At 41.0% G+C, this 72,089-nt stretch overlaps 1 protein-coding gene across 1 annotated transcript; it reads right to left on the minus strand.

Moving 5' to 3' along the window:
- Window positions 1–7,563: 7,563 nt before the first annotated feature.
- On the minus strand, window positions 7,564–54,001 carry ache (acetylcholinesterase (Yt blood group)). The gene is made up of 9 exons (XM_033609273.2): window positions 53,862–54,001; window positions 26,407–26,932; window positions 23,653–23,876; window positions 23,308–23,568; window positions 22,030–22,252; window positions 21,538–21,771; window positions 16,641–16,833; window positions 9,529–9,707; window positions 7,564–7,924 (listed from the first exon to the last, which is right to left on the minus strand). The coding sequence occupies exons 2-9, from the start codon at window positions 26,837–26,839 to the stop codon at window positions 7,803–7,805; spliced, it is 1,869 nt and encodes a 622-aa protein (XP_033465164.1). The 5' UTR covers window positions 26,840–26,932; window positions 53,862–54,001; the 3' UTR covers window positions 7,564–7,802.
- Window positions 54,002–72,089: the final 18,088 nt, after the last annotated feature.

Genomic DNA, 72,089 nt, shown 5'->3' on the forward strand with positions numbered 1-72,089 from the left:
GTTTGGGGGATTTTTACCCATTCTTCCTGCAAAAGGCTCCTTGCTCTGTGAGATTCTTGGGCCATCTTGTATGCATTGCTATTTTGAGGTCTATCCACAGATTTTTAATGATGTTTAGGTCAGGGGACTGTGAGGGCCATGGCAAAACCTTCAGCTTGCTCCTCTTGAGGTAGTCCATTGTTGATTTCGAGGTGTGTTTAGCAACATTGTCCTGTTGTAGAAGCCATCCACTCTTCACCTTCAGCTTTTTTACAGATGCTGTGATGTTTGCTTCCAGAATTTACTGGAAATTAACGGAACCCATTCTTCCCTCTACCTGTGAAATGTTCCACGCACCTGCACCCTTTTTTCTCCAAGCATACCTTTGCTCATCGTGTCCAAAAATTTCTATTTTAGCTTCATCAGTCCACAGGACTTGTTTCCAAAAAGCATCAGGCTTGTACAGATTGTTCCTTTGCAAACTTCTGATGCTGAATTTTGTGGTGAGAAGGGTAAGGTTTTCCTCTGATGACTCTTCTATGCAGGTCATATTTGTGGCTGCACAATAGAACAGTGAACCACCACTCCAGAGCCTGATAAATCTTCCTGCAGGTCTTTTGCAGCCAAACAGGGGTTTAATTTGCCTTTCTAACAATCCTATCAGCAGCTGTCTCAGAAAGTTTCCTTGGTTTTCCAGACCTCAACTTGACCTCCACAGTTCCTGTTAACTGCCATTTCTTAATTACATTACGAACTGAGGAAACAGCTACCTGAAAACACTTTGCTATTTTCCTATATTCTTCTCCTGCTTTGTTGGCATTAGTTATTTTGGCTTTCAGAGTGCTAGGCAGCTGTTTAGAGGAGCCCATGGCTGATGGTTCTTGGGACAAAATTTCAGGAGTCAGAGTATTTTTAAAGCTTTGAAATTTCCATCATCTGGCCTTTCCTAATGATGACTGTGAACAAGCCAGAGCCCTAACAAGCTAATTATGGTCTGAGACCCTGGTAAAAGTTGTCTGAGAGCTCAAATGACTTGGGGTGGCCAAACTTTTGCATGGTGCTCCTTTCCATTTTTTCCATTATAAAATTGTACAAAACAAAAATAACACACTGATCTTGCATGAAATGTTGAAAACCACATTTCATCTTCAACTTCATGCCTTTTGGATATCAGGTTACCTTCTAATTACTTAACTATTTACAGTGAATGAAGCTATGACCAGGGGTGCCCAAACTTTTGTATGTACATAAAAAGGACACTAGGTGGCAACATTGATCCACTATCAGTGAGTGAACTCACTCATCTGACAGTCCCTCTTGAAACACAAGTTTCTCATTTCCTTCTATGCCTGTCCCTCAGGGTCTAAAAAAACGTCTTCATTATTTATGACAAAAATAAAAATATTCCTGGCAGGTCAAATAAGTATCACTTAGTATTTCATAATGTTGGCATAATATTTCATCTTTTTGACTGAGCACAAGTATTTTTTATTTTTGTTGTTCATCAACTTCACATCTGCTTTTTTTTCTCTCTCTCTTTGTTGTGGGAACAAGTATCCACAGAAAATGATGAAAGTTACTGTGACGTGAAGTCAGACTCTAAACCACATAAGCTTTTGTTCCCTGGCCTGGATCAAACAGCTGATGGTGCATACTAAGACTCAATAAAAGCTCCAGGAGGACAGAAGCAGCAGGGTGTCTTTATTTCTGTTGCTATAGCTTAACCAAGTCAGCATTCATGATACACAGAGACATACTGGGAAGCTACAGAAGCCTTCAACACTTACAGTACTAGTGACTGGAACAAACAACAATGAGGCAGAGGACTGAAACAAAGTCAAACAGAAAAAAAAAAGAATTCAAGAAAAAAGATTTATGGCACTCATTTTTAGTTTATACTCAGAATAATATTGCTTTTAAAACACAACCTCTATCCATCATCATTGTTGTTCTTATCACGTTATATTTTCACTGCATTTAAATATCAAATATATTCCTTTACTGATGTATTTACGTTATTGCTAACATTAAACGTACCTAACATTAGAGATATATTAGTTACTTTGATAATAGTTTTGTTCAAAAGTACAAATTTTACAGAAAATAACAGTCCAAGTTTGGAAGGATATACTGAGGACGGGGGTCGACTTCAGGACATGCACAAGGATCTGATAGGAGGGCAGGGGAAGGAGGGCTTAAGCAGGGGTCTCCCATTGGATGAGAGGAGCTGGAGGAGCTGTCACTCACACAGCCAGTCCCACATGCATTCTTCACTGGTACTTTAGACATCAGGTACAATCCTTTATTCATATTTAGTTATTTTTAAAGCTAGACTACTCTACTCCGATCCATAAATAGGAGCTTTACATGCCAACAGAGACACTTAGCTGGGATGGCCATCAGCCAGTCAGAGCGCTGATTCACATCCCTCCCAGTGTTCAAATAAAATGGCAAAGAGGTTGACAAAGACACATACAGTGAGTACATTACACACACACACACACACACACACGCACACGTGCACACACACACACACACACACACACACACACACAGTGTTACTAAGGGTGGCAGACACACAGATAAATGATGCATAGCTACACACTCAGGTGGAATGAAAAGACAGCCAAAGTCAAAAGTCCCATTCAGCAAATGATGCTGTAAATTTATCAAGTATCGCACTGATAATGGTCTTTTCACAAGTACCAGTATCATCCAAGTCAGTGTGCCAGTATCTGTGCTCATAAATAATTCTCTTAATTTTGTGATCAAAATGATGAAGCTCAATTCTGAGGCTGTTGTGTTAATGTTTTCTAATAAATAAGAACTTCTGATCAACCCATATCAATTTCATGTTTAAGAAAACAACTTCCAGTCCCTCCCCCACACAAATTGGTGTTTCTGAGTATAGCGAAGGCCTGACCCGCCCTTCTCTACCTCTGATTGACTGGTACTTGTTGCCTTTGTTGGTTGGGTTGGTTAGGTTTAGGGAAGAGGAGTCGGATTGGTTACGGTGTGGGTCAGAATGTCAGGGTGACCTAATCAGGCCGGGTTATGCCTTTGCTTCAGAAATGCCAATTTGAAAATTTTATTTTAGTTTGAAGTCAGAATTTTTCACAATTACGTCTGCATCGTTTTGAATTCTCTTTAAAGTCAGAATTCTGACTTTAAACTTAGAAATCAATTGAAATACATCAATTACATTTTTCACATTTGACCCTAATCATCCTCCGTATGTAAATAATCAAAATCAGCAAGCCTATTTTTCTTTCTTTTCAATTTACAGACATTAATGCTGCTAAATAGGAGCTTTCACTCTAGAGTGTTACAACATAAATAAATACATATTTTTCTATAAACACAAATCCAGTCTTTATGTGTAAAAGATTTAACCGTATGCCCATTGTTTGGGTATTGCATGTTGGTTTGTTGTGTTCAGTAAACCACACTATTTATTCCACTACTGTTATCTTCCAACATAGCTCACTTATAATAAAATGATGAGCCAATGTGCAGCTATACTTTGATGTTGGGGCAATACAAATAATTAACTAAATAAATAAATAAATAAAAACATGTTTCTGCCCTGAAACCCAAATCTGAGAGGGACTTTGTGTCAATTTGAATATGCAGCTTTCAACTTTTAATTACATTTGAATAATTCATCATCATTGCCACACGTGAAAGCTGAAACTCACAGACGCCGTTCTTTCTAAGGACAAGAGTTATGTAACGATGTTATTTCTCTGACTGTCTTTTCATCTTCCCGTCACATCTCCACCTCTCCTTCCGCCTCGTCCATCTCCCCTCTCTCTGTCCCTTTTCTCCTGTGCATTTCCACCTCCATTTTCCATCTATCCATTGTGTCCTGTTGGCTGGCAGGCCAGAGGCTGAGCAAGCGCTCTGTCACATTATCCTGCCGCTGAGTGAATTACTCTGCCTCCATTAGACTAACGAGAAAGCAGGAGGATGGGGAGAGAGAGAAGGGGAAAGGGGAGGGGCGAAGAGCAAGAGGGCTGAGTGGGGAGGAAGGGGAAGAGTGATGCGACTGAGAGATGGATTAGGAAGGATGGAGGGATGATAAAGAGGACCAAAGTTAGATGAGGTAGAAGGAGAAAGAGATGCGAGAGGGGGTGTAAAGGAAGGACAGAAAAGTAGAGGTCTTACACAAGAGTGAGAGGAGGAAGGCAGAGGAGGGAGTGAAGGATGAAAGGAAGAGGGCAAGAAAAACAGGAGGGTGGGTGGAGGTTGATTAGAGAGGAAGATGAAACAGGAGGAAGACTGAGAGGCGGAAAGCAGGGCAACAGGGCTGTGATGGAGGGAGAGGAACAGATGCAGGAGGACAGGGGATGGAGGGGGGACGGAGGATAGGGAAGGAGAGGAGAGGAGAGTGGTGGGCAGTTGGTGGAAAAACTGAATGAAGGAAAGAAACACTGACAGCAGAGATGTGAGGTGGAATAAAAGGGAAGGGAGATGGACAGAAATAAAAGATAAACAGGACAGAGCAATAAAGCAGTGAGGACTGTAATGAACAGAGAGGGAGATATGTTAATGAAATACATCACAGCTGTACATGACAGGATGACACACACATCCACCACAACACATACACAGACATACTCATATTTCAGTGCAGTTGTTCAGTATCATAATGGCTCCTGAACAGGGCTATAGCCAAGATTCTAAAAGGACTAAGGGCATAAATTCAACTCCCCCCTCCCCCCCTCATACTGATCACATGAGCTCAGTAACCTCATAGCTCCGGCCCTGCTCTCGCTTCCACACAAACACACAAACATGTACAGACATACACATTATACTGTATATATTTAAAGGGTTAACTTTAGCTTTCTGAAGGACAAATGAGTCTGAAGAGAAGGTTGCTAAAATCCAAGATATCCCTTTAGTTACACGACCATCTTCCCTTCCTCAAGCAACTGATTCACTCTCATTGTTATGTAAGGATTTGTCAAAATGTCGAACAAATATACTAAAAACCATCATTTGACAAAGGAAACAGTATTACAGGTAGATATTACATTATAATGAGCATATTGAAATGGATATAATTTAGGGTTTTGGTACAGGATACTGTACAGCATTGAGAGGTACTGCACGACACTGAAGGGTACTGTTGGGAACCTTAGGGTACTGTGGGGTACAGTAAGGTACTGTAGGACATTGTAGAGTACTGTTGGGTACCTTAGGATATAGTAGGGTACCTTGGGGTACAGTAGGCTACTGTTGGGTATCTCAGGGTACAGTAGGGTACCTTGGGGTACAGGACACTGCAGGGTACTATAGGGTACAATAGGGTACTGTAGAACACTGTAGGGTAACTTAAGGGTTTTTTTGGGGAGTTTTTCCTTATCCGCTGTGAGGGTCCAAAGGACAGAGGGATGTTGTATGCTGTAAAGCCCTCTGAGGCAAATTGTGATTTGTGATATTGGGCTTTATAAATAAAATTGATTAATTGAATTGATAGGGTACAGTAGGGTACTGTAGGACACTGTATGGTACTTCTGGGTACCTTAGCATACCATAGGCTACAGTAGGGTACTGTTAAGTACTGTAGTGTACTGTAGGACACTGTTGGGTACTGCCATTGTATTATTCTGAAGGCTACCAGCAAATTACGGCAAGGTAAGACATTTTTAAAATGCCATATTTAGTGGCTTTAAAATGAGACTAACTTGAAAAAAGAAATGACATCATCTTCTACTTGCAAATGAGAAGTTGAATCGATAAGCAGTAAAGCACATCCTTGCTCAATTCAACACACTCAGCCATTTTGCTACTATAGTCTCACTTGGTCTAGCATGACCACTAGCTTATAGTGGTTAATGTTAATAGATTTAAGAGTAGAGCTGCAACGATGAATCCATTAGTGGACTATTTTCTTCATAGATTAATCATTTAAGTCACTTTCTAGGCAAAAATGCCAAAACTTGATGGTTCAAGATTCTCGGGTGAAAATTTGCTGCTTTTCTTTAAGTACATTGAATATTTGGGGTTTGGGACAGGTAATCAGACAAAACTACTTTGTACTGCAAGATACCAAATTTTGTTTTGTAGACCAAATAATGAATAGATTTATTGAGAAATTAAACATTAAAATACTTTACCCACAAAATCATAATTTGGAAGTCATAATGGAAGTGAGGGGGTTCCGAGTTAAACAGCAGCAGGACTGTATTTAAAAAATCTGTTTACACCAAGTAGCCTGCCTTGGCAAGGGTGTGCATTTGAATTCTGCCCCTGTTTTCCACGGAGTTAACCTGGAGCATTCCTCATCTGTGCATAAGACTTTTTAAGTGGAAGTACTGAGCATACGACTGGATAAATGAGACTTCGATTATACTGCACAAGTTCTGTGAGTGTTTGTAAACTAAAGTTTTGATAAAAATTTGCTGTTGTTAAACGCTGCCCCCATTTGCTCCATTTCATACAGATTTTTTTTTCTTCTGTTTTTGGATTCTTAGTTCACTGTGGAGGCATCTGAGAAAAATGTTTTCATCATGAATTCAGTGTGAGTGACTGATATACAAATGATCATTTTCTGGATGAAGTATTCCTTTAAGTTCTGCTTAATATAGTATTGTTTTTATTGTTGACACCACTGACTTTATGACACAATGCAGTTGTACTCCTGTTGTAACATTTGCTGTTATCCCGCAGTTATCTCGTGTCCAAGTGGCAGCTGTTAAGCAGATTACCCGCAGATTGCCTTTGCATCTGTGATGCATTTGCAGGGATACTGAATCACATTTTGATTGTTTTTTGCATTATCAGCAGACATTTTCAGTTTCTCTGCTCACTTCCTGCACCCTATTTCTGTCTCACTACGCTGATATGCAAATAAGACAGTTGAAACAGGCCATTAACATTAACATGACTTGTTTCTGTTTTTGTTCAACCGTCAAGCAGATTTAGAGTGATCTTCTGAAATGTAAATTAGGCACCAATCAGTTGGGCTGAATGTCATACACCATCCAAAGTACAAATAAAAGATCTAACTTACAAACCGACATGTCACATCAAACTAGCATAAAGTGGTTTTCTCAGTACAGAGAGAAATGTAGTCTAATGTTTCCATGGCGCCTTTTCACACAGAAACACAGTGATTTAACCCAGCTTATGGCTTTACCACATGAGTAACAGACAAGACAAAGTGAAGCTGAATACGACAGGTTATGAGAATAGTGGTCATAGTAATGAACAAGAACAAGACTGAAAGGCCTCGACAAAAAGAAACAGTGTTGTTGAGTCCAAAAACACAAAACCCTGATATGTAAAGAAGGAATCCTCAGAAAACAAAAGATGAATTTATGACATCAACACAAAGACAAGTGAGTCAACAGTAAACCAGCAGTGGTGCAGTGTCATGGGCCTGTCGATTTGAGTGTAACTGGGGGCTTTCAAACCACACACACTCTCTCTCTCTCTCTCTCTCTCTCTCTCTCTCTCTCTCTCTCTCTCTCTCTCTCACACACACACACACACACACACACACACACACACACGCCAGAGGTAATGACACATCTTTGACATTTCTAAAATTCCTCCATATTGATGACAACTTCCCTCCATAGCCATTAATTTCCACAGGGACACAGAAATTCAGAAAAACAACACATTAATAAATAGTATAAATAATACAAATGAAGATCAACAGTGCCTGTGTTTGTATGTGGAGTAAAACAAAAAAACAGAAGTTTGAATGAAGTTAGACTTCACTGAGGGGGCTATGGAGGAAAATGGCCACAGCTTGTTCTCTCTGCCTCCCCCCTCCCTGTCATTCTCTCATCTCTCTGCTGAGGCTCTTAGAGGTCAGTGCAGCGCTCCTGCTTGCTGTAATGGTCAAACTGGCTCTTCCAGTGCATCATGTAGGAGGACCAGCGGTGGAACTCCACCTTCCACTGACGCTCTGCCTCGTCTATGTTGTCTGAAAGAAGGGACACAGAGACACAGTGGAAAGAGTGGTTAGCAGCTGAGCTTTTACGCTTTACTGAAGCTGTTGTTGGGCTTTACACTAACGCTGTCCTGCTGCTTATGTCACAGTCACAGGTTGTTATTTGTGTTTTGTTTGGTTGCTAACCTAAAGAGGGTGGGTCTTACGTAATAAAGGCCGCTCTGAGGGCAGACACCAGGGGCGAGAGACGAGATATGAGCGCATGAGAGTGCAGAGGATAGCAAACTTTTGTGATTGATAATGAAAAAGGGTGGATACAGAGTGTACAGTATAATAGGAAACTGGAATGCAATGACCTTAGACACAATCCAAAAGTCAAAAATGTTTGATGAATAAGGCCTGGTGTACTGGAAAGGAGTCCCTCAACAGTTTAGTCAGCACTTTGATAAGTGTGTTCTCAAAGTTAGAAAAAGGCATTTAAAGGGAACCTATTATCATTTTCCTTTATTTCCTGCCATATGGTGTTACAATTTCAGATATTGGTATTAAATATAATCATAGTTTCATATAATGAAGAAAACATATGTAAAAGTGATCCCTGTGAATAAAAGCCTACAGCTTCAGACCGTTCTGATTAGTCTGTTTCCAACATTTTTACTACTTTTGCACTATAGCCTAGCTGACGTCAGATCATGGTGGATTTCTTTATATGGTTATCTGCTCCAATTGTTCACATTATTGGTGATTTTTAACAGAAGAAAGTGCTGTTATTCAAAATCATTCACTGGCTGTGACCACACTTTTGCATGTAGCTACATGCTAATGTCAGGGAATAATGTCAGCTTGGTTGCCATTGTTATTAATTTCTCCCTGATTATGGATCATTTTCTTTCTGGAACATGTCTGGTGTGAAGCTTTTATTGGTTATTTTTCATGGTACAAAATTGCAGCTACATTGCGTTACAGTCATTTCCTGGCTGCAAGTATACAACTACATGTAGATGCAACATCAGGAAGACATGTAGTCTTGATTGCTGTTGTTGTTAATTACTCTCCAATTTTGGATCATAATTCTACAGGAACAGGTCCGGTTGTGTCGAGAAGCTTTTACTGGTGATTTTTAATGGGAGAAAGTGCTACAATACATATTCATCGGCTGCAAGCACACTGTTGCATGTAGCTATATGCTAACGTCGAGGAAACGTAATCTTGGTTTCTGTTGTTAAATTCTTTCTGATTTACTGCCTAGTTGTGTTTAGAGACTTTTACTGGTGATTTTTCACAGTCTAAAATGCAGCTGCTATTCTCCATTACAGTCATTCCCCAGGAAGGAGACACTGAGATACTGAACACCTGGAAATGCTGACCAATCAGAAGAGACTGGGCTTTCATGGGTGGGGGGCTTTAAGAGACAGGAGCTTCTCAGATTGAGGGTGACTGCAGGTGTTCCAGCACAGATAGCATGTTTTTTTTTTTGTTTGTTTTTTTTTTTTAGCAATAAGGCATGTAAACATGTTCTAGTAGTAACCCAAAAAACAAGTATGAATTTGAAAATGAGCATAATAGGTCCTCTTTAATATGAAACATTAGAACAGATGTCGTGTGTAGCAGAAGCAGTGTTTAGATGTAGTGTTTACCAGTGATGTTGAGGAGGCGTGGCAGGAAGCGGTTCCAGAAAGCACACATCTGGTTCCTCAGACCTTTGTGGACCTTCAGTGGTTCAGTGTTGAGTCCGACATGTTTCTGCTCGCTGACGGTGAACAGAGGCCAACGCCTCTTGCTCTCTACCAGCCCATCATGGTTCACATTGGGATTTCTGATATGGAGGAAGACAAGGTGGAGGTAAACGAGAAGAAACAAGAAGGGATATTACAATTAAAAAAAAAAAGATTTTCAACATTATTTCTGCACTCAGTTGCCAGTGTTTTAGGTTCACTCACCTAAAACAAAGGCAGTCTGATTCAACAGCCAATCAACATCAGTACTGGCAAACACTGATTGTTTAATTTAGCACGGCATGACACAGAGCTAACCCATACTGTTCAGTGGAAAATGTGACTGACTGAGGGCACATTACCTTGATATTACACCAGAAACCAGCTGCACCAGCTAATTAATTCAAACTTAGCCTAATTCTAATGTAAGTCTTTACTGACTTACTAAATCAAAACCACACACAAACTAGTTCTTACACAGAGATAAGCTTTTACTAAACATTAACACCCAGTCAGCTGTAACTGGGCTAACTGACAAAGCTAACGTTACCTTGCTAATATCTGACCTGTTCAGAGTGACGTTTGACAGAGCTTGTATAGAATACAGTCAACATACCTGACCTGAAACTTGATAAATGCCATTTAAAAAAGATTAAAATTACATTTCACTAAACTAAAACAACACACTGTAACTCAAAGCAGGGTCGGGTTCAGATAAATATTTACAAATGGTGTTCACTTTCGGACCAGGTTTGGCCTTTGATGGACCTACTGTCTGTGTTGGGCTTCTTCTGGTTCAGTGCAGAGGTTTGGTATTTACCAAGGGTGGAAATTATCAGAGGCTCCAAGATACGATATTACTATAATATTATATATTATATACAGTACAGGCCAAAAGTTTGGACACACCTTCTCATTCAATGCGTTTTCTTTATTTTCATGACTATTTACATTGTAGATTCTCACTGAAGGCATCAAAACTATGAATGAACACATGTGGAGTTATGTACTTAACAAAAAAAGGTGAAATAACTGAAAACATGTTTTATATTCTAGTTTCTTCAAAATAGCCACCCTTTGCTTTGATTACTGCTTTGCACACTCTTGGCATTCTCTCGATGAGCTTCAAGAGGTAGTCACCTGAAATGGTTTCCACTTCACAGGTGTGCCTTATCAGGGTTAATTAGTGGAATTTCTTGCTTTATCAATGGGGTTGGGACCATCAGTTGTGTTGTGCAGAAGTCAGGTTAATACACAGCCGACAGCCCTATTGGACAACTGTTAAAATTCATATTATGGCAAGAACCAATCAGCTAACTAAAGAAAAACGAGTGGCCATCATTACTTTAAGAAATGAAGGTCAGTCAGTCCGGAAAATTGCAAAAACTTTAAATGTGTCCCCAAGTGGAGTCGCAAAAACCATCAAGCGATACAACGAAACTGGCACACATGAGGACCGACCCAGGAAAGGAAGACCAAGAGTCACCTCTGCTTCTGAGGATAAGTTCATCCGAGTCACCAGCCTCAGAAATGGCAAATTAACAGCAGCTCAGATCAGAGACCAGATGAATGCCACACAGAGTTCTAGCAGCAGACCCATCTCTAGAACAACTGTTAAAAGGAGACTGCGCCAATCAGGCCTTCATGGTCAAATAGCTGCTAGGAAACCACTGCTAAGGAGAGGCAACAAGCAGAAGAGATTTGTTTGGGCCAAGAAACACAAGGAATGGACATTAGACCAGTGGAAATCTGTGCTTTGGTCTGATGAGTCCAAATTTGAGATCTTTGGTTCCAACCGCCGTGTCTTTGTGAGACGCAGAAAAGGTGAACGGATGGATTCCACATGCCTGGTTCCCACTGTGAAGCATGGAGGAGGAGGTGTGATGGTGTGGGGGTGTTTTGTTGGTGACACTGTTGGGGATTTATTCAAAATTGAAGGCACACTGAACCAGCATGGCTACCACAGCATCCTGCAGCGACATGCCATCCCATCCGGTTTGCGTTTAGTTGGACGATCATTTATTTTTCAACAGGACAATGACCCCAAACACACTTTCAGGCTGTGTAAGGGCTATTTGACCAAGAAGGAGAGTGATGGAGTGCTGCGGCAGATGACCTGGCCTCCACAGTCACCGGACCTGAACCCAATCGAGATGGTTTGGGGTGAGCTGGACCGCAGAGTGAAGGCAAAGGGGCCAACAAGTGCTAAACACCTCTGGGAACTCCTTCAAGACTGTTGGAAAACCATTTCAGGTGACTACCTCTTGAAGCTCATCGAGAGAATGCCAAGAGTGTGCAAAGCAGTAATCAAAGCAAAGGGTGGCTATTTTGAAGAAACTAGAATATAAAACATGTTTTCAGTTATTTCACCTTTTTTTGTTAAGTACATAACTCCACATGTGTTCATTCATAGTTTTGATGCCTTCAGTGAGAATCTACAATGTAAATAGTCATGAAAATAAAGAAAACGCATTGAATGAGAAGGTGTGTCCAAACTTTTGGCCTGTACTGTATACTATAATACTTTAGTCATGATACAATATCATTGCGATTTGAAACATGTGGCGATATGCCACATGAGTATTGTGATGACATACATTGTGACTGCAATTCATTACCTTTTTTCAACTGTAATGACTGCTAATGATGGAGGACATCAAACAAATCATGTCATCAATGGCTTGAGAAATTCCAAGCCACACTTTAACTCAAAGTACCAAAAGTTATGCCAACAACATTTGACTAAGTTAAATCAGTTAGGTTGGTATATATATATTGTAACTCTGAGAACACCATATTGATCCATGTATGAAGATGGAAATAAAATTCAAAAGGCCTTTGATATGGTGGCATGGCCTTTTTTATTAGAAACTTGTATTATGTTTGGTTTTCATGAAACTTTCATTAAATGGCTTCAAGAATTGTATACAACATCTAGAGCACAGGTCAGGGCTACTGGGATACTATAAGGCAGTTTTGAGCTGAAACGTGGAACGAGACAAGGGACTCATTATCTCCTAATTTTTGCAATTTGTATTGAACCTCTGGCAGCATATATCAGAGCAACTTATACATTGGAAGGCATAAAAACAGCAGGGGAATGTCATAAACTGACTTTATATGCCAACGACATGATTTTATATATCATAAACTTGAAAAATAATTATCAGAACTTCTGCAAATCAGTGACCCTGTCTACAGAGAATTGAAAAAAGGATGGCAATGGGACAAAGATAGAATTAAAAACCTGGGAACTGTGATACCAAAGGATGTTAAACTATTATACCAATATAACTATGACTGCCTGGAAGTACAAATTAGGCAAGATCTGAATAAATGGAGAACTGTTATACTTTCTTTGGGTAGTGGAATAGATGCAATTAAAATGATGGTACTCCCCCGCCTTTTGGTTTTATTTCAAACAATACCCCTGTATCTAGGTGCAAGTCATTTCAAGAACTGGGACAAAATGATGAGTGCATTCTTCTGGGACGATAAAAAACCAAGAGTTAAAATAAAAATACTGAAACTGGCTAAGGAGAAGGGGGACTTGCTCTACCCAATTTAAAGCATTACTATCATGCAGCTCAAATGCAAACAAGACGTACTTGGCTAAATTATAACTCTGTTGCAGGGTGGAGGTCAATACCGCGCCTCAATAAAAACAGTTCCCTTTTGTACAGTGTATCAATGAAGGATACAAATAACTGAAAGCACCCTAATCAGAAATACTCTGGAGATATGGGGAAAAATTAAGAGACATTGTGAAGTAGGAGATGATTTAATGGCACCGAGAGAGAAAGAGGAAGACCCTGATTTTACCCCAAATAAACATGACTCTGCTTTCTGGGCAAATAAGGGACTGGCTTTATTTAGACAAAGTCTAAATGAAAATGGAATAATGTCATTTAAATCTCTCTACCATTTACCACACTCCCACTTCTTCCGCTATCTCCAAATAAGAAGTTACATTCAAAATTGTACAATAGGAGAGAAGACCAGCAATGATCCTTACTCTTTGGTGCAATTCCTGGTAAAGATTTATACTTAGGATTTGTTCAACAAATATATCAGATGGAGTACTTCACTTATAAATGAGGGAGGATTTGAAACTGCTTGAAAAAAAGATGGTCTAAATGGTCAAATTACTATCATGTGGGACAAGATTAATGAATAGAAGCTACAGTGGAGCACTTGTTTACTCTTTTTGTATTTGAAAGTTATGTATTTATATTTTGCAAGTGTGTGCGGGTAACTTTTTTTCTTTCTCTTTTCTTTTATTAATTATTAGCCTTATGTTGCTGCACAGGAAGGTTGAATGAAGAAAAACTGATTATAACCATGAAATAGAGTAGGCAGAACCTTGAATATGAAATGAAATCAAAGATATTTTTCAATGACACCAAAATTATTATAACATACTTTACATTTCAAATGTGTACCATAACTGTTGTTACAGACCTATTCACATAATTTTTCACTTAAAAAAAAGGAAAAAAATGTCACCAGTACATGACCTTCATACATGAAATAACATGATGACAATAAAAAAAGCACTAAATAAAACTTATGATGCTAGCATGAGTTGACTTCCTCTTAACATAGTTGATTGCTCTTGATTGAACAGTGCTATAGATGTTTTCCCGCAACCGATTTATTTTGGTCATTTTCATTTAATTATTTATCTTGAACAAATGTTATCAGTGTGAAATCAAAATGTAAAATAAATCTTAAGTTCAAGAGGGAACAGAAAGAAGCACATGCTTATTTAGTTCTGCCCCTTCTTTACAATATTCTGACCTAACAAAATAAACTCACAAACCTAAAATACAAATTAAAGTAATAGAAACTTAATAAATACCAAAAAGTACATCAAAACAATTATATAATTAAAACTCCTCATTTTTATACCTATCAATTCATATTTTCTTATATCTGTCTTTAAACTGCACAAGGTTCTTGCTACTTTGAGTTTCCTCATCTAAGGTATTCCAAAGGGTAACTGCACAAACTGAAACACAAAAACTTTTCAGAGTAGTCCGAACACAAGGTTGTTTTAAATTAAATTTGCCTCATAAATCATAATTTCCCTCTCTCTCCATGAACAATTTTTGAATGTTGCCTGGTAGTGCATTGTTTCTTGCCTTGAACAAGATTACTGCAGTTCTCAGCTTCACTAAATCCATACAATAGGCTCTGTGCACCAGCTCCATTATTGGATTAAGTGATTAATCAGGTGTGCGGCACACCCAGCACACACCTGATTAATCACTTAATCCAGTAGTATAGGACAGGAAATACTCATGCCTACTTCCTTTGACGAAGTAGTGGAGCTGGTGCACAGAGCCTATTCAGAGTCTGTGTTTTTATAAACAGTAGATTTGTATGCTCACAATACCCAACATGATTTATTATACTTACTGCTTTTTTTTGTAGTATACAAATCTTCTGTAGGTTGCTCTTATACGTATTTCCCCATAATTTACACATTACTGAAGACTTTGGTAGCTGAGGCAATTCCTAAGTTTTAATTGTGCAACCTGATTTTGTAAACGACGAGTTTGAAATTAGCTAATAGTCACTGAGAATTTAGGAAAGACTTAAACTAAGTAATGAATTCATAAATAGTTGGTGTAACCTAATCCATATTTTTTCTCGAAGTTTAACAAAATAAAAATTTCTGTGCTCAAGTTGAAGAGAAACAGCTCAATATATGGCTGTTTTATTGTAAGCCTGGCATCAGCATTGTGCTGTTACTGCAGCAGGGCCATTACTCACTCGCTAAGAAAGAAGAAAAAGACACTACACTGTCCAGACATAATTAGATTAGGAGCATTCCTTATTTTTAAATCGTGGAGAGACAGATGTAATTTATTCAAAGTAATGTTAGGATGGAAGTTACATTTTGATACAGCCAAAATGTCTGGAAAAACTGGTTGTTTTAATCAATGTGGAGCATGCATTTGCTAAATGTCTCTGATCTAAATAATTTGATCACAAAAGAAGAGATGCTGTCAGCAACCATCTGACTGGGCTCAGCAAATGAGGTTCACTTTGCCTCTTAAACATCTACCTGTTAAGGTACTGTGAGGAACTAACACTGGGAGAGGAACCGAGGCCAAGCCAGAGTCTTCTAGCACAAATTACAGCTGAGGCTGAGGGGAATGTCATTAGTTTTGGAAAATATTGGACAAACTAAATTTAGACCTCATGACGGCACTAGACTAAATTTCATGAAAAACCCATTTAAAGTGAACTATCAGAATCAGCCACCACGGGGTGTCAGTGGCTTAGTGGTAGAGCAGGCGCCACATGTACAAGGCTGTTGCCGCAGCGGCCCAGATTCGAGTCCAGCCTGTGGCCCTTTGCTGCATGTCATCCCCCCTCTCCCCCTTTCACACTTAACTATCCTGTCCATTAAAGGCAAAAAATGCCCCCCAAAAAAATCTTTAAAAAAAAGGAAAAAAAAAAAGAAAAAAGAATTGGCCACCAGACTTTTTCTTATTTTGCACAATGATTGAATATTAAATACATTGAAAAGTATGCTATTTAATGTCTCCATCTGCTGGTGGGCCATAACGATAAGAGTATGCATGCATAATATGATGTTGATTCCACAACAGAAGAGACTTTATGATCGCTGAAATTAGGTGGGGAAAAAAGTGGATATATCAATATTGGTTATCAGTCAAATGAGTTATTACATATCGGCATATTGAATATTGGTGAAAAAAAAAAAACAATATTGTGCATCCCTACTTTCAATATGAATGTAGAGCCAAACCATGATGTTTTATTCTTAACCTAACTACAGTCTCATATGAGGAAAATGTATCTGCGGACTGATGTTTGCTTTGCAGTAACCAGACTGTGCAACTTCTGGTCTGCTCTGTAACTGACCACCTCATCTCCTCTGTAGCTAAGCAACCTAATCAAGATGGACTGGTCTGTCCTCTCTGCTGTACTTTCTCTCTGCTGCTCATTAGAGTTCATAAGGTCAGAGCAGATTCATTTTTCTGTCTGTGATGCCTCACCCAGTTCGTGCAAAGTTGGCCCAGTACTTCATCATGCGTTGGCTCAGTTTCTCCTCCTCTTGGGTGTAGTTGAGCCTCTTCTCCAGTGGCAGGCCAAAGACAAACTCAATCTCATAGCCGTGGATCACACCCATCCACTCGGGCCAGGCCAGGTTGGACGCTCGATGGTCGAACAGGTAGAGATAGATCCCTCCTTGGGGAGCAGAAGGACAAAAGGTGGAGTGGTTATTTGGGGAAGTGTGTTTGAAATTAAGAAAGACATGACAGATGTTTCCATTTGATGGAATGGTGCAGCCATAAACACACAGAGTATTTGGTTTGAATATTTCATATAGCCCAGCCGTTCTCAAACTGTGGCGTAAAAACCCCCCAAAACATTCTGCGATCAATCATCTGATCCACTTTGTCAATACATGATGTGTTTGTTACTCTATTCATGAGGACAGATATTTATCATTTCTTTCATTATTTAGAAATAATGGTAAATTATTTTGAGAATATATGAAAACATTTTTCACAAATTTTGATTTTGATTTATCTTAGATCCTCTGAGGGCTGGGATGGCCCTGGTGGTAAGGTTGTAAAAGTATCGATAGTTTGATATGTTTTTGATAGCATGTGTTTACAAATGATACAATCTACGTTAATTACACATTCAATAGTACTGAAAGTACTGAAGCTATAAAAAACTGATCTAGAATCAGATTTTCAACTCAGGGCTGCACAGATGAAAATGAGAGGAAAGAACACATCAACTGGTCCTCAACCTGTGTTTGTTAAGGACTTCTTTCAAGCAGTGAACTCACCACATGACTGAAGGTGTGTGTGCAGTGATCCTTTCGATACCAGCACTGTGTGCAGATTGTGAATTAAAAAAAAATCTATTTTGTGTGCCTTGTACTTTTTTTCCTCTTTGCGTGGTATTGAAAGAGGTATCGAGTATCATTTTATGCTAGTATTGTAGTATAATAATAGTATTGTATCAAAGTTTAAAGGTAAATTATGTAAGATTGTTGGTTACAGTTTTTAATTACACTAACCAGTGAAAATGAAAGTAAAACCCAACCCCAGATTCACTCTCATTTCGCCTAACTATTGTTTTTTTTCTGTGCTGTGTCTCTTGAATGCCTGCTGCTTACAGTCTGACACCTCATTGCTATTTTTTAAACAAAGTCCCAACCTAACCTGAGCGCTATGGGAGTACACACCTATATATGTCCTAAACAGAAAATAAAAAAATACAGACAGACTGCAGAATCTTTGCAGAAAAAATACATGCTACACATTTCTAGGTGGACATAAATGATAAAATGAGAGGGATTACTACATTGTTTTTTAGGAAAATCCTGCATAGTATGCCTTTCAAATTCTGGTATTATGACAACATTACCAGGTGGTACCCCGTTATATATCAAATAACAGTTAGCTTTTGGGGCAATATGAGCAATCAGACAACCAGACAGGATCCCAAGTTTGACAACATAATCTAAAAATACAGAAGTGTAATAGAAATGTAGACTAAGTCCTGCATTAGTCTTACACTGCAGTGTAGACTGTAGGCACATAAGGTAAGTTAGTAGGCATTGTAGGTCGAACCTGCGAGAGTTCTTCCAAATATACTAGACATGTACAGCAGACAGTTTGTTTTAACCTCTTATAGGGACCGTTCCCCCCAGAATCCCAAATACCTATTGTTCCTCTTACCTGTAGTGCTATTTATTGGTCTAGATATTTTAGTGTGAGTTGCCAAGCATTGGAGATATCAGCTGTAGAGATGTCTACCTGCATTTACTCATTGACAAGAGGCTTGTGATCAGACAGAGCAAGATGTAAACATTAATGGCATCCCCCTTGGCCAAGCTGTGATGTTAACTAGCTCAGTAGTGCTAGGTAAGCTATCAATAGAAAAGTGCTTCCTCCTTCGCAGTAATGTGGTTGGCAGGTGTAGTTTGGTAGAAAGAAAATAGTTCCTACATGAAACTGCTCACAACAAGGTGTGTGGATTATCTTGAGTAACCGGGTCATGAATTGTGCAAAGAGACATTTTTGTTTATCATATGTGTTTTTTGGCGCTGTGAACACCACAAGCCGAGTGCCATCTAGTTCTATCATACTGGAGAGAAGGCAGACATCTCTACGGCCGATATCTCCAACACTCTGGAACTCACACCAGAACTATGTAGACTGGGGTGTCGGTGGCTTAGTGGATAGAGCAAACACCCCATGTCCAAAGGCTTCAGTCTCGCTGCAGCAGCCCAGGCTAGTCTCCAGCCTGCAGCCCTTTGCTGCATGATAAATATCTATGTGTATATATGTGTATATATATATATATATATATATATATATATATATACAGTGGTGGAAAAAAGTTTTCGGACACCCCATGCATTTGTGAAATATTGCATTAAGAATCACTCTTAGGTCTTCAAGTGCAATTTCTTTTAGTACAGTCACAGCCAAAATACTAAATAAATCCTAAAAAAGCCATTAAAACTTAAAATTGATTGGTTCCATAAAAATACATAAGAAATTTTGAGTACTGGGTCATTTTGGTACCAGTGATGAAGGTCGTTCTTTTTATTAAAAGGCACAATTTTTGTTGCCAAGCTTCGTGTCTACATAAAGCCAGCACATTTGAAAGTTCTTCAGACACAAAAATGGCTAAAACAAGGAACCTAATGCAGGAAACACGCCTGAAGATAAAGATTCTCAGCCAGGAAGGATACAGCTGCCGCCAGATAGCCAGGAAGTGCAGATGCAGTCCTTCAGCAGTTGGATACACTCTGCAGAAATACAGACGACCCAACAGCTTGGAAGACAAACCAAGATCTGGGCGTCCAAGGGTTTCTTCAGCAAGAAATGACCGCATCCTGATCCGCATGTGCAGGCAAAACCGCCGAATGACATCACAGGAGCTTCAGCAGCAGTGGTCAAACCAAACTGGTGTCCAGTGTTCCACCCGCACTGTACGTGGCTGACTTTTAGATCATGGCTTAAGGTCCTACAAGGCTATCAAGAAGCCCCTGATCAATGAGAGACAGAGGTTAGCCCGGCGTCGTTGAGCCCAGGCACACAAGAACTGGACAGCCAGGAACTGGAAGAAGATTTTGTGGTCAGATGAGTCCAGTTTCCAGTTTTATCTTCCTCCTACTAATGTGAGGGTACGCAGAAGGCCAGGTGAAGCATTATCTCCAGCATGTACAGTACCTACTGTCAAGCATGGTGGAGGCAGTATCATGGTTTGGGGATGCATGAGTGCTGCTGGTGTTGGTCATTTCACTGTCTGTGATGGCACATTGAACTCTACCAAGTATTGTACCATTCTCGAAACCCACATGCTCCCTTCTGCACATGCACTGTTCCGTCGAGGTAAAAACTGGATGTTTCAACAAGATAATGCCCCTTGCCACACATCCAAGGCCAGTAGAACTTGGCTGCAGGAGCACAGTATCCAGGTCTTAGAGTGGCCAGCTCAATCCCCGGACATGAGCCCCATTGAAAATCTGTGGTGGATTATCAAAAGGTCTGTTTCAAAGCATAAACCAAAGAATTTAGAAGAATTAAAAGCAGTAATTCAAGAAGAATGGGACAAGATTACCCCTCAACAGTGTGAAGGGCTCGTGGGGAACATGCCAGCCAGGATTAGAGCTCTACTACGTGCCAATGGCAGGACTACTAAATATTAATTTGATGATGTGATGGTTTATTTATTTTTTGTTCAGTTTTGAACACATTCTGTTATTTGTTGACTTTGATACCGAAAATGTTGAGAACTGACATATTGAAACTGTCAAGAATTTAGTTTTGTTAGTTTTACTTGTATCTGTCTAATGCAGCCACACCTTTTGAAACACAAAAAAGATTTTTCCACAAATATTTCATGTTACTATTTGAGATTGTGTAAAATTTTAAGGGTGCCCGAAAACTTTTTTCCACCACTGTATAAATATGTATTTGTTTCAACAACAGAACATAGTTAGCGTTTGGCTCTAGACTCTGACTAGACTCCAGCCCTTTTTGCTCCCCACAGAAATGTTTACTTTGGATATTGGGGAGTGATGATTAAACATTTCCCCCCTTAGCTGGAGCCTGCAGTTGGATGCTGGGGTGGAGGTGGAGTTGAAAGAGTGAGCAGCAGTACTGATGCAGGTCAGCAGTGGCACTGACAAGGCAAAGCGAGAGCTGGGAAGATTTTGCAGCTTAAATAGACCGTCAAATTGGGAGGGTGTGTTTGGTAGATGACATATGGAGAGTGACGCATGATGTGTGTGTATGAATAAACGGACCTTTGACCACCAAATTCTAATCAATTGACCCTTCAGTCCAAGTGGATGTTTGTGCCAAGTTTGAAGAAATTTTCTCAAGGTGTTCTTGACATATGACATTCACAAGAAGGAGATGTAAGCAAGGAAACAGTGACCTTGACCTTTGACAACCAATCTAATCAGTTCATCCTTGACTCAAAGAGGACGTTTGTGCCTAATTTGAAACAAGTCCTTCAAGGTATTCTTGAAAGATCACGTTTATGAGAATAAGACAGACCAGGTCACTGACATTTGCCTTTGACCTACGACCACCAACATCTAGTTTGTTCATTGTTAAGTCCACATGGACGTTTGTGCTAAATTTCAAGAAATTCCCGGAAGACATTCTTAAGATATTGCATTCACAAGAATGGGGCATACAACGGACAGACAACTTGAAAACATAATGCCCTTGGCCACGGCCAAAACTGGTGTGGAGGCTTAAAAAAAATCCTTCCAATTACAGTGTGCCAGATGTAGGCTGGCTTTGTGAGGAAAGGAGTGCTACAGTTGGTGACACACAAGTCCTACTGATGCATCAGAACTACACTGCTGACAACTGTGTGAAATGGAACACATTCACATACACTAACCTTGTGAGTTTCCTCCACTGTTCATCACTCCTCCCATGTTAGCCTTGAGGGCGTTGTGCTGGGCGTAGGTGCGGGCAAAGTAGGCCAGCGGGCAGATGACGTTATGGTCGCCCACGATGTCGTCCAATGCTTCGCGGTTCTTCACCCCATTATTCTCATCCATCCAGTCAGTATATTGCAGCACCACCGCCTCCAGGCCAATATCATTAGCATGTGGCACACTCAGCTTGACACCTGGCACAGTGAGGTTTAACGTTAAGATGCATTTCTAATCATGTTTAGAGGTATACTGTGATTGTGATATTGTCAAGTAGAATCATAACTGTAATTGTTATAGTTGAATTTGATAATGGGGATTTCTATAATTCTCTTAGATAAATCACATTAACAGAATGATAATGGAAAACAGTCAAATTCTACAAACAGTATAAGAAAAGAATTTGCAGTATTATTTGTGCCTCTATCCATTCTTTCCGTCTGAGTGAGCTTCACCTTCTAGGAAGTCGTCTCTGGAGATGAGGCTCTCGTTGTCCTTGCTGAAGCCCGGAGCTCCGTACAGCAGGAAGTAGGAGCCCTCGTCCTGATTGACCCCGAGCAGGATCTGAGTGTCTTTGAAATTGCCTGAGTTGAGCATGGCCTCAGGAGTGTCAGGCAGGACCTCGCCATCCACAACGGGGACAAATGAGAAGCGGAAGAGGGCTGACCACGGCAGGACCTGCTCAGAACAGGATGACAACCTCAATGTAACACTGAGTTGATCTGACTGACTGTGAAAAATCACATACACACATAAAACAAACACATAAAAGACCAAATATCACATGACTGATCTGGTGAAAAAATACCCAGTAAACTCCAGGCTAGCAGACCAATTCACTTATCTCTACAGTATGCTGCATAGTCTGGTAGACGTGCTGCACCACAGCACATCTGGTATGTGCCATAGGTCTCATCATATGATACACCGCTGCAGACCCAGAGTGTTTTGGACCTCTAAAATGAGTGTAGCAACTCCTGGCTGACAAGACCTTAAAGTAACCTCTGAGGAAATGCATTTAAATCCTGAAATCCAGTGGTGCCTCAAAGAGGGTGCTGGGGGTAGGGTCATGACCACCCTAATGCAACTGCTGGCCCCCTCCACCGGCGAAAATAATTGAAAGCTGAAATTACAGTACTTAAGAGGCTGTGGAGTGCTCACTTTTCAGGTTAGTGCAAAGATAGCCGTACCTTATGAATCTAGACAACCTAGTGCACCCATTGGTATCAACCATGTCGGCATAGCTTGTCAGGAAGGGGGTTAAATAATGCTCCAAATTTGTGCTACATTTTGGCGAGGCAACAAGTGGCATGGAGATTTTCAAAGGGATCCCTTAAACTCTTACCCCAAGATATCTGAATGAAAATGGGTACCCACGAGTCTCCCCTAAACTTAAGAAGGTTTGTTTCCAATAAATGTTGGGTTCTTAAATCAATGTACTCCTTCAAATTAAATCTGTATATTTGTCTTTTGAAGGTAAAGAACAACCAGCCTATTTGAAGTACAGTGAATCACCTAACATGTATAGATACATAAAATAATAACACAGGATTGTTGTGGAACTTAAAATGTTAACTGTACCAGTATTACTCTATGCACATCAGATTATTGGTAATATTAACAGTAAAAAAAAAAAAAAGAAATCAAAGTATCACTATGCGAGTGGATTAATCTACATTTGTTGTTATAATTTATTTTGACTCAGTGTGTGGTGATGTGTGGGTTAAGGTTACCTGCCACTCCTGGTCAATAAGCTCCTGTGGATCCTTACTGCGCAGACAGTCCACCAGCTCGGTATCATTGCCTCCATTGCAGCCAACCAGTTTTCCCAGCAGCGTGGCCCGTCTGCGGGCCTCGGCGGGGCTGACTGAAGCCCAGGGACAGTTGGGGACCCCACTCTGGAGGATGGCCCTGGTGAAGGTAGGCCTGCTATCTGGAGACAAGAGGTGGAATCCTACTGAAGCACCACCAGCACTCTCTCCAAAGATGGTCACCTGGTAAAAAAGAGAGCAAATACTGATGAACAGTGAGCCTGCACTTTATTCTTTGTGTAGAGAGAATAGGATAGAGAAACAAACCTGTTTAGGGTTTCCACCGAAGAAATGGATGTTGTCTTGTACCCACTGTAGCGCCATCCTCTGGTCCAGTAGACCGACATTGCCAGGAGCCTCAGAAGAGCCATGCAGAGCGAGGAAGCCGAAGGCACCGATCCGGTAGTTCATGGAAACCACAATGACGGTCTCACTGTGAGCTAGGTAACGGCCATCATACACGTCCAAAGAAGATGAACCACTGTAGAACCCTGGAAATGATAAATATCACAGAACAGTATTAACCCATTGTATCTCTATCTGCCACAAACAGACTGAATGTCGAAAGATTGCATGACCTCAACAATGGCGGGATTATAATTCAAGGACACAGTTTTTTAAGGATACCATTTGAGATGTTTAATGTCTAAAAAGTCCAATATCTTTAAATCTATAAGGACACAGCTGAAAAGGCATCACACTAAAGGCCTTCACACACTAGGGGGTGTTTATCGTGGGGTTACTTCATTTGTCAATATATTTCTTTTTGTTATGAGTACTGTCACAAACATGAATATTACACGGCGAAAGAAAGTGACATAATTCTTTCCATAACAAGGTTGATTTTTCCGGAAACCAACCATCACGTTGCAGGATTATAAAACAACACGGAGGCTCTGCAACAGTGTTAATTTCATTGACGAAAACTATGGCTAAATCTTTCCATGATGAAAACGAGACAATGACGAGCTAAAAACAGATCTTGATAATAAAAACTTGAGACAAAATTTATGTTTCATATTTGTTGACGAGATGAGACATGAGGAAAATGTTTGTGGTGGACTATCAAACATTGAGAGCCAAGAAGAGCTGTGCTTGTAATTCTAATGGCTCATGAGTGACAGGCTGGGTAACTCCAATAAATAGTCTGCGCCAGGATGTTTTGCTAGCCACTGAATGGCAGCGGAGCAAGCAGCCACAAGTCGATGGACTTCACATCTGATCCCTGCAGGACTGCACTCAGAACCCAACTGTCTCGAGGAGGTTTATAGTTTATTGCTGTTTGGCAGGCAGGTAGGAGGCTCAGTTATCTGTTAGTGTAGTTGTGCTGCAAGTAAACAGTCTGAACCCAGATTAGTTTTCTCTGACAGCTGAAAGTTTAGTTTTAATCACCAAATCTGTGAGTGGACTCGAGTTTAAACCTCCTGACCAACTTGTTGCAGATTACGAAAGAATTCAGGCTTTAATTAAGTTATTTTTCTGCTTCTCAACAGTGAGATGGATAAGTCAGAGTTAACAATGAACCTGGGTACAAATCCTAGCTGTTTCATTAGTTATTTGTGGTGACAAAGTTTTTAAGAGCATAAATAGAGAGATTTTGAGCTTTTCAAATGATGATCAATAAGTGTTTGCTCGTAAATCACCCCTTAAACCTGTCAAAAACTGCTGGAGAAATGACAGTTTGTAAGTGTGCAGAAATTACTTGTGTAAAAAAAACTGTAAATGAATTTTTTTATACAACCTGTTACCTTGATTGTAATTTCTAATACATGAATTAGTTTAAAGATTAAAAAATACATAAAGAAAACATAAGGACTAAAAGTTGAATAAAATGTCATGAATTTTCAAAAACTAAAACCAGACTAAGACTATGAAGGATAAAAATGACTAAAATGTTACTAAAACTGATAAGCATTTTCATCTCACGACTAAATCTAAAATAGCTGTCAAAATCAACACTGTTCCGCAGTCCAAACCAAGATGAGAGAAAGAACTTTATTACTCCTTTCAACCTTGACAAAAGCAGCACACACCAGATCAACTCACTTTGTTCTTACTTTTCACAATGAAAGCCCTTGACACAAACACTGCGCAAGTGTTTAACAAAGGGAACTCAAATCACCTCAGAGCATTTCACTGAAAAGACACTCAATAACATAGCTTACAGTAGCTTTATATGCAAAAACTTAGCTCAGATATACTGTCAGACGCTGCTCTGGGTCCATAGGATCCTGGCAGATGTCACAAATTCGCATCACTGTCGGTGAAACTATTTGCATCATACATTTTATTGAACAAGTGTTGCAACTGTTGCAAATTTGCATCACTGCCAGTATGAAAAGTTTTGATGTGAAATATTCGCAGGTGTGTATTTCACATTTTGTGTAAAGGCCTTAAGAGACACTGTCATGGTCTGGCTTGCATTATCATACTTTTCGTGATGTTTACTTTTTACCCTGAACTTTAGCCAAATCTCTCAGGCAGTTGCAAAATCATTGGCCAGATGATGCAATCATATACAGTATGCACAAATATACATGTAAGGAGGCATATCATCTGCATAGAATAAAACCTTGTGCTCTCCTTTTACTGTTTCTTTTGTATGCTGCTAAATGTTAATTGCTCTGGCTGGTGGCTCAATTGCAATGACAGTTAATGGTAGCTAGAAAGGGCAGCCTTGTCTGGTTCTATTGTAAATGAGACTGTTGTGATATTATTTGGAGTCAAAATCCAAAGAGTTCAACAATTCTAAACAGAAACTGTGACTCCACTCAACCCAATGCCTTCTCTGCCTAGAGAGAAAATGACAACTTTAGATTGTTTACGTACAAAGAGTGGACATAGAGGACACGTATTTAACAGTTGCCTAATATTGATATAGAATTGGCAGTCCTTTATGCTCCCCACTAGAGTACAAGGCACAGTCTTGTGCACTACTGATCTAATATCTCCACTGCAAGAATGAGTCATGTCTAACTGATTTAGATTTTGTCTCATTATAAATAGGTTGTGACCAAGTACCTCCGCCGTAGATCCACACCATGACGGTGAGGTTGTGTGGTCTGGGAGAGGAGGGCACCCAGATATTGAGGTACAGGCAGTCCTCACTCATCTCTCTGTTGGGGTTCCACATCTCACTGCCCTGAAAGCCGGGGAATGACGTGTCCACAAACTGGAAGCAAGCGTTGGGGTAGGCTTTGGCCTCATACACCCCTGTCCACGGACGCTTGGGCTCAGCTCGACGGAAACGCCGCTTCCCTACTGGTGGCTCAGCGAAGGGGATGCCGAGGAAAGAGGTGACGTAGCTTCGGTCCGGCACTGGCATGCGGATGCCGCGGACTCGACCGGAACGTGTCTGAACAATGAGGTCTGCATCGCTCTGGGAGGAGCAGGTGGGGAAGAGGAGAGACAGGAGGAGGACTGGAGAAAGGAGGAGAAGGATGGAGGTCTGCATGATGGAGGCAAAGACAGTCCGTATGGCTGGAGCTGTGGTCGTGAGTCCCTCTCCAATCACAAAGGGCAGGGTCTGCTCTGCTTCCCCTCAGCTCTACAGACAGACAGAGACAGGAACAGAGAGAGAGAAAGAGAGAGAGAGAGAGAGGGAGAGAGAGAGAGAGAGAGAGAGAGAGAGGGAGAGACAGAAAGAGAGGGAGAGAGAGAGAGAGTAATGTGATTACTGTAAAGGAGAGTGATAGAGAACAGAGAGGGAGAAATCAGATGAGGAAAGAGACAATAGGGCAGAGGAAGTAGGAAGTGTCATCAAGGTAGATTCGAAGATTTGTTCAGACAGGCACACAACTCAAATTCAAATAACTATTTTTACATGTGTAATATTGGTCACACATCTCTTAAACCCCACATGAAATTACAACTTTATTCATATTAAATCAAATTTTGAAACTTTGTCTTTGGATCATTCAAAAAGGTTGTCTCTGAGAAAATTTGATAGCAAAGGTGGTGAACACTGGTCTAGCATGATTGTGCCTGAATGGGCTGTATGCCTGAACTTGTCCCAGTTTGTAAAGACACAGAAGGTTCCTTTTTTCTCTGACATTTCAACATTGTATTTCAGGTGAGGTGAATGTTTTTTTATCTTACATATCTTGAAACAAATTGTTGTCCTAGAAGTTCCATACCTAGTTCAAGTGATGAGGACTGAGCTGATTCCAACTGCTAATAAAGACCATAAGGTGTGGTTGGAAGTGCCCCAAAAAAGGTAGTTAGTGGTAGGACTAGTCAAGCAAAATGTAATTATCTCAATAGAATTTTTCTCAATAGAAATAAAAATGCTCAATATTACTGATGCACCTTTAACACTAGTTGCCACCTGCCATCAAACAGAAGAAGAAGAAAAAGTGGTAGAAGAAGGTGAAGGTAACTTGCCCCTTCCCCTGGTGTGTCTCCTGCTGGTCTGATTGCCTTCCCTGCCCTGATTGTTTCCACCTGTTCCCCATTACCTTGTGTATATTTGTCTGTGTCTCCCTTTGTTCTGTGCCATTTCATCTTGTCCTGTGTCAGAGAAGCTCCATGCTCCATGCTCTTTGTCTTGCCAGGTTTTGTATTACTTTGATACTTTGCTACACATTTGCCAGTAGTCAAGTTTTGTGTTATGTTGATACTTTGCCTTGCTTTGCTTTAAGTCTAGCCTTGTTATTTTGATATTTTGTCAGAACTTTTTTGATATCATTGCAGTTTTTCCTCTGTTTGAGTGATTTTCTGTTGATACTTTGACATTAAGAGATTATTTGTTTGAACTTTGTTTCCTGGGTTGTGCATTTGGGTTCAGGTCCTAGTTCAGTTGTGACAGACATAAGACTATATGTGATTTAAGTCAGTGAAGAAGCTTCTTTAATTTCCACGCACAAGCAAAAATCAGCCTTTAAACTTAATAGAAATAATGATTTGACATTTATCATGATAATTATCGATATTGATGGGAGATTTTTATCATGATAAAATATTTGGCTATTTTGCACAGCCCTAGTAGGGATTTAATTGTGCAGCTCTTCTAAATTTTCAAAATGTTACCGGATAGAATGGATCAAATCCTGATAGTGAAACGAGTCATTTTGCGGGAGCTGACACCCCCCGCCCCCCCCCCAAAAAATCCAATGATTTACAGACATCCCTTTCTCTGTGTAAGTCTAAGGGAAAAAGGAATTTTTGGGCCCAGTGGCATTAAAGGACAACTTTGGTATTTTTCAACCTGGGTTCTATTTGCCCATGTGTATGTGTGCATATGATTCATGGGTACCACTCGTTCTAAAATTGGTTCAGTATTGAGCCGCAAAACGAGCTAAAACGGTAATGGGGCAAATGCGTTCCGTATAAAAGTGCTTTTTTTCGCCACTGAACGGTTCAGATCGCCAGTGCTATCTCTGTAGATAGCATATTATAGTGGCCCTGGGGCAGTGGTGAGTGTGAATGAGTGGAGTCAGCTGTCAGTCAGTGTTGGAGCAGAAAGGCGGAAGTTGTCCCCGCTTGGTAATGTAAATGAGTATGTGTGTGTGAAGTGTGTGTTACGCTAGAAGAGTCAGAGGACGGAGTCTTTTACGTGCTACCCCCTTGAGTGTTAACGGAGTTTTTGGAGTGCTCAAATAAACGGGCCTTTTTCCCGAATGCAAGAACAGGATGTCGCGCAACACCCCGTACAGCTTTCACAGGCTGCCTTTGTCGGACGGCAAGATGCTGAAGTTGTGGCTAGTTGTGCTACAAATGGATGCTAACACTCCTCTCCAGACACTGCGCCTTGCAGACCATCGGGTCTGCAGTGCTGACTTCTCCCAAGATGACTACTGCCAGCCGAAGAAGAGAAGACATCCAATCCCGAAACACCTCTTCCTCAAGAAAACGGCTGTCCCACGAGTAGAGAGAGCTACAGACACAGTGGAGCAAAGCTTGTGACATCACACAGCCCAGAGGTAAGGGAAAGGCTAAGTTAGTATGCTATTTACAGAGATAGCACTGGCGATCTGAACTGGTCAGTGGCGAAAAAACACACTTCACACACACATACTCATTTACAATACCGAGCGGGGACACCTTCCGCCTTTCTGCTCCAACACTGACTGACAGCTGACTCCACTCATTCACACTCACCACTGCCCCAGGGCCACTATAATATGCTATCTACAGAGATAGCACTGGCGATCTGAACCGTTCAGTGGCGAAAAAAAGCACTTTTATACGGGACGCATTTGCCCCATTACCGTTTTAGCTCGTTTCGCGGCTCAATACTGAACCAATTTTAGAACGAGTGGTACCCATGAATCATACGCACACATCCACATGAGGAAATAGAGCCCAGGTTGAAAAATACCGAAGTTGTCCTTTAAGTGACAGACCCTGAATTTGTAATTCCATGTTTTGCCACCACAACCTGCCTCCTTACATGTGCTCGGGACTGCTTCCTTGTACTGTCAGTGCATTGGTCACATAATCGCAGCCTTTCAATTTACATGGGATATGTACGAATTGGGTACGAATTTACTTTTCGGAGGAAAACAAAAATTTTGTGAGAACAGCCTGAGTCACTTAGAAGCAACATGAGAAAATAGGGACCAGGTTGAAAAATACCAAAGTTACCCCATAACAATCCTTCTCATATCATCTGATATGAAATACTGACTTTTGAAATATGGACTCTGGTTTTTGGATGAGAGTCTGTTTTTCTGTGACCCATCCACCACCCAACCTGCTTCCTAACAAGTGCTTGGGACTGCTCCCTTGTGCTGTCAGCGCAATGGTCCTGTGATTGCAGCCTTTCAAAATACATGACATATGTACAAATTTTGCAGGATTTCATTCAAAAATTTGTGAGAATAACCTGAATATGAGAACATCAATAAATCAATTGTAAAAAAAATATCTGAATGCCGTATCGAACAGCATTCTTCATGTCTTCAAACACGTGTGAGGGCTTCTTCAGGATGTCTACGCACCCTGATGCAGGTTATCAGTGAATGTGACTGTGTAGGCGGGCTGTGGCTTCCCAGAAAAGACTTATTAAATATTCAACACAACACCAAGACAACAGAAGTCTGACAGAGTCCTGCTGCTCTACAGCACAGATGGACATGTCAGCGCTACAGCAGACTCAGACTGCTTCTGTTTATGTTCAGGAGTCTCTGCTGTTTGGTGAACAAATCTGCAGGATTCAGAGTTCCATCACATCCCATAACATGACATGGAACCAGCTAAACATAAGGAGTGAGCACCTCTCCGTTGTTGCAACACTGCCAATAGAGATGCTGTGATCCAACGTTTTTGTTTTTTTGACCACTGATTAATTTATTGATTCAGCTGAAGTGATACAAATCACCAATTGGTTCCAGTTCTGAAATATTTTGTAAAGACTGTTCAGCTCCTGTCAAAAATGCTCTGTAAAAGCCACTGAGATGTCCTTACTAAGGTGTGACACAATAATGTAGACAGCAAGCCAAACCCCTTTAACTACATGAACCACTGAGCCCAAATCACTTAATCCTGTGTCTGAATGCAGTTTACTAAGTGAAACTGAGTGCTTCCATGGAGTAATTGAGAGCACCAATGTTGAGACTCCAATAAATTCTCTGTTGCTCTGCTCACACTGCAACACTCACATACCCCAACCGATCGCATTACTTGATATGGTGATGTAATTTTCGTGTCCATTACACTGTGTGTATTTCAGAACATTTGTTTCGCTACATTGTTATACCACTGGTATTTATATCTAGCCTATCTGATACCAACTGAAGAATAGCCGCAGACTTTTGGTGGGAAAAAAGTAGATTCAGAAAATAATTGTGATTCATATCTTCTACTGTTCTGAATCAGTTTCTCAGTTTCCAAAAATTGTATCTCATTCATCATTAATAACATTATGATTTCTCCTCAAGATGTACAAGAAAGGACATGGCTGCCCCCTGAAAGTTGCAGATTGGAATCATCTTTCTGCATCCCTAAAACATAGTAATGAAACCCTACTTCAACTGCTGAAATCTCTATTACCAAGTTTCCACTGTGAAGGAGGGAAAGTTATTTTCTTTCAGCATGCAGACGTGTTAAAAGCCCCTCAACAAAGGCTGAGACAGGTGTGTGGTCATGAGGGAACTATAAAAAGACATCAGAGTAAAACCCTGGTAAATGACACACTGTTTGAGGGATTAATGAAGCACTTAACAATATGTTCTGTCTCTCCTCATAGTAAGAGACTTAATAACTTTAAGATACTGTGTGACATTTATAGTTTGGGGGTGCTGGGGGAGAATCACCATCTTTTTCTATTATATATATATTATTATATTTCTATTATATTTAGTCAGAGGAACATGGTAAAACAGTGTCTCACGTTGGGTAAGTGTCAACAAGTGTATCTCAAATAGAATGTTGAAAAAGAAAGTTTAATGTGAAAACTGGACAAAATTTATCAGAAACTTCAACCAAAAGATAGTTGATACATAATGATAGATCAGAGGATGTATCAATGTAGATGTCAGTTCGTTGATTGTTGAGCCTAGGGGGGAACTGCAGCACTCTGCTGTATTGCACCTAATAAAAAGTAATCAAAGAAACAGGCATGAGCTCAAGTATCCTCCTGGGCTCCACTTCGGACTGACATCTATGCTGTTGAGCATTATGCTTTCAGCTAATCCTGACTGAGGGTTCTATATGCCCTCATTAATGACACAGGAGGATACAATTCATCTGCAGTGACATTACTACAAATAGCCAATATTGTTGCTAAGTCTGAGCCATTATAAAGACTTCACACTTGAATCAGACTCCACTTCAAAGACGTGACTTGGACTTGGCAGTTGAGACTAATGCACATCCCTCGTTTAGGAAAACAGTTGGGGATACTTCAGCGCTTATTGCTGGTGGTCTAGAATGGCTGCAGTTTATAGGGTCTTACCCCCATCAATTTGATGTATGGGGTCAATGTTAATAATCTTTGAGCTATGAAAATAACCATATGCTGCTTGTTTGTGGTACCATCCCTAGCAGAAAAACTGAGTATCACCCCAAACCACAAAAAAATATAGGGCTAAGCAATATATCTATATTATATAGATATTGTAATGTAAGACTAGATATTATTTTATATTGTATACATTGTAATATCACAAGCATTGTCTTTTCCTCTTTTAAAGGCTGCATTACAGTAAACTCCCCTTTCAATCAAAACTACTGGAACATGCTGTTGCTTCACAACTCAAAGCCCACCTCTCTGTCAATAACCTCTATCAATCATTCCAGTCTGGTTTCCATTCCCACCAAAGCACTGAATCTGCCCTCCTCAAGGTCACAAATGACCTTCTTCTGTCCTCTGATGCCAGCAAACTCAACATACTCATCCTAATTGACCTGAGTGCATTGACACGATCAACTACTCCATACTTCTCTCCTGGCTTGAAACCACTCTCAACATCACTGGCTCTGCACTCTCCTGGTTCAAATCCTACCTCTAGGACAAATATCAGTTCATCAGCACCAGTGGAAATCCTCCAGTGCTTCCTTCTGCCAAGGTGTTCCCCAAGGTTCAGTTCACCCCTCCTCTTCATGCTGTACATTCTCCCCGTCTGTCAGTTAATCCATTGTCTTGGACTTCAGTTTCACTGCTTTGCCGACAACATTCAGCTCTACATCTCCACCAAGCTACTCACTCTACCTTCACCAACTGCATCACCAAAATAAAATCATGGCTGCAAACCAACTTCCTCAAACTTAGCTGTGACAAATCAGAAGTTGTCATCATCGGTCCTAAATCTCTTATCAAATGCACCCATAACTTCTCCTACTCCATCCACAGTTGCACTGTACTCACCTCCTCCCATGTCCGTAACCTTGGTGTCATCTTTGATAAAAAACCCTCTCCTTTGACCAACATATCAAACACATCACCAAAACAGCCTTCTTGCATCTCCAAAACATTGCCCGCCTCCTTCCATCCCTCTCCTTTTCAGCTGCAGAGACTCTCATCTACACATTCATTCCACTTATACAAACATGCTTATGTTATTAGCATAAGCCTATGACATTTCCCATTGCATAAAGTAGCCTAGCAGCTAGCAGTCTTTTCCTCTACCCATATGAAACTGGGTTAAATCACACACAACACTTAAAATGCTATTTTGTGGGGGCTTAAATGTGTCTTTCCTGTGAACGGTAAGTTAAAAGAAAGCTTAATTTCCACTGATGGAAATAGCTTTCAGTTTAAAAATCAAACTGGAGTTTAGGTATCCGTTGCTCTGTCAGCACCAATACCTTTTCGAAACGGCAACGGCCAATGGGGAAACACTGATAGCTGGAGTCCATCCAAAAATTTTGCGATTTTAGATTTTTTTCATATTACCCAGCCCTAAAATAATATCCATACTGGTCTCAAGTAAATTCTTTATGAGCTATGTACAGTGTGACCGCACAGACACATTTGATGTTGCAGTGAATATATCAGCTGGATAAATTTACTGTGGACACAGAGTGATGTTAATATTGTGAGAAATTTGTTCACATAAGACAATATGATAAGGTAGCCAGGCCTAAGAGAATGAATCTCCTCTTTAGCTTTACTCACACTGTCCACATTGAAAACATGTTGGAAGTCCATTGATAACATCATCACCCTGTTTGTTTAAATGTGTAAGTGAGGGACAGAGAAAGGTGACATCACCAAAATAGATTCTCTATACAACTGAGAGGGGAGTGTGTTCAGAAATAGTATCGATACACACACACACACACACACACAGCTGACCCCTATCCCTTACAGCACCTCCAAACTAATCCCATCACTATGACAACCATACATTGCAAAACATAAACAGGAGCCTCCAACCTGACAGGTGGGAGGCAACTGTCTCCAGGCATTGTTGTGCATTTATAACAAAATGAGGTACGTCACTGTGTTTATGAGATCTCGTTGCAGCAAGGTGTTGTATGGTGGACAGACTCAGACTGGGACCACAGTTAAGTGTTCGTTAGAGCTGATGTAGCCCATCACATGTATAGCTAACCTGAAACAGGACCTCACACATATGAAACAATCTTACGAAACCTATATGAATAAGATCTATAGAACATGCTTAACATTGTGGCTTAATGGTGGTGGAAGTGGAGACTAGTGGTAAACACAACAACTATAATATTATATACTATTCAGGCTTTATTTTGATGAGCATCTGACTTAAAGGACAGCATCAGTGCTAACTCGGCAGGTAGAGTGCTGGGATGGGTTTTCATTCACCTGTTTTTTGCACAAAAATGACCGAGTGCACTGTAAACAGACTTAGTTAATAAACTGTGAAAAGGCTTGGGCAGAATCACAATATTATGGTATACTGGGGTCTCCAGAGATCCCAACGGTATGATTTTCAATACCCTCAAAAATACAGATGCTCTTCTTTCTATTAACCTCATACTGGATAGGCTGTATTTAGAATGTTTTGCATGTATTGCACATTGTGTGTCACCAGAGGTCAGTCTGGTGCAACTGGCAGCTGAGCTGACTGCGAGTGGTGGGGATAAAGTAACAGGACTGTCAACAGCTCCACATAAATACCACCATACACCTCAGAGAAATTCCAGGAAGAAGGTATTAAGATATGAAAAAATAGATACCACCCAACCCTAATTGTGACGTAGATGAAGTATGTGACTTAAACGTCCAAGAAGCTTCCACCCCACTCGAGGGAAAAAGTTGCAGCAGATGAAAACATCACATCTGGCATGTCTTCACTTGATGATTCTGAAGTATGTTGGCAAATTTAAAAAATGTATACCAAACATACTAGTCCCCTGAAAAACATTTCTGGTTGTGAAGTTGCAGACATTTGTGACACAAACATCTCACACATAAAAACCATGCCAGGTAATTCCCTGATGTTCAGCACGGCAGCTGGGGAAAACTGTTCTGCACTATGTGCAACTCTTTGGTGGAACACCAACGAAAGTCATAGACTGACAAACTGTTTTTCTTACCACAAAACACTTTTGGAGAATGAAACTTGTTGACAGCAGACAAGACAAATCACCATGACAGAGGCTGTTTCCTTCCTCTCTATGTTGATCGAAACGTTGATCCTTACAATAAACATTTGAGGAGCTATAACAGTGTGCGGACTTCACCTTTTTTAAAAGTCTGTTTGCCTGTTGGTCCCGCACCTGTGATACTTTGGATGTGCGTGCTCTACCCTACTTAGAGGCTGTTTCCTTCACATCTATTGCACATGCTGAAAGAATCAAGGTAAATTAGATTAATTAATCACAGACTCAGAACAGGGAAGTTTATTCTCACTGGAATAAGTTGCCTTTGATTTTTAATGAATAATGCAGAAAAAATACTATACTATATTCTACTATATTCTATTATATTCTACTATAACACGATACTCTATGATACAATATAATACTATAGTATAATCTACTATATATACTACACTATATACTATACTACCTTCTTTAAGGTCCACGCAGTTCAATGTATTCAGCATCATACTTGCATTTGGCCATGTCATTGAGCTAGTTTGTTGTCTCTGTCATGCAGCTGTGCATTAGTCACTAACTTTACTGCAGGGAACGGCACTTCAAATGAAAAGCTCTGTGCCGGAAATTCACTGTGCTCCATAATAAAGTGTTTTTTACAAACTTGACACATTAGTGAGTCACTTGTGGTCCTTTCAGAATGGACCCAGGATGCACTTTTGGACCAGGACCCACCTGTTGGGAATCACTGTTCTATACTATACTAAACTACACTATACTTTACTACACACAATATATTAGGGATGCACAATATTGGATTTTTTTTGCTGATATCCAATATGCCTTATTTGACCGACAACCAATACTGATATTGATATATCCACTCTTTCCCCACCTAATTTTAGTGATCTTCGGGTCTCTTCTAACATCATACTATACTATACCATACCATACCATACCGTACTGTACTGTACTATACTATACTATACTATACTATACTATACTATACTGAACTGTACTGAACTGAACTGAACTGAACTGAACTGTACTGTTTGGCCCATACAGCTGCAAATCCACACTGAGATACAAACACTAGTGGAAAAGACATGTCTGCTGTAGTACAGGACAAACATGAAGGTCCAGGAATGTGGACTCAGATGCCCTTTTCCACTGGCTCAGTGTAGCACACTTTAGCTGTGGGCAACATGGATGGCTGTCACCGGATGTATTTCACTACAGGGCAGCCTGCACGGGAGCACAACTGTAACATTTGTGGTTTGGAGTTTTGTTTCAATCCTTAGTTCCTGTTCCCATGTTTGTCTAACAGACAGCCATCTCACTTTTTTCTGTTGCCTTATGAACTGTAACTGCTGCTCTCTCACATTAAAAGCTTTTCACTGACCAAAAGGCTTTTATTCAGAAGAAGCTGCAGTGTAAGCCCTCATTTCCAGTTGGCTTCATCCACCCTTGGTGCCATAATTCTAGCGCTGTATTTATTGTCATACTGCTGTGTATTTCCATCTAACACCCCTGCATGTCCTACATGAAAACATTATATTCCTGTCAGAAACAAGCTGGTCTGGAGTCAGCCCCACTGCACTGCTGTAAAAGAAGAGGAGTGAAAACTGGCCACAACTGATGGAAGCCACTGACCCACCTATTGATATAATAATGAAGCCCTTCTAGTCCTAATTTAGCAGCGTTAGTCACATTTGCTACTGAGTTAATTTAAGTTAGTTAATGTCAGTTATTTCATCATCAAATTCACTTACATTCATACTTGGACTTGGGATAGCATTTTACCAAATTTGTATCCAGTATCAGAGCAACTTGAATCTAACTCCTTTCAAATCCCTTATGCAATCCAACTGGATCCATCCTTCATCTTTTAACATTTGTAATAAGTCTGTCACTTACTACTTTTGTAGTATTAAATTAGTCTTGGGAATTAATACATTGTCCCAGAAATGGTTGTGATAAACAATATTATTGTCATTTTGAGACCATTTTATGCCACTGATATAATAATACAATAGCATAATAATGCAAGTAAAATGCAATTCAAGGAGCAATTAACTTGTAATTCATCACAATATTCAGACACTGGAATTTAAATATGAAAAAAATATTTCTAATATTTTCTGAAAACATAATAAACTAGAAAAGCACTCGGAGAGCGCAGACCTCTGCCAAGCAGCTCGGATTTCCCTCCATTTTATTATTTTATCCACTTCGCTTTAACTGATCACCACCAAAATTTTATCATCTGTTCCTTGTCCCATTATCAACCTTTCCTGAAAATTTCATCAAAATCCGTTCAGAACCTTTTGAGTTATTTTGCAGACGAACAAACAGACAAACAGACCAACGCCGGCGAAAACATAACCTCCTTGGCAGAGGTAACAATGTGGGTTGATATTTACAATAAAGTATATTTTAATCAAAGTACCTTTATAGGAGTAGTCCAGAATTACTCAGTTTTAGACTTAATACAAAATTTGGCCAACAAAAACAAAACCACGGGATGCCCCTTGCAACTAATAGACAAGCTTAGTAAGGCTCCAGGAACACCGCTGTTACCTCCATATTTCAGCCGGTATGTTGCAGTCGGCTTCCAGGGATGGATGGCCTGGGAGAATGGAAAATGAAGTTGTTGAAGGGTTAAACTAAGGACTTTTTGGCTCGTTGCCAGGGGGTGACAAGCTAACAATTATCAGGACTGTGCCTCTTCCATTCTAAAACTGCAGCTGTAGGCTACTGGTGAGCTACACTGTGTCGTCTTTGAAATGTTGTTCAAGCAAGTCGGCAGGGTTGGAGAGAGAAAAAAGGGGGAGAATGGCCACACCCAAGTCTTGTAATGGTCGGAAAAACCCTGCTGTTTATTTTGGCATCATGTTGGCTAAAATGTTGGTGACAGTCTATGTAAACAAACATCCATGTAAACACAAAGGGCAATATCGAGGTTAGCAAAATGGTCGAGGTCATGTCCATATACATCGTACGAGAAGTCAATAATGTGACAGGACTGCAAGGCAGCAAACTGAGATCAATACAATATGAATAATAATAAATAAAAAACAATAATCTAAGTAATGTGAAACAAAATAAATAAAGGATAAAGCGAATAAAAACAGTAATAAAAAAACATAATTTAAGTTAGAATTTAAAAACTCAGGATAAGCTTATTACAGACACTGGGTCCATGTTGCCGAAAATCAAGGGAGGACCTCATGTAAGAGAGAGGGAAGGGGGAGGCAATGCAGGACTGGAAGAAGGAAAGATGTTTTTATGGGGTGGGTGGGGGGGTGTTATTTATAGCAGTGACAGCTGCGTGGTGGGAACAACAGGGTGGAGGTAAAAAAGTGGACGCAGAGTAAGGCTGCTGGGAAGTAGAGAATAAGGATGCTGGAAAAGGAGAGGAGAGGAAAAGATTAGCCTGTGGGTTTTGGGAGCAGTGAAGTCTGATGGCTTGTTCATACTATTTATGTACAATTTTTCATTTAGAGCACCTTCATGCTCAGTGACAAGGTAATTTATGTGAAACTGTAAGAAATTTAAGTTGTGGGGGGGATACAGATGTTGACAGCTAACAGTGAGCAGTTCCTCAAGCTTGGATTACCTACCACAACAGGCTTGAGTTAAAGGGACAGTTCACCCCCAAAATCAACCGGATTTACCGCCTTGTGTTGCATGCCTCTGCAATTAAGTCAAGTTGAAGTTACAGTTTACACCCAGGTCTGTCCAGAGTCATATGTAGCCATGACAGTAAACAGTGCTTCAAATATGGCTGCAAAGAATCTATATATTCTAAAACTTGGATGCTTCACACACATCTTCAAGAGCTATACATCTTCAAAAGCTATACAATCAATAGAGTTTCAAGGTGGACACCAAAGATGAGTGTCACCAATTCTGATCAAATGTCTCCCCTTCTGTTCCTGAGATATGACTTTCATTAACATGCATAAAAATGTTTTATGCAGAACATTATGATGTCACAGTGAAGCTGACCTTTGATCTTTTAAATATAAAATGTCATCACTTCATCATCTTATACTATTGGACATTTGTGTTAAATGTTGTCATAATAACTTATGAATTATTGATGGTCAAAAACATGTTTTGTGATGTTGAAAGTGAGCTTGACCTCCTTTCTGACCACCAAATTCTTATCAGTTCAGTTTTGCTTCCATGTGAACGTTTGTGCCAAATTTGAGGAAATGAAGGCATTCTTGAGATACTGAGTTCACAAGAATGGGATGTACGTACGTTGGGACCGGTGCAGAGGCATAAGAACACATATTTTTCCTTTTACCTGTAGTGCTATTTAATCAATCAATCAATCAATTTTATTTATAAAGCCCAATATCACAAATCACACAGCCTCACAGGGCTTTACAGCATACGACATCCCTCTGTCATCTGTCTGTTTATTTATTAACCTAGAGTTGCTGAATGTTGGAGATATCAGCCATAGAAATGTCTACCTTCTCTCCAATATAATGGAACTAGATTGCACTCGGCTTGTGGAGCTGAAAGCGCCAAAATAAAAAAATAAAAAAACATTCGAAAAAACTCCAACAGCAATGTCTCTTTCCAGAAATCATGACCCGGTTACTCAAGATAATCTACAGACCTTGTTGTGTGCAGTTTCATGTAGGAAGTATTTTCTTTCTACTGAACAACACCCACCAGCTGTATCACTGTGCAAAAGATGAATCCACTGCTGGCACACCTAGCACCACTGGGCTTCCTAACTGGAGGAGGATGTCATTATGTTTACATCTCACTCTGTCACAAAGCTCTCGTCCATGAGTAGATGCACGCGTCCTTTTGTGCGGTGATATGGTCAGCGAGTGTAGTTTGACAGAAATGCATTAACTATGCATTTGTTTCAGCCCCACTTTAACTTTTGATGACTTCTGAAGGTGATCGCTGAGAAAAGAGGAGGAAATTGATTAATACAGTGGGTAAGGAAATAAGAGAGGAGGGCAGAGGGAGACACTGAGTGGAGGGGCCCGGGACTGGGTGGGAGAAAGTGTGTCACTTCTCAAATTAGACTGAGGAATTTGTGTATGAAGTTCACAGGAGGATTGGTTTCACTGGGGGCCGGTGCATGTCACGTGTCTCTCAGAATAAGACACTGGACAGAGAAGTCAATATCAGTGAATGAAAGACAGCACACAGCCATATATTTGTCAATAAAGTTGAAAATCATTACTAATTTTCTGGAAATAGTACTAAATATTTGTTAGATTTCTGAAAAGCCATGTAAATATGGAACAGATCTGTGATCAGTTAGGTGTAGCTTCATTATAGAGATCCTCTGAAGAAGTGCGTGAGGTCAGATAATATCTATAAATAAGAAAAACCTTCAAATCACATAAGAAAGATAAAGGAAGCTCAAAGGCAAAATTCCGATAACAGAATTGGAAAGTTAAAAGTCTCAGCTGATCAGTGACTGACACTCTTCAGTACAGAGACAGAGGAAAGACAGTTTGGGATGTGAAAACTTGTGATGGGCAGATTTCAGTATTTTACTACTAATGTTAAATTGCAGCTCTAAATGGTTAAATAGTACATTTCACAATATCAGGTTACAGCCACTCTAATACAATTTCGTTTTGAAATGCATAACTATCACCATATTCACTTGGGAAATGCTGCTGACCCCGTTTAAGTTTGTAAAACTGCGGGGTTGCCTTTTAGTGTGGACAAGAAAAAAAAACGGGACTTTTGGAAATAATGATGCAGACACCCACGTTTCACTTCCCAAATTGGGTTGTATCAGTCACTAGTCAAGCCAAACCATTATAGCTAGGTCTACATACCTTTGGCATGACTGCCTTTGGTGATGGATAATGCTCCTAGTACCGGTCAGATATGTCTCCATATTTGCTTTGTCACAAGATTCTCTGTTTTCTGCTGCCTTGACCGGCAAAGAAATCTCTGGCCTTACTTTCCACCATATTTGTAATGTTTTCCGTTACCAAGCAAACAACAGCAGAGAAGACAATCTGCTTCTTGTTAACATCAGCATGCGCATGCCCAGTGTACATGTATAGTAATGTGATATGAGTTTTCTTGTGTTAGCATGGGTGGAGATTATTTCTAAAATGGTGCTAAAATGTTCATGTGTCTAGAGATTGTTTTCATTTTAAAACACTGTTTAAAAAACAAAACAAAAAACAATCAGAGTGGATGTAAGCTAAAGTCTGGACCAATGACTTCAGTTCAGACCAATGATTTGCTAAAAGACAAAACTGTTTTTGAACACTGCAGAGAAAAGTTGCAGCGGTGTGAACTGGCTTAAGCCCGTTTATGGTGTCCCTTGCAACTCAGCTGGTTAAACTGCCAGTGGCTGGATTTAGAACGTAAAGCTCTTCACCTGTTTCAACAGCCAATTAGCTTGTGGTGGAGTCTGCTGGTCAAGTCAAAGTGAGCAGACGGCGTGTTGACTTGCTGTGCATGTGCATGTCCGTCCCCGCTGAGTCCTCTGTTTTTGTCCTCAAAAACCTCATGGTGTTGGACCGTGGGTCACTGCTGCTGCTCACTGTATGTGCTTATGATCATTTTCACAACACTGCAGAACAGTCCATTGCAATTAGTTGCCTGTTTCAACTCGTCTCGTCGTGAATCTTCGGTCTGAACTGGGCTTAAGACTCTCTCCATCAAAAACATGTTGCAAAATGTTATCTACATGTATGGGTAAAACCAACAGAACTGTGGATTAAATAAACAGAGTAAAGGAAAAAAAATGAAAATAATGTCTAGTGTTCCAGACTTAATTTTTTACCAGACTGCTGTTTGCTGCTGCTTTAAAATTCAGGACTGTTGTGTTGATTTGTAGTGAGCCAGGAGCATAACACAATGGGCTCTAGTTTCCCAGCGCAGCGCAGGTGGTGCAGGGTGGCGAACCCCGCGCAGAGCTAGTTTCCAGCAGCGCAACCCGAGGCGCGCTCAGTTTGGTAGTTTGGCAGACCGAGGTGCGCTGAGATGGGTGTGGCGGCGCAGCAGGGGGAGGTGTCGACAGATCCAGCTCGGCGCAGTAACAGTTTCGTGCCAAAAGGCTTCGCCGAAGGTGCGCTAAAAGCTCACCATCTGAAACCAGGTCTACTGTCAGCGCAGGAGGAGCGCAGCCGGTGTAAGCCGAAGTTTGCAGACAGTGCGCACACGTCACCAAAACCTCACAGGCAGGTTTCCAGAATATCAGGCACATTAACAATGCAATAAATAGCCACAAAACCACTATTCAATGCAACTATCTGCAATCAGCACATAAATATATCTCTATATCGACTGTCCCGTCACATCTGATGTCAGATCAAAGGGGACTGGCACTGTTCGGCACATTTGGCACGCGTAATGGAAACCCAACCTGATTTGATTAACACAGCCTGCAAACTAATGAGTTCACATCCCTCTCAGCCAACCACAAACAGCCACAGCATCAGATAGGGAGTATATATTCAGCATCTGTCATCTTAGAAAAGTCAAAAGAAAAGAAACAGTGAGACTGCGAGAGAGGAAGAGAGAGCGCGCGTGCACGAGAGAAACGCAACATTTATTTATTATTGTGGTGACCTCCTCCCAGGCTACCTTTGCATCATCAGCCCGTGGAGGTCTGCTCGCAGTTCCGTATATTCGGACAATGCGAGCAGACCTCCCGGACCAAAACATAAGTTTCCTCCTGGGAGGAGTTTGGCTGTCTGATGCTGCTGCTCTCTTCTGCAATGGCGAATTGAATAAACTCTCATTACACCTTCGTGCGGCGCATTTAAGGGCGAGGAGAGGGGCTCATTTGATTGGTGTGATGTGTGTAATGCTGTGTTCCCACCAAACACGAATTCGCAAATCTCGCGTCAAGATTACATACAAAGTCAATGCAAAGACGTGTCTAGCACGACGCGATGAACGCGATAGAGGCGTCTAGCGCGGCGCAATAGACACGAAATTCGCGTCCAACGCCTCATCGCTTGAGTTGAAAATATTGAACTTTTGAGGCGAATTCGCGTGACGCTGTGCCGCGAAAGCCAATCAGTGTTGAGATTCTCCCGACGTCACTGGCGTGTGTCAACAACGTTGTTGACACAGTAATAAACTGCTACTCACCAGAGACAGATGGACAGATGCTCCGCAGCTGAAATGGAGCGCCTGTAGTTGGTGTCCTGCCGGGAGATCCTGGCGCCAACCCCCGCCAACAGGTCCTCAAACTGGGCCCCAGTCAGCCTGAAGTACCGCTGAAAGTGGCTATCATCCAGACAGAGTTCCTGGAAGAGGTGGTGAAACTCGCTGAGCTGGATGCGCTTCTGCAGGATAGGGTGAACCCAAAAACGACGGCTTTTGGCCCTCCCACGCATTTGGGACATCCAGAGCAGGTACAAAGCAGCGATGGTGGTTATCTCAGCCATGGTTGTCAGTGGCTACCCGGAGCTATATGATACTACGTGTCTACTCTACAGAGACCGCAACAAAAAGGAGCAGGCTTGGGTGAAAGACGCCGAGGAGAGTGGTCTACTTGGTAAGTTCTGTAAATATGTGTCCTTAATTAGTTTGCAGAATGGTTGTACTATGAACGTTAGCACTAGCTTAGCTCCAGTTAGCGCAGCCGGCTTCCCTGCTACTTACTTACTTACTTACGCAAATTACCAAAATGGTCAGGCGTCGAAACTCGGGCGTTACGGGCGGCGCGTTACGAGCGATTAAATCGCGTTCATCGCGTTTGTTGGGAACACAGCATTAAACCCACTCCACGCCTTCTCTCCTCCCTTTTTCCGACTTGCGCCGGTAGGAGGGACGGAGGCGGGAAAGAGGAGTAGCTGCGCCAGGGCGCACGGTGTGCCAAACTTACAAAATCCGCCTGGCCACACCCAGTTGGCGAAGCGCAGGTGCGCTGCGCCCCTGCTGCAGATATGGATCAGTGACAGTGGCAAATTTTCATATTCAAAGGTACACTGGCAGCCTACAACCATAAGTCTGAGCAAATAACAGTTATTTCCATTTTATTTTTGTTATTTCCCATTAATTCCCACAATTTCCTATTAACTTCCATGGAAAGTCTCAACCTTGAATATTCCCTGAATTTTGCAACCCTATAATGTACCCTGTACAAGTGAGCACTGGGCCCTGTGCCAGACAGACTGGCAGCAGGGGAATCAATGGAATTTTCCATTTTGCAGTTAAGCCATCTAATGTTTCACACAACATCGTGATTACAGGACGTAAACACTGACACACACACACACACACACACACACACACACACACACACACAGACACACACACACACGCAGTGATAGGAAGATACTGAGTAGGGCTTAGAATGGGATAGACCTGAGCCAACATCAGGGCTGTCTGAAACCTCACTCATTCCCTGTTCTATCTACTTCTATTTTGGCTTTCTGAGAGCACTAACCTGCCTTTACCCTGTGAGCTGTGAGGAACACTGTGAGAGACTGTCACCTTCAAACCTGAACTGAACCGCAACTGTATGTCCATAAATGGTCCTGGACCCTGTTTTCATGGAGTTCCAGAGGATTAATCCAACCCTACTGAATGTCAACTGACAGAGGGGGCAACATTTTCAGGGTCCTTTACAATACCCTCATGTTTCCACATGATCTGTTACATTAGAATTTTGGCATATCCAGCGTATCCTCATGAGACCCAGCGGTAACTGATGCCCTGAAATGATGTGACATCACGGCAGGTTGATATGCAACCATCTTCTCTCCAGACTGAGACACACAGTTTCATCCATGCTGGTCTTCTGTATTGTCATAGTGTGATATAGTCTACCATTACTTGATGTATGCTGAATGCTAACATATTAACAGCTATGCAACTCCATAATATGTCTTGGCTGTATGTTTGTCAGCTTGTTTTACAGTTGTTCTATCCTCCTGTGGCAACAATTAATTGATGCTGCTTTAATTTAATTTGATTTGATTTCAGTTCAACTCAATAAAACTTTATTTATCCCAAAGGAAAGTCTCGTGCCAGAGAATGTTTCAATGACAGTAACACAAAATATTTGTCAAAATATTCAAAATATACAAGATATAAAGTGTTTAAGGAGCAAGAGCAAAAACAAGTGCCTAATAGAGTAACAATTAGAAGTAAGGTAAGTACAGGAGTTACTAAAACTGAACTAAAATGGTGGAAATATGGTGGCAATAGCTTTAACTTAAGTCAAATTAACTAAAATTTGGATTTTCAAAGTAAAGGCCTGGTCATCCTAGCCTTTAAAATAGCAAAATTTTGAGGCAATTAGGGTGTTTAATATCTCATTCATGAAAATCCCAGTATAATTCTTAATATCATATGAAAAATTCATATCAGGATACTTGTTATAAATTGCAGATACTAAACAGTACAGTGTAGAACATTACAATAAAGTAATTAAGCATAACTTCATCTGCTGTCCATAAAAGGTGTCGGCTGAAGCTATAGCTTGTAACGCCTACCCTTTAAACAGCACATCATATTTAGCAATCAACAACAAAACAAACCAAAACAGGCAAACAAGGAAAAATAGCAACAACAACAAAAAAAGAAAAACAACATACAAAATATAAACTTTTGTTTAAACCTACTTAAAAGTTCTACATGTTTTCAGTTCCTCACAACAACTGTTCCATAAACTCACTCCTTTAAATGAAATACAATCTAGTTTGGCATTGGCTTTCACCAATAATGATTTTTTAACATAAAAATACTTTGCAAAGTATGTTAACTTTCTCTCTTTAGAAACAACTTTTGGATACTTATTACCCAACCCTGGCGGCAATTTCACCTCACTCCGACGGAATCACGGTTATTAGTGGTTCCGTTCTCAGGGACCCAAGGAAATCCTAATATTTTGTGTCAAGTTCAACTTTGGTGAACTTTGACTTGTGGCTTGTGAATAAGAAGAAGCTAACTTTCCTAGTAGTTATTATTTTGGAGTAAAAACTGCTCCACTAAAGAGTAATGGTTTGCAGACAGGTATGTCTTTTTGATAAACTGTGTGAAGTTGCTGTCCAATTAGCAACCAAGCTGAGCTAAATAGCTAATGGTAACTTGGTAGCTGACCATTAGTAGGGGGGGGGGGGGCTTTATTCCCCCTATTCAATAACTTTTCATTGAATGAAAGTGAATACAATGGTGCACAAAATTCCAGGGGAAAGTAAACATGACAGTAGAGAGACAATGAGGAGAAACTTAGGGAGCTATTGGGAATGACAGTGCAGCTCACCAGCTCAGCAATTCACCAACTGACCCTGTAGCACCTTCTGGTGTGGCCGGGCCTTAAGCACAGCTTTGCCTTGGCTCCCCTCTGGAATACCTCTGTTTTAATAACCTTTGATTAATCCAGGAGGCTCCTTAGCAAGATCAATGATAGCCAAGCTAACTACTTTCATTATTGATAAGGCAATATAAAAGTCCAGCCACTTACCAATATACACACACATCAGTCAGATACGAACAGTGCACAAACATTAAGCCCTTTAGTTTGAGGGTGGTAGCAGTGAGGGGTATGTGTGTGAATCCAGATTTACTCATTCACAGTAATTTGCTTCTTAAGTGACTTATTTAACCAATTCCATTTCAAATATAACAAAAGCCCGAGCACACTGGTTCCTACTGAAGATGTAAATCACAAATATATTGTTGCATTTATTTATTTAAGCTAAATCATTTTCTAAAACATGTGGACACTGTAGCTTTTAGCAAACCCTAGGAAATCGTGGATTTGTTGGGGACTATTTCCAGCAGCGGATTAATCCACATTTGGGGCTGTAGTGAGTATTTAGGGCAGCAGGACGGTGTGTGTAGGATTGGAGAAGCTGCGGGGGTTGGGGGTTGCTACTGGACATGAGTTTGTTGTTTTTTTGTTTTGTTTTTTCATTTAAAATGTGTAAAATCTTTGTCATCCACACACACACACACACACACACACACACACTGGACTGTAACTAACTGTTAGCATCACATGGCTAACATTACCCAGAAAGAATTGCGCCTACAATGCCTATGCTTTAAAGCTATTAACATGACTAATAGCTTATTATCAATTCACTACTAATAATTTTAAATTTGTAATATTATTTTTATTATTAATAACTCTAAAGCTAGAGAAAGCAAAAGATTTTTTTTCTTTTCAAGTTCACTTATAATATTCCTATGATATAATGTCATAAGCATCGGTGTAATATTACAGGGATTATTTGCTGTTTTACAGCAGAAAAATACTTTAGCCATTTAGTGCAGTTCAAACAAGAAATATCCCACTTTTAACTGCAGATACTGCCTTTTTCATAGGTTATAACTAGACTGATATAGCACCGTGGATGACGATCTCAATCATTACTCTTAGTGGCATCTGAAGTGGTTTTACATCATCACAGACAGTGCTGTCTGACAGCAGAAATCTAACACCCATGTATGATTTAAAGGCCATCTGGCTCCAGATGATGGCAGAATGTTAATGTGGAGAATCAACCCATACAGCTACAGTAAACATAGTCTTTTCTCTGCCCACTCAAACATGAAACTGTTCACTGTTTTCTGTCATGACACTTAACCCACCCACAGGCTGTGCAGGTTACAAGTCAAGCTGCACATCCAACACAGCCCCTGCAGCAGTAGAGTGTAGTGTGAAAACTATAAAATGCTATTGCCAAGTTTATCCATGGTATCAGCTCAGGTCTACAAGAGACTATGAAAGTGATAGCCCAGTTGTTCTGTGTGATCAGACTTATGTATCATGACCATACAAAAATCCTGCACAAACTGAACAGTGAGCTAAATTGATTGGATGACAGCCGCAACTTAACTTTGCCATCTTGTTCATCTTTAAATCCTCTCACACTGTGTAAAACAGGCAGCATAATTCAATATTTAATATCAGATAAATGATAACATTAAAAGGAACGTTAAAGGGTAACTTTGGTATTTTCCAACGTGGACCCTATTTTCTCGTGTTTTGTGTCTAAGTGACTCAGGCTATTCTCACAGATTTTTCTTATGTTTTCCAACAAAAAGCAATGCACCTAATGTCGTACATATCCCACTTATTTTAAAAGGCTGTGCTTTATAAATGATAACAACAGCATTACATGGAAATAATAATCATTTATCGTCCCTGTTATATGGTGGCTGATCTCGTCCTCTGCTTGGAGGGTAAAGAGCTCCCAGGCCGCATTGTTTTCCCAATTTGTAGCATTTTCAGAAGGTGTTCTCCTTCTTTGCGTTAGTTAACTTAACTAGTAATATTAACTGTTACTAGCTACTTTTGAAATCTCCTGCAGTGGGTCGCATGCATAACATGTCATTCAAACGTTCAGTCTGTTCTCACAAATTTTTCGTATGTTTTCCTTCGAAAAGCAGTGCACCCAAATTCATGCATATCCCACGTATTTGAAAGGCTATAATTACGTGACCGATATGTGAACAAGGAAGCCGAAAGGTTGGGGTGGTGGATGGGTCACAAAAGACCGAACTTTCACCCGGGACTTTCCCCTGAGGTTGTGTGTTCAGATCCGTGTGCACTGATTTTAGGATACGTCCTCATCATGTTTCTTTTCCTAAACCTAACCTCTAACTTAACATTAATTATGTAACTGTTTGTTAAGGACATAACATCATTCATGGGGTACAAATTTGTAGACTATCATACAAACTATTGTCCATGCATTTTTCGTAGGATACTGTACGAACCGTTCTATGAGAATACGTTGAGTGACTAATGAGAACGGCAATATTTTACACTGGTCCACTATTGGGTGAATACACTTCAGCCAGCAGCGGCAAAACAGACTGCAATGTAACCACTCAGGCATGTTTGAACAATTTTTGTCCACTAAAAGTGCTTGTTTTTGCCATTGACAGGCTCAGATTATTATTTTAAGTGTCTGACAACATTATGGAAAGGATTCCTACAGAGATAAAACTTTTTGTTAAAGGGCATTATCCTTTTTATTTGACCAAACAGCCCCAAAAATGCCATCGGCAATCACACCAGACTCCGTTTAAATAAAAAGTGAGTTAAGTGCATACAGAATTAGGGGTTTATTTCAACCAAAGCAGGGTTTGTGATTGTTAGAACAGTGAAAAAGACAAACCATTTCTGACTTTTATTTTGTTTCTGTTGACTTTTAATGAAGTGTGTTTTATGATGATAAAAAACTGTTTTTTAAATGGAGTCTATTGGAATTGGTAATGCCGATTTCAATGCTGTATCTGGTTAAACAAAAAGGATCTTACTCTTTGACAAAAAGGTCTCTCTCTGTGGGGATCCTTCCCATAATGTTGTCAGACACTTTGAGTAAAAATCAAGCCTGTCAGTGGCAAAAACAAACACTTTTAGAGAACGTAAATTGACGGTGCTCACTTGTTTGTGGGCATTACATTGCAGCCTTTTTTGTCTCACTTGATACTGGACCAATTTCTTAAAAAAATATTGTTCTGCAGGGTCACTGAAACAGGGTAAAATAGTGTGTGCCTCCACTGGTCCATACTTTCAGATCCATTCCAAAGCAGACCCCCCCATTGGGAAACCTGCCCAATGTGCATGAATACATTAAATCAAAAGACAAAATGTGGTAGATCTGAACATACCAACAAAGAGAGAGAATAATAACACTGGTGGCAGCTTGATGCTCCACCAATAAAAGCAGCCATGGTGGAAAATAGCAGCAATACAGCCATTTTTTCTTCACTTCACAGTTCACACTCTCCGTCTGCCTCAAACATCCCCGTGATGAGAATGGCACACCCTTCTAAAATTTGACATCAGATATTCGACATACACATGATGCAGAAACCTGCAACAAGACAACAGGATGCTAGCAGACCTGATTAGACTGTCAAATCAGCAGAAATCAGGACCCACATTGAGTCTTGTTAGGACTTTACCTTTTCTGAAGTTACATTACTAAGCCTTAAGTAAGTCATTAGGTACAAAATTCACACAGCCCTTCCACTGAAGTCCAGTGCTGAAAGACTGCCTGAGGACAAAGAGAGTATTTTGAAGTGCAAGGACTGTAACTTTAGAAGATATTTACTTGACTTGACTTAAGGCCTTTTCACACCAAGGCCAACACGAATATTCCAATTCCTTGCCTTACACCACAAATTACATGGTCACACAATTGTTAATTTGTGGGGTTTTTTTCACGATAATAAAGCCATGTATCTTTATTTTATTTGTCAGAGAAGACGCTATTTTGTGAGATCAATATTCATATTGTGTGAAGGAATGAAGAGAACTATGACACTGACGTCCAGAAAAATCTATTGATCTGTAAGCAGAGGTCATTATTTTATTGGCTGGTTTTCTTTACTGCAAAATAGGCAGAAAACGAAAAAGCTGCTGAAAAAGACTGCACTGCAAAATCGAAAAGTTTTGAATGCAGCGTGGATCAGCTTGTAGAAATACATGGGCTTGAATTTATATTGATATGTTCTGGGGATCGTGTCCCCCATCAGTTACATTTGTCCTTTTTACACTGCCTCTTCAAGGTGGGAATTTTATGCCTTTTTGCCGTCTCGCCGTTCTGTATGAAAGGTACAAACGTGGAATTAGGGGACAGATTTGTCTCGCCTTTAAGCCTTCACTGGAGGTAGTAACAGCACTGAAACCATGTGTGTACAAACGGGACAGCCGGCAGGACAGGATCATGGGCAGCATGAGTGTGAAGTTTCAATGTATTCTCATAGAACAGTTCGTTTGATATCCTACAAATTTGCACCACATGAAAAACGTTAGGCTACATCCTTAACGTACAGTAACATAATTAGCTTAAGTTACAGAGGTTGGGTTTAAGCAATAAAAGTTACTGTGGTTAGGTTTAGGAAAAGAAACATGGTGAGAGCATACCTTAAAATGGCTTAATGCTCACTCACAGTTCACATGGATTTGGACATGCGACTCTGAGGGGAAAGTCTGGTTTTTGTGACCCATCCACCCCCCAAAACTGCCTTCTTACAAGCGCTTGGGGCTGCTTCATTGTGTTTTGTCAGCACATTGGTCACGTGCCTGCAACCTTCAAAATATGTGGAAAATACAAAAATGTCTGCAAATTGGGGAAACAATGGGGTCCAGGAGCTCCTTACCTTCTGAGCAGAGAATGAGATCAGCCGCCACATAACAGGAATGATAAATGATTGTTAGTGCTATGTAATGCCATTATTTTTGTTTACAAAAAGTGCTGCCGATGCTGTTGTGTTACATGTCACGCCTACCTGTGCAAAAATGTAAAGGTGGTATGAAGAAGGGACTTCGTAACAGCCCTGTAGCACGACCTCTGTGTAAGAAGGGCTTCCGAAAGCACATAAAGAAGGGATCTTTTATTATCCAGTATGAACAAGTGTAATGATCACAGCAAGCAAATCCTTTTTCACAGGGGCACCAGACTATTGTTTTAAGACAGACTTAAAATTTGCGAGCTTATCCTTTAATAGGAACTGCATTTCAGTGAGCTCCATTGTGTCACTGGATGACATGTTCCTTCATGTTCATGAACACACACACTGTTGTTTATTGGGACTCAATCCCACACACACTATCTTGCCTAGTTATCACTAAAGCACCAAATGTGGATTGATCTACTGCTGAAAACAGTCCCCATGAAATGCACTTTTTCCTCCTGCTTGAGTAATGTTTGCAAAAAACTAGAGTGGCCATCTGCTTTAGAAAATTCCTGAGACTTCTTAAAGATTTGCATCTTCAGTAAGAACCAATGGGTTTGTAGCTGATTGTCTCAGACAGGGTAGGGAAATCTGAAAATATTGAGAGACTGACTAACATATTGTTGGATTTGGTCTTTATATGGGATTTGTTGACAATAGAAAATATAGAATCACACCAGCCTTATCCTTTAATCATCTAAGATTGTCAAACCAGCAAAGCAGCGTAACACAAAACCACAGAATGAAATTACTCCCCAGAGATCAAAAATGCAGAGTCAGAATTCACTTACACATATTATCCCTCCTGCAGAAATTGCATACAAACACAAATTTTAATAAATGAGTAAAACCTGTGGCATTGATTACACTTTGGCAGTCACTCCACTGAGAATGCAGATAAAGAATGTGCACCGCCAGCTGCCAAGACTGCATTAACTGTTATGACTTACAGAAGCAATAAATTCAGGACACAGTGAGCTGCGGCAGCTGAGAGGGAGGAGAGGAGGACCGCTTTGTTTTAACCACACAAACAGAAACATATCATCAAGTAGCTTCTCTCCAGTGTCTTCATCCACTTCAGCCAACAACCAGCATCACTGAGAGCACTATTATGCAATATGCAACACAGGTGGAGATCTGATCTGACAGAGCTGTTTGAGTGTCTGAGAGATTAAACAGAATATGCAACTTGAGAGAAAACCACCTCTGTTATAATTATTGTCACGACATACAGTATCCTACTACAGGCAGACCACATTCAAATGCCTCTTCCAGTAAATAATAATGATATCAAGCAACAATATTTCCACTGGTTCAAATAACATGCAATTACAGTCATACAATTTAATTTAAAAATTGTTATAAATGTTGAGGTATGTGACCCATTTAGAAATGCACAACAGAAGAAGAATGTATTGGGAAGGCAACAGTATTGTAAACAGCTGTGGTTTAAGCATGTTACCATCAACAGCATGATGGTTTTTACAAAATGGTTTGATCTGAGCCCTCTGCAAACCAAAACGAATGCATAGGCTATATAATAGGCTACTGTGTGTACATGTGTGGGTGTGAGAGAGAGACATAGAGAGACAAAGTGAACGTGTGTAAGGAAAGAAGACTCTAACATCACACAGCAGCCAGCCACACGCGTCTCGCCATTGAGGCGCGTCACACATCGATTTCCCCGAACAGTCTCCTCCATCTATAACACATATCCCGCCGTGTTCAATCACACACCTCAGAGGAAACAGTGTGTCGCACAATTTAATTATTTCATCAGTTTAATTTCCCTTTGTCGGAAAAACATATAAACATGCGTAACTGAATGCAATTTTCGAAGACGTTTACCTGCTATTCTTTCAAGCTCGTGGGCAGCATAGAGAGCAGCGTCAGTCAAATTACAATACAATTTAACTATTAACGTTACTAGGCTACTTGTTTTTTAGATGCTGTATGTGTGCCGAAAAGACACACCACTCCTGCCGATTCAGAGTTGATATCAAGCTGTGTTCGACAAGCTTTGTAGATTTGCTAATAAATGAGGGAATAATAAATTACCAGAATATTAAATGGAGCTTGGCGTGTTGGAGAACCTCACGTCCACACAGTCTGACCTGGTATTGGTTCTGTAGAGCCGGGATAAATGGCTAGTAACCATGGCTACCATTGATGTAGCAAAGATTAAAGGGCATCACATCAGTCATGCACTAGCTAAATATTGTTCGAACTGCACGAGCTCCGTGGGCGTGCAGCTCTCGCGGTGTACAGAATGGATGAAAGCACATACAAACCGACTGCTGATATCCAATAAAGGGTCGGCACCAGTGTTTCTGCCTTACCTGGCTACTCCCGCGGAACGAACCCGAGCCGACGACTTGCTCTCTTATTTCTTCCTTTTCCCGTTCTGCTCGGACAGCAACCAGCGATACCGGACTGTGGTTTGTGGCCGTATGAAAATGTTCCCTGGAGGAGAAGTGTCTCCGGCCGGCTGTCAAAGACGAAATGTCGGTAGTGCCTCCTCCCAGCAGCAGCGCGTTTACTGAACATTCGCTCGGCCGGACCGTAAAGCAGTGACGGTAGGGGGAGACTGCTGCTAATAAATACTGCTAGTAAACATAGTAGGGACACTTCCTCTCGCGAGAACACCTATGTTTGGTTCTCCTATCAAACAGTGCGGAAATGCCTATGGTGCTAAATTTCCACGGACTTGACAACCAGTGCCTCTACTGTAATCCACTAATTGGGGGAAAAAAGGAGAAGAGAAAAACATTGCAAGCATATTTTCTTTGTAGAGGACTGTAAAGAATGAATCTGAATCCCCAATGTAGTTGTTAATTAATATCAAAGCCTTAATTACGAGGCCTACTGGCATCAAATATCAAACAAAGCATTGTATGGTTCTATTGTTAATAGTGATTCCAACAGATCAAGAAAGAGTGAGGGAAATAAAGTCAGCCAAGGCACAATGAACTTATAAACAACACACTGACTGTCTGGTACAATGGCCAGGCCACTGTCGATTCAGATATTTCTCTTTTAAAAAAAAGAATTTTGTTTGTTTTTCCTCTTGGTGTCACAGCTCAAGCAGCGCCCCTAAGAGGGGTCCAAAGGGGGCCATGGCTGCGCTGATACAAGTGCGTACAATCTGAAGAACAATAAATCACCTAACATGCACATAATCCTTCAAAACAGAATTGTTGTGGAACTTAAAATGTTAACTGTACCAGTGTGAGTCTATGCACATAACACTAACTGTAAAATAAGAAACCAAGGTATGACAGTATGCGATTACTTAACTCTCATATTGACATAGTTTTCAACTAGCCTATAGACCCTTTTAGGGCTGACGTCATAATGTTGTCATTTTATTAGCTGGAGGCAAAACACGACTCGCCACCACAGGGCTGTAGGCTACATAGGAGTCTCAAAGTGTCATCTTGTTGTGTTATTGGGAGCCAGAATAGAAGGAGTCATAGCTCAAAACTTAAATTTTATTGCATACTTGCTGCCACTGCCTGTCAACAAAAACAAAGATAATTATGGTTAAATGTGATAAGACAGAAGGACTGGATGGAGGCCATCATTAAAAATGCTCACATGTGCAGCGCACACTTCATATCAGGCTAGGGAAAAATATTTTACTGTTGTAGGGATGAATAACATTATGTGTATTAAGGGTCATCGTGTCCACCTAATCAGAAATTGGGGAGATATTAAGAGGAATAATGGATTTCTCCTTAACGCTAATTTGTTTAAGCGCATTAGCTTTTGTTTGAGGATACGGAGTGTTATATTTATGATACTACTATATGTAGTTTAACTTGCTATATTTTATTGTTGTTTTTAATTTTTCTGGAATGCCTTTTTACAGGTGGCAAAGGGACTGCCAATGAAAATGAGCCTTTCAGCTAAGTCGGGTGCATTTACATTTGTTAAAATGTTGATTAATGCACACTGCCCCTTTTCTTAAATAAAAAAAATAGAAAAAAAAAAAAATGAATGAACACATTCACCTCACTTGAGTGCCTACAGTGAGTCACTGTGAGAGTGCAGTGCTCTGGAAAAGAGCAGTACATTCAGACAACACCGAATTTTCGAATGGTCCAGTTTGTTCCAGAGTGCACTCCGGCACTTAGAATGAGTAGCCTATTTCTGATGCACCACTCGCATCATCTTCCTCCATTCTCTAAAACAAGCCAACAGAACTTGCTAGCTTGCGCTAATTAATGTCTGCGGAGAATTGTTTTGCCTCCAGCTAAGCCCCATCCACCAAAATAAGGTTAGGGTAGTAGTTAGGTAAGTATTACGTAAAAAAGTGACATAATGCATATCCTCCATCGAGGTCCTGTTGGAGTTTCACAATAAGGGAAAGATGTGTGTTATCCCTTCACTTCCCCTGCTTAGCTTTGCCCTCAAAATAGCATCCTTTTATCATTAACTTCAGATCAACATATATCTATTATATGTAAATTTAAAAAATTATATTAAAAGTTAATCATACATGTAAAGTGTGGCTACTGATTTGTCAGCACCTCTTGTACGTAACAGACTTTACCTTAAGATGCAAAAAACGAAAGCCATGTCTGTTAATTAGTTTGTCTATGGCAAACACCACACTCCCTTGCGTGCTTTTCTGATCATAGTGTGGCTTAAGGCTGGGGTAGGCAGTTTAACTTTGGCAAAAATCTTATAATACACTTTGAGCATATTGTAATCCAGTAAACTGAGAGAACACCAGGATTCTGAGACTCCTCTTGGCTGTGTTTTCAGGCCTTATAAAGACACTAACCACTGACAGGAGACTTTGGCCAATCACAGGTCATTTCAGAGACAGGGCGTTTTATTGGCTTTTTCACAAATGCAGATCAGGCTTCCAGGAAGTGTGTTGGGCTTAGAGGCCGATGTTCATAGTGGCCAAATGGTGGAATTACCCCATCACGTGATGCAGCTGGTTTATAGAGACATCTGTAAATCACTTGATAAATTTTTTTGAGCATCACAATCCTCCAAAATGATTCATTTCACCACTGGGATTAAATCAGTTCAGGCTGAAAACAATCAGAAAGTCGTACAATTGAATCGTTTTATCCCCATTCAAGTTAATGAAACACTATACCGGAAATCACTAGCTCAGCCGGCCATAGTCTTTGATAATTTAGCTCCGGGGTTAATTTAGTACCAGTTTGCAGAACCCATCCTGAGCCATAACACAGGTTAGCACCAGTGCTGATGCTGCCCATTGTTGTGCTGCAACACTTGGCGCTGGGTTATGCCAGCCAAATTCAAGCCACTACAGGCACCAACTCAAGGTCCACCTCCTGAGCTGCTGCCCCCTCTCCTCCCAGGGAAGTAGTACACAGTGGTGGGGAGCACAGCGGAGGGACAGTGGTGTTGCTAACGTTAGCTAGTCAATTCTTGTCTCATTTGTGATCTGATAGGCACAGAGGGAGAGGGGCAAGGGGCTGAGTGAACGAGCTGCATGCAACTCTGCAATGAAATTAGATTAAATAAATCAGTGTATGGGGAACACTGGGTTACTGTATGAAGAGTGTGCATACGCCTGTGGTGGGAGGGAGTTAGGACAGAGAGGGGAGAGCTGCAGGAGGAGGGTGTATTTTCAAATTCTGCCTTTCTTTCTGCCTTTTTGTCTTTTCTGCCTACCCAGCCTTAAAAGATGACTCCAGTAGTTTTGTATTATACTTCCTACAGTTGGGATACCTCATGAGAGACAGATATAAAAAAAGAAGGATCAAGACTGAAGCAGCAGAGACATGGATAGACCTTACATCCCTATTATGGGCTCCAATACACTGGATCCTACATTTCCCACAATGCAACTCAGTACTGTCTCCTGTTAGACCCTCCTGCCATGTAAATACCCATGTCTCTCAAACTCCACATCCCATTTGTTGTTTGCAGTTTGTTGCACAAACTGGGCTGCCCTTACACAACTATTCCCCATAGATTCTGTCTATAGCCCACCTGCTTCAGTTGTGCTGGCATACCCCAACTCCAACCATGGCCAAGACCCCTGACATCAAACATAAAGGACTGGAATGCTGGATGTTACTGTGTGTGTGTATAACTCTTGCCATGGCGAAAGACTCAGGGCTAGGCAAGTTGTATTTGAGTGGTTGTTCCCAGTAATTATGAGAATGGGGTTGGCTGTCCTCAGCCACACACACACACACACACACACACACACACACACACACACACACACACACACACACACACAGAGTCATGGTCCGTCCCTATCCAGGCTTGCAAAGGGACAACTGTTGGCTTTTATTGGCACTGTGGAAACAACTGTTCTGTAAACCATCCCACAGACTTATATGACGAACGCTCAGAATTGTGGGAATGTTTTGCGTGTGTGTATGTGTATGCCTATGTGGGAGTTCTGAATGAACTACAACAAAAAATGAATCCTGACAATGTCACATAACTACTAGTTACAGTAGAACATTTAATGGAAAGAAAAATGAATAAAACGAATATTCACGTCAAATAATAAAAAGCTGATCTTCTTGTAATGATTAAACTGGTCAAATAATGTAAAGTTAGAGGAAACAACAAAGAGTTCACAAGGAAAAAGTAAATCATAAACCAGATAAAGTAGGTGAGAGTCATTTCACTTGTCAAGGGAAGTCAAGGTCCAGTTGAAGCACTTCCAACACCTTAGTAATACAGTCAGTTGTTTAAGTCAGTTCATCTTTGGATACATTTTGAATGAATACATTTAATGCACCAACTGCAGCACTGGCAAGGCAAGAATATGAGTGCAGCAATATGTACAGTAAGTGGCGCACATCACATGTAGTAGTGATGGGAAAAAATGAATGAATGAATCTTTTCGAATAACTCTTAATAGTATCCAGTATGTACTGGGTGAGCCTGCAGAACACTGCTCACGAATCCCTAACATGTCATAATGTAATGCAGCAAAGGCACTGAATGGACAAGCAAGGATCAATTAAATAGGACTTGGGTCAAGACTTCTGCCAGCCAAGGCCAGTGGTACAATCATGTGCTCCTTGGATTGTCATTCTTCTACCTTTGGTGTGAGCTTAAAGTTGTAATATGAAAACAACATGGATGCTACAAAAAACCTACCTTGTATTTTAATTCTCAGACTGTTTAAACAACATGCTGATACCAAAGAGCAAGGGAGATGGATCATGTGAGGTATGAAATGTGATTGCTAAATAATTTCTCAGATTCTCATGCCACATGAATGCAACACATCTGTGGAGATAACTGGGACGTCTGCTACTTGAACTAAAAAACAACAGATTTTCAGTCAATGACATTTCTGTAACACTGTATTCAACTTATATAGCCTACTTACATACACATGGAATGCTCAATCAATGCGTTAAAATGAAAAATGTATCTGTATCAATATGTACTTAAAATACTTACACACAATGACTTGTAGTGAAGAGAAGTTTTGTTGGGTGAGCAGCACTAGCTGTCGAATGTACCATAGTGGAGTGTCACAGAGAAACTGATGCCATATTTTGCAAAAAGTATCAAAATTCAAAAGGTTTGAAAGCGTCAATACATTTACACCTAGCCCTTTAAACTACTTAATACTTGTTAAACTATTAGAATTGTAATACCTAAAGTGCCTTCATTGCCTAAACCTAACCACATACTCTTACTACCTAAACGTGACTACATGCTTTTGTTGCCTAAACCTAACCCTGAGCTTTTGTTGCCTAAACCTAACCATGTGTTTTTGCAACCTAAACCTAACCACTTGCATTGTTGCACAATAAACTAAAATGCACAATGAAGTCAATACACAGTGTTGTACTGACATTGTAATTTTATTTTGAAAAAGACAGTATGCATCTAATAAGCAAAACTTGCACATTTTCTGTGAAAACATATGTGTATTTTGAAAAGACATGATGCATGATGGCGTAAATTGACATTTTGTCCCAGAACCTCAACAGCTAACCCAGGATATCTAGTGTGTCATATGTAGGTGTGAAAGTCCACTGACCAAGCGGCGATATGTGATGAGTGGGAATGTTTGCGGAGCTGAAAAGCCCATCCTTAGATTAAAGCTATCATGAAATGTAAACTGCACATGTTAAAGTAAGAGACTAATGAATTTTAAGATTCAGAATGAATGAAATGTAATAAAAGTAAAATTTAAAAGCTAGTTTAAATTCAATTACTAATTCATCTTTTGAGGACAGAAACAGGGAGATAATAATGAATTAGAAAATGTATGATCTTTTCACAATTTTCTTTCACTTTGGGTTTGTTAAAGGAGCAATAAGCGAAATTCATCATTTCTAGATTGAAGGAATTAAAAAATTGCTATGTGAAGAACTAGAGGTGTAATTTCATCTGGAGTATAGCATGACCTCACACACCCTCTCTCTGTGTTGATCTCCAGCCCATTGTTTACAAGCCGGTCCGGCTGCGCATTCATGTACGTTCATGTGAATGCCCCCCCTCCTCCTCCCCCTCCTCCTCCTCCTCCTCCTCTCCTCGGAGCTCTCCCTCCCTATAAAAGGCTACAGCCAGTGAGCAATGGCAGCGGTTATTTTCGAAATGAAATGGCAGAAAGCAGAACATCCACCTGAAGAAGACCAGGATCTGACATTACCTCTAAAGAAACAACGGTTGTTGGCGAAGAAGTTGTCGGATAAAGAAAGGGACAGAACTCGGATTAACATTGGCCTTGCATTTCCAAGGTGGAGAGCACTGCGAGAGCTAAAGAGGCTACAATCTGACTCAGAGCTAGCTCTTCTTCTCCTGGACAAGTACAACATAAAGTCAAATGTCTGTTTTAATTAGTGTTACAGTAACGTTAGGCACATGTCGCTATGTCGATTCAATTCAATTTAATGTTACAATCGTAGCATGGGTTAATGTCCGGAGCTTCGGTCCCAGCAATGGGTCAGGCATTTCGGTTGTGTTAGGTGAGTAGCCCGGCACCCCAACTAACATTTGCAATTAGCATTGTAAAATGTAGCCCGGCGGGCAGCCTGGCGGCTGTGTTTAGCTATTCCCCTGCCTACTTCAATGATGATGGTATCTGTAATAGATGTAATATATTTGCTGAAATGGAGGCGAGGCTCAGTGACTAGAAGAGCTGGTAGAAGCGCTCCATAGCTGCAAGCTACTCCAGTAGCCGTAGTAGCTCTAGTGCTAACTGTGGGAGCAGGGAATGTGGTGTTTGCCATAGACAAACTAATTAACAGACAGGCTTTCGTTTTTTGCATCTTACGGTAACGTCTGTTATGTACAAGAGATGCTGACAAATCAGTAGCCACACTTTATATGTATGATTAACTTTTCATATAATTTTTTTAAATTTACATATAATAGATATATGTCGATCTCACGGGCTCACGGAGAAGAGTTGGAACGTTAGCATAGCAGCCGACTAGTGCTAACGCTAACGTCCCCACGCTAGAGCTTGCCGGAGCCGAGAAGCAGGTTCCCGGAACGTTAGTATAGCAGCCGACTACTGCTAACACTAACATCCCCACGCTTCTCGGCTCCGACTCACTGAGCCTGGCGGAGAAGCGTGGGGACGTTAGCACTAATGGGCTGCCATGCTAACTTCCCAACTCTTCTCCGTGAGACCGTGAGCCCGGCTCCCGGCTCAGTTGGAGCGTTAGCGTGGCAGCCGAGTAAGTGCTAATGCTAACAGGAAAGCAGGGAAATAGCTAAACACAGCAGAGACCGAGGGTGAGTGAAAGACATTGCTAACTGCTAAACTAAGCTGGCTGTTTAGGTTTTATTCCCTCGCTCCTGTGGTGAGTGAATCTGCCTGCAGTGAAAGCGGGGGCTAACCGGTGCTTCCTCCTCAGGCTCCACTTCACTCAGCTGATAACACAGCCAGTTAGCCGTTTTTCCGTTTTCCGTTTGGATCCAACCGGAGCACCAAGCCCTGGTTTGTTATTCAGGTTAATGTGGGAAGAAGCAGCGGGTATATCGGGCAGCTGAGTGAAGCGGAGCCTGTGGAAGAAACACCGGGACCATCTGGATGTGATAGTCCGTGGAGGTGCTGCAGTACTCGCCGGCACAGACGAGGCGAGTGGGGGGGGGGGGTGGGGGTGGGGGTGTTGGAGAGCAGAGGTAGAGGGAAGAGTGGCTCATGACACACTTTGTTTTGCTCTACAGGCAGTGCACAACAACGAACCTCGCGGTGAAACGATTTCGCTTATTGTCCCTTTAATGCATCATTTAAATGCAAAGGTAATTAATGATTTTTTTAATGGCATTTTTAATCTAGCAACAATGACACAATACCTATCTCAGAATAGTGCATTTTTGGCAACTTTCCACTTCCCATGGGGGAAAGAAGTGGGCAGGTGAGGGCTGAAATCACAGGAAATGGTTATAACACTCCCAAACATAATATGAAAGTGAACTGGAGACAGATAACAGGACAAAGGGACAGGAGTTGCCATGACGTCTTTGATGTTGACTCCATAGATTAAATCAATTTTAAAGGGCCAGTGTGTAAAATGGGTTGAAAACAGTGACATCAGTGGTCAAATTCTAGATTGCAGGGCTCACTCGCTCACCCCTCCCATCGGGTAAATGACGGCAGCCTCGTAGGGACAAAAAGCCTTGCGCACGAGTTTTTCAGGAGTAGGTCTATCTAGCGACGAGGTGAATATTTATTTAGAAATCTAAACCATGTTACGATATTGTAATGAATCCCTCACGAGCAGGAGACCAGAGGAGCGTTCGGGAAAAAGGCCAGTTTATTTGAGTACTCCAAAAACTCTAGTAACACTCCAGGGGGTAAAAGACTCTGTCCCAAACTCTGACTCTTCTAGCATAACAGACACACTTCATACACACATACTCGTTTACCATACCGAGTGGGCACCCCCTCCCTCTCTGCTCCACCAATCTCCAGCCTGCACACTGACTGACAGCGTAGCCGGTAAACAGAGCTCAGCTGTTTATTTAGCCTAGCAATATCTCCGGACTATAGTAGCTGCAATGGACGACTTTGAACGCGATTTTGAAGAGTTTCTTGTAGCGGACACAGACCCATTAGCCACTGACTAATGCAGTTTTGCACACAATTGTCCTGCAAGAACAAGGAAAACTATACTGTAGACAGTAGGTCACAGCAACACTATACTGGTACATGTTGAACCCTTTAATGTCTTCACTAAGAAAAAAAGCAATGGATACATTTTTTTATTTCCTTGGGCCGATAATAACAAAAATCAAAGTTTTTTTCTTCTCTTCTCTTCTTTTCATTTCTTTTCTTTTCTTTTCTTCATAGTCTTTTTTAAACATAAGACTCCACCAAATGGTTGAGATGTCACTTCATGGTAATTGTAAAACAGAAAGAAAATAATAACAAGTTACAAACCATAAACTGTTATCATGCTTGTGGTAGTTAATATACCAACATATATCAATGTTTTTACCATGGAATTTATAGTATTATCAGTGCTAGTATTATTTCCATGTATTCATTCTTGATATTTGCTATTACAGTATTTTTGAAAATATTTCAGAAATGGTGAATAATCATATTGATATCTTTTCATCAAATGGAATTACATTAAATATATGGTATTAACAACAATGAATATTCATCCTTTTTGTATCTTGTAAAAATTGTAAATTTAATGCCTTAGCATCACTACCATAAAAGGACAATTCAAGTGTGAAGTGTGGTTGTTGTTTTTTATTAGCTGCTGGACATTTGAATTTCCCGTTGGGGATGAATAAAGTTCTTTCTGTTCTATTCTATTCTATTCTATTTTATATGACTGATCATATAAAATGTATCACTTAACAACAATGAATGATCAGAAGATTTTTTTTCTTAGCAAATAGTCAGTTTTAATCACATTAGTGTAGCTTCACTGTCTGTACCATAAAATTACAAATCAACCATTTGGTTAATGTCTTTAAAACATTATTGGAACCTCATTAGATTTTTTATGTTTTGTATAAAGTTACATTAATCTGTTTAGTAAGACTTCTGTTAATATTACATGTCAAATAAATGTGTCTACCATTGAAAATTCCACCACACCCCAGCCAACATTTGTAAAAGAGCCCCATTTGGTTAGTAAATGAGCTTAAAAAATGGACCCTATATGGTTTTGTTCAAGGGTTCCATAATGGCCCCAAGCCAATTTCCCATATGGGTGGTTTTACTCAAGTGGGCCCAAGATAAGATGTCAATTTTGGGCCCCTACCCACTTGGTACCCAGGTGGCAGAAGCATGGGGCCCACATACAAACATTTGGCTCGGAAAAAGCGTCTTAACACCTACGTGTATTTAATACAGTGTACAGATGCAGAATTCTGTCAAACAAGCCAAATTCCTTGATTCTCCCCAGAATTAGGGTAATCTTTGATCATAGCTATGCTACCCAAGTGTTATTAGGAAATTTAGGTGGGCTAAACAGTACATCCATAAAGGTAGCAACCATACTCGGATACTGACAGTGAAGAACAATTAGTTACTTTAGGGATTAATTAGTACTTGTTTTATTAGATCTTAGTGCGGCGTTTGACACTATTGACCATCAAATTCTACTGCAGACTGGATCACTTAATTGGCCTAAAAGGTTCAGCACTAAGCTGGTTTAAATCTTATTTATCTGATTGTTTTCAGTTTGTTGACGTTCATATTGAATCATCCTTACGTACTAAAGTTTGTTTTGGAGTTCCGCAAGGTTCTGTGCTCGGACCAATCCTATTTATTCTATATATGCTTCCTTTAGGCAACATCATTAGAAATCACTCTATAAATTTCCATTGTTATGCGGATGATACACAGTTGTATTTATCGATGAAGCCAGAAGAAAGTAATCAATTAACTAAACTCCGTAACTGCCTTAAAGACATAAAAACCTGGATGAGCACCAATTTCCTAATGTTAAATTCAGACAAAACTGAAGTTATTGTTCTTGGCCCCAAACAACTCAGAGAGTCTTTATCTGATGGCATAGTTTCTCTAGATGGCATTGCTCTGGCCTCTATCACTACTGTAAGAAACCTCAGAGTAACATTTGATCAAGATTTGTCTTTTAATTCTCATTTAAAACAAACCTCACGGACTGCATTTTTTCATCTGCGTAATATTGCGAAAATTAGGCCTATCCTGACCCGAAAAGATGCAGAAAAATTGGTCCACGCTTTTGTTACCTCAAGGCTGGATTACTGTAACTCTCTATTATCAGGTAGCTCTAGTAAGTCCTTAAAAACTCTCCAGCTAATTCAGAATGCAGCAGCACGTGTACTAACAGGAACTAAAAAACGAGATCATATTTCTCCTGTTTTAGCTTCTCTGCACTGACTCCCTGTAAAATCCAGAATTGAATTTAAAATCCTACTGCTAACTAAAGCTCTTAATGGTCAAGCCCTGTCATATCTTAGAGAGCTCATAGTGCCATATTATCCCACCAGAACACTGCGCTCTGAGAACGCAGGGTTACTTGTGGTCCCTAAAGTCTCCAAAAGTAGATCAGAAGCCAGAGCCTTCAGCTATCAGGCTCCTCTCCTGTGGAATCATCTTCCTATTACGGTCCGGGAGGCAGACACCCTCTCCACATTTAAGACTAGACTTAAGACTTTCCTCTTTGATAAAGCTTATAGTTAGGGCTGGCTCAGGCTTGCCCTGTACCAGCCCCTAGTTAGGTTGACTTAGGCCTAGTCTGCCGGAGGACCCCCCTATAATACACCGGGCACCTTCTCTCCTTCTCTCTCTCTCTCTTTCTCTCGTATCCTATTACTGCATCTTGCTAACTCGGCTATTCTGGATGTCACTAACTCAGCTTCTTCTCCGGAGCCTTTGTGCTCCACTGTCTCTCAGATTAACTCATATCACAGCGGTGCCTGGACAGCGTGACGTGTGTGGTTGTGCTGCTGCCGTGGTCCTGCCAGATGCCTCCTGCTGCTGCTGCCATCATTAGTCATTAGTCATACTTCTACTGTTATTATACACATATGATTATTGTCACACATGTATACTGCCAGATATTAATATATACTTTCAACATATTGTACCACAGTAGCCAGAACTATAACTATAATATTATTACTTTCATTAATGTTGTTGTAAGCTACTGTCATTACCGTCTGTCCTGCATCTCTCTCTCTCTCTCTCTCTCTCTCTCTCTCTCTCTTTCTGTCTCATTGTGTCATACGGATTACTGTTAATTTATTATGTTGATCTTTTCTGTACGACATCTATTGCACGTCTGTCCATCCTGGAAGAGGGATCCCTCCTCAGTTGCTCTTCCTGAGGTTTATACCGTTTTTTTTTCCCCTGTTAAAGGGGTTTTTTTTGGGGAGTTTTTCCTTATCTGCTGTGAGGGTCCAAAGGACAGAGGGATGTTGTATGCTGTAAAGCCCTGTGAGGCAAATTGTGATTTGTGATATTGGGCTTTATAAATAAAATTGATTGATTGATTGAGTTGCATTTCAGGTGTGCTCACTTGCGTTGCGGTCTGACCTGCAAATAAAGTGATTTAGATAATCATACTGTCTGATTGCTTGTGCTTTTTGCCGGAATTATAACATTAAAATCAACATTTTTTGGGAACACCAGAATAAGCTAAAAGCAAACAAACAAAAAAGACAGATAATCACAATATTAGGTTGTTGCAAATGAGTCAGCAAAGAGTTGCCTATAAACTTTCAGCTGACACAGAACATAAATAGCAATCATTTGGAGTTGTGCTTGTGACCATGTGATGAATATAAGTCCAATATTCACTCTCCTTCTTGGTTTGATCACCAGTAACTCCTGAGAAAAATATGTGTCTGTCTGCTGTTTGGTGCTGAGCAGAATGCAGTGGGGTTTAAGACCTTTTTACACTGAAGACAGCTGCCTACTGTAAAAAAGGTTAATGAGTGCAGCGAGACTGAACCACAATATTAAAGTTATGGGCCAGAAAACCAAAACAGTGAGCTGTACTTGCTCTATGGGACACAATGCGGAAGATCTGGGTAATTTCATGCGACAGAAATGGAGCTTTTTTGGCTTAATGCACCACTGTGCAACTTTCTGAACAGGGCCCAACTTCACCACTGTACCCAGGTCTCTTTATACATCCATGGTGTTGCACCATCCACCTTTATTTAACCTCCTCTGCTCCACAACAGAATAGAGACATGATTTGCACATAGTTAATTCTAATTCCTAATTCATGGATGGATTGGGGTTTATAGTGAACTAGCCCCACAAGTTAATCTTTATGTCACCTGGTTCTAACACCATTAGAAATACATTGAGATTATTTTGTTGTAGGGTACCACTTTCTGGTGTGACCAGGCCTTAAAGGTTAGAACCCTTCAAATATTCTTCAGCTAGGTTAACAGTTTGACAGAAAAGCTTGCAAACCTAAACAAACAAAAAGAAATTGGTTCTTTGGGCAGTCTAGTAACAGAGAGGTGGAGGCCCACTCTAATAAAAAGAAAATGTTGTCTGTCTCTAGCATGAAACTACAATAAAGCTTCATATGTGAGCTTGAAGGAGTCTGGCTATTTTCCTGTCCCCTTTAGTTAACAAGATTGGTGTATTGCAGTGTTCTCTGAAAGCAGAGGGGAGAGTAGAGGGAAGGAGAAGAGGAAAGGAAGGGGTAGAGGAGAAGAAGAAGGGAGAAAGGAGGTACTGCAGCAGATAGATTTAATCAATTTAAGTGCCTTGAATCTGAACTGTCCCACCTCTCTCCCCTCCCACACACACACACACACACACACACACACACCTCATGATGTAATGCAGTTGTAGGGGATCTGTTACAAGAGCAGAATAGGACAAATATTTTGCCATGCTTTCATGAGGAATAAATCAGGTAGTACCTGTCAGTGCCAACAGTCTGTTCAAATAAAGCTGCTTCTCTAGTCACAACACATCTCACACTATGTTTAATTACGTATAATCATTTCATACAGTTCCCTTATAAACCTCTCTTTGAGCAACATCCATCACTGTCACATACATCAGTGAAATGTAAAGATGGTCTCACATTAATTATCTAACTCTGATGACATCTTTGGTCAGGCACAGACAGCCATAAATATCAGCAGTGCAAGAACAGATGATTGATCTTCCATAACTGCTTTATTCTGTTAACCATGGCTCATTCTCTCTCTTTCTCTTCATTTTCTCTTCCTCAATTTTGGTTTCCATCCAGATTTCTTCATTGGTATGCCACATGTAAACACCTCTCACTATAATACAATGCAACATTTTGCACAAAAGTACTTTTAGTATCGCAAAATTGCAGTCTGACTACCTGCAGCCCAATGATTTGGACTTGACTTTTGTTAATGAATGAGTTAATTTAATTAATGGTGACATTCTATGTTTCTGCAAACCATGAATATGTTACATTTGTACATTTCATACATATCATATCCACATCTTTAAACAGATGCAGAGCTGTTTGTTGCTACAAAAGCAGGTTCTTCATAACAAGAGGTTGGGACATTTTCATCCATGTTTATAATTACAAAAGCAGGTATTTTTAGATGAGAGGTCGAGACATTTCCAGCTGTGTTCGTAGTAACAAAAGCAAGTATTTCTTAACAAGAGGTTGGGACATTTCTGGCCATGTTTGTAGTGAAACACAAAGTTTTAATATTTTCACTACAGATAAAAATGCACAAATTGTAACATATCCGTGCAGAAATGTACAATGCCAACATTTATTCTGGTTACTCACCCTACCCTTGACTAAATGCATTGCTGCTACATAGAGTCAAATCTGTGAAGTTGCCAGTGGCAACTGTGGATCCGTAGGAAACCCAGTGCATAAAAAACATAAAAAAAAGTACAACTCTGATTGAGATTTTGGTGTTTTCCCATTGGACGTATGCACACAGTGATTCCACTGAATAGCTGCTCCTCTCTAACGAAGGTTGTGTTGAAACTGGAGCCAACAGTAGGAAGATTTGATATTGTGAACACACACACACACACACACTGAACACACTGTCAAATTAATTTCATTCTGTCCTCCTCCTCTTCTTTATCCCCATCCCTCTCCCCCCTCTTCTTCTTTCCATTACAGTGTCTGTCTCAGCATAATGGCAAACAGCTCTCAGAGAATTAAGAAGGAGTCATTGCAGCACCGCTGGTTGTATATTACATAATCAATATGGTCTGCCCTGAAAGTGCAGACACTGTTCACTGTCATCCACACTGCTGCACAAAACAATCCATCCATCTGCTGAATGGCCTAACCATACATTTATCTAGCTGTTGATTATGGAGAAGAAACTCTATATATTTCTTTAATTCTGATTAAAAACATACTGTAAACCCTTAACCTGGCAGTCTGGAGACTGAAACATAATACATGAAACAACAAAGATGCAATGGAACTTAGAGTTTCTGTTTTGGGGTTATTTTGTTTTGATTGCACTAACCAATAAGTAGCAACTGATTGATTTAAGAGTTGTCATTCTGTTAGCTGACTTTAACAATCTATACAGCTGCATCATTTTAGTGGCAATCTCTCAGTCAACATATTTCTTCAACTGTTTTGAAGCTAGCTAAATAATAAGATGACGTCCCCATGATTCAGCCAGCTCACAATGCTCTGTCTGGACACCAATAACATCCATCAATACAGAACTGAAACTTGTGTTGACCACTGTGGATTAATCATCACGGCTTGACAAAAGAGGTGTCTACAGGCAAGCTGGGAGGCCATATTTCAGACATGTCTGCAATAACAGCAGGCCAGAGCAGACAAACAGTGTATAAGTTTAGAGAGAGAGCAGGAATTTCAGCTAAAAGTTTGACCACCATGCTAGCAAATTTTCATGGGAACTGTACATTTTTGTGCTCACAAAGAAATTGTTGTTCCACTTTGTTGAAAGGTTTCCATTTCTAATAGCAAGTGCAATAATGTCGATTTGTCTTAAAATACAGATAGTAAACCTCAGGAACATTTTTTTTTCCACAGAGGCATTAGTTACAATCAGTCTGTTCTAATCCTCAAGGTTGTCAAATACCGACACTTTGTCATACCCTTCGGCATGTGATTTCAATGCCAAAGGCACCCTTGGGCACTTTATGAGATGCACCAGGCTTTCAACTAACTCCATTGTGAGCAACTGATGTAGTATAAAGAGCAAGAAAGTCCACGTGGGGCAGAAGGGAGGGGGGATGGATGGGTCAAACAAAAGATGACTTTCACCCAGAAGGCAGCTGTTTGCTTTTTGCGGGATTATTTTAATGTTACGCTATGTAATTTATGTACGGTTGTCGCACACTGACGTCACTCACATGACATATAAATCACCTTGCATTATTGCTACTTGACAAATGTACTTATTTTAAACCATAGTATAATCTTTTTTCTGAAGATAAGATATAAGATAATAGTTTTGTTGCTTGGAGGTGCTGATTCTCATCCCAGCCGCTTCACACTCGGCTGCGAACCGTCCCAGCAAGAGCCGGAGGTCACTGTTTGATGGGGCTAGGAGAACCACGTCATTCGGAAAAAGCAGAGACGAGATCCTCCTGTCACCGAACCTGACACCCTCCACCTCTCGGCTGCGCCTAGAAATTCTGTCCATGAAAGTTATGAACAGAACTGGTGACAAAGGGCAGCCCTGGCGGAGTCCAACCCTCACCGGGAACAGGTCCGACTTACTGCCGGCCACACGAACCAGACTCGCGCTCCTTCGGTACAGGGACTAGATGGCCCTTAGCAAGGGGCCACCAACCCCATACTCCCGGAGCACCCCCCACAGGATGCCCCTGGGGACACGGTCGTAAGCCTTCTCCAAATCCACAAAACACATGTGGACTGGTTGGGCGAACTCCCATGCCCCCTCCAGCACCCTGGCGAGGGTAAAGAGCTGGTCCACGGTTCCGCGTCCAGGACGAAAACCACATTGCTCCTCCTCGATCTGAGGTTCAACTATTGACCGGACCCTCTTCTCCAGCACCCTGGAGTAAACCTTACCAGGTAGGCTGAGGAGTGTGATCTCCCTGTAATTGGAACACACCCTCTGGTCCCCTTTCTTGAAGATGGGGACCACCACCCCGGTCTGCCACTCCAGAGGGACTGCCCCGATGTCCACGCAATGTTGCAGAGGCGTGTCAGCCAAGAGAGCCCTACAACATCCAGAGCCTAGAGATATCCAGGGCGAATCTCATCCACCCCTGGGGCTCCGCCACCACGGAGTTGTTTCACTACCTCAGCGACTTCTGCCCCAGAAATTGGACGACCCGCCCCCAAGACCCCCGGCTCTGTTTCCTCACTGGAATACGTGTTGGTGGGATTGAGGAGCTCCTCAAAGTATTCCTTCCACCACCTGACAATGTCTCCAGTTGAAGTCAGCAGCTCCCCGCCCCCGCTGTAAACAGTGTGAGCAAGTTGCCGCCTTCCCCCCCTGAGGTGCCGGATGGTTTGCCAGAACCTCTTTGGAGCCGATCGATAGTCTTTCTCCATGGCCTCACCGAACTCCTCCCACGCCCAAGTTTTTGCCTCCACGACTGCCGCTGCTGCGTTCCGCTTGGCTCGCCGGTACCCGCCAGCTGCTTCCGGAGACCCACAGACCAACCATGCCCTGTAGGCCTCCTTCTTCAGCCTGACGGCGACGATTACCACTGCGACTGGCCCCAGCGGCCTTGCGGCCACAGCTCTCAACCGCTGCCTCGACAATAACAGAGCAGAACAAGGCCCATTCAGACTCAATGTCCCCCTCTGCCCTTGGGATGCGTTCAAAGCTCTCCCGGAGGTGGGAGTTGAAGATCATCTTGACTGGTTCTTCCGCCAGGCGTTCCCAGCAGACCCTCACTGCTCGTTTGGGCCTGCCAGGTCTGCACGGCGTCCTCCCCATCTGAATCAACTCACCACCAGGTGGTGATCAGTTGACAGCTCTGCTCCTCTCTTCACCTGAGTGTCCAGAACATATGGCCGCAGGTCAAATGATATGACTACAAAGTCAATCATTGACCTGCGACCTAGGCTGTCCTGGTGCCACGTGCACCGATGGACATCATTATGCTCGAACATTGTGTTAGTTATGGCCAAAATGTGACCCGCACAGAAGTCCAATAACTGCACACCGCTCTGGTTCAGATCGGGCAGGCCGTTCCTCCCAGTCACGCTCCAGGTCCTGCTGTCATTGATGACGTGAGTGTTGAAGTCCCCCAGAAGAACAATGGAGTCCCCGGTTGAGGCAATATCCAGCACCCGTCCCAGAATCAGCACCTCCAAGTCTGAGGCCATGGTCCTCAGCCAGAAAAGGGTGGATTGCCCTCTCCAGGTCAGGGGGGAGGTCCTGCCTCAGGTGGAGGAGTTTGAGTATCTCGGGATCTTGTTCATGAGTGAGGGTAGGATGGAGCGGGAGATTGACAGGCAGACTGGGCCGGCGTCAGCAGTGATGCAGGCACTTAACCGGTCCGTTGTGGTGAAGAGGGAGCTTAGCCAGAAAGCGAAGCTCTCGATTTACCGGTTGATCTATGTTCCAACCCTCACCTATGGTCATGAGCTCTGGGTAGTGACTGAAAGAACGAGATCGCGAGTACAAGCGACCGAAATGAGTTTCCTCCACAGCGTGGCTGGGCTAGTAGG

Source organism: Epinephelus lanceolatus, chromosome 22 (assembly GCF_041903045.1).
Source record: "Epinephelus lanceolatus isolate andai-2023 chromosome 22, ASM4190304v1, whole genome shotgun sequence".
In the NCBI taxonomy this organism is placed as follows: Eukaryota; Metazoa; Chordata; class Actinopteri; order Perciformes; family Serranidae; genus Epinephelus; species Epinephelus lanceolatus.

Bases quoted from the DNA above. Each gene is read 5' to 3' on its own strand.
- ache (XM_033609273.2), bottom strand. From the start codon at position 26,839: ATGCAGACCTCCATCCTTCTCCTCCTTTCTCCAGTCCTCCTCCTGTCT. The intron at 23,877-26,406 runs GTACTTGGTCAC...TATCATTTCCAG, and splicing joins GGTGTGGATCTACGGCGGAG to GGTTCTACAGTGGTTCATCT. The intron at 21,772-22,029 runs GTGAAGCTCACT...TCACTGTGCCAG, and splicing joins CAGAGACGACTTCCTAGAAG to GTGTCAAGCTGAGTGTGCCA.